The sequence below is a fragment of the Coregonus clupeaformis genome, chromosome 40, assembly GCF_020615455.1.
Source record: "Coregonus clupeaformis isolate EN_2021a chromosome 40, ASM2061545v1, whole genome shotgun sequence".
NCBI classification, from domain to species: domain Eukaryota; kingdom Metazoa; phylum Chordata; class Actinopteri; order Salmoniformes; family Salmonidae; genus Coregonus; species Coregonus clupeaformis.
In genome coordinates this window covers 31,726,194-31,787,141 of record NC_059231.1, presented here as the reverse complement: position 1 = coordinate 31,787,141, position 60,948 = coordinate 31,726,194, and the positions used below count along the sequence as shown (strand labels likewise).

The 60,948-nt window shown below is 41.7% G+C and overlaps 2 protein-coding genes across 4 annotated transcripts; one reads left to right on the top strand and one right to left on the bottom strand.

The window, feature by feature from the left end:
- Positions 1-889: 889 nt before the first annotated feature.
- On the bottom strand, positions 890-54,812 carry LOC121571592 (SPRY domain-containing protein 7). Of its 3 annotated transcripts, XM_041883135.1 has the most exons (6): positions 54,370-54,812; positions 29,992-30,053; positions 17,890-18,006; positions 15,004-15,170; positions 2,013-2,115; positions 890-1,573 (listed from the first exon to the last, which is right to left on the bottom strand). In XM_041883135.1, the coding sequence occupies exons 2-6, from the start codon at positions 30,002-30,004 to the stop codon at positions 1,476-1,478; spliced, it is 498 nt and encodes a 165-aa protein (XP_041739069.1). In that variant the 5' UTR covers positions 30,005-30,053; positions 54,370-54,812; the 3' UTR covers positions 890-1,475. The 3 variants fall into 3 exon arrangements, with proteins under 3 accessions (XP_041739069.1, XP_041739070.1, XP_041739068.1); XM_041883136.1 differs by lacking the exons at positions 29,992-30,053; positions 54,370-54,812 and adding an exon at positions 28,350-28,961; XM_041883134.1 differs by lacking the exons at positions 29,992-30,053; positions 54,370-54,812 and adding an exon at positions 18,178-19,039.
- On the top strand, positions 19,222-21,598 carry LOC121571590 (tripartite motif-containing 13-like). Its single transcript, XM_045212129.1, is given in 3 exon segments — positions 19,222-19,714; positions 20,428-21,576; positions 21,578-21,598. Coding segments are annotated over 3 exon segments (1,203 nt in total). The 5' UTR covers positions 19,222-19,681.
- Positions 54,813-60,948: the final 6,136 nt, after the last annotated feature.

Genomic DNA, 60,948 nt, shown 5'->3' with positions numbered 1-60,948 from the left:
CTTAGCAGAAAAACACCCCCAAAGCATAATGTTTCCACCTCCATGTTTGACGGTGGGGATGGTGTTCTTGGGGTCATAGGCAGCATTCCTCCTCCTCCAAACACGGCGAGTTGAGTTAATGCCAAAGAGCTCGATTTTGGTCTCATCTGACCACAACACTTTCACCCAGATCTCCTCTGAATCATTCAGATGTTCATTGGCAAACTTCAGACGGGCCCGCATATGTGCTTTCTTGAGCAGGAGGACGCTGCAGGATTTCAGTCCTTCACGGCGTAGTGTGTTACCAATTGTTTTCTTGGTGACTATGGTCCCAGCTGCCTTGAGATCATTGACAAGATCCTCCAGTGTAGTTCTGGGCTGATTCCTCACTGTTCTCATGATCATTGCAACTCCACGAGGTGAGAACTTGCATGGAGCCCCAGGCAGAGGGAGATTGACAGTTCTTTTGTGTTTCTTCCATTTGAAAATAATCGCACCAACTGTTGTCACCTTCTCACCAAGCTGCTTGGCGATGGTCTTGTAGCCCATTCCAGCCTTGTGTAGGTCTACAATCTTGTCCCTGACATCCTTGGAGAGCTCTTTGGTCTTGGCCATGGTGGAGAGTTTGGAATCTGATCGATTGATTGCTTCTGTGGACAGGTGTCTTTTATACAGGTAACAAGCTGAGATTAGGAGCACTCCCTTGAAGAGTGTGCTCCTAATCTCAGCTCGTTACCTGTATAAAAGACACCTGGGAGCCAGAAATGTTTCTGATAGAGGGGGTCAAATACTTATTTCCCTCATTAAAATGCAAATCAATTTATAACATTTTTGACATGCGTTTTACTGGATTTTTTTGTTGTTATTCTGTCTCTCACTGTTCAAATAAACCTACCATTAAAATTAGACTGATAATTTCTTTGTCAGTGGGCAAACGTACAAAATCAGCAGGGGATCAAATACTTTTTTCCCCTCACTGTAAGTAGCAGTAAAGAACATCCACTAAACATGGCTTCTGGTCCAGACCAATGGAAATATGTAGCAATTGCACCATGATACTGTCAGATTCAAAGAAAACACCTAAACATTGTTTAAACTCTATTTTCTGAAAGAAGCAGCAACCACAAAAGATTGTGGCAATGCAGGATGATTACAACTGAAGAAAAGTAATATTGACTGAGTTGACTGTCTTTCAGCTACAAATGCACACCCCACTTTGGTTACTCTATGCCCTTCACTGCTGTCTTGGGATCAGTTTTCTTACTGCTCCAGTGTTGGCATCAACCAAGAGCTAAACTACCCACGTTGACCCAGAACAGCTTTAAAGCAGACAGTAACCAGGACAACACACACACACACACAAAGGGACACTCAAACCAGACGGAACGAGGGGGGGTCACAGATCTCTGCAGAGCAACAAGGAGCACTGTAAGCTGAGGGTTGTGTGTGTGTGTGTGTGTGTGTGTAAAGGCCTGGAGGTATACAGGAGGTGCTGCTCAGAAGATTTGCTGCTCAAACAGAATCTTCTCAAAGCCTTGTGGTGCCGTATGGCAGAAGTCACTGAACTGGCAGTCTAAGATGGCGCTGTCATCCACTGGAATAGAGGAGAGATCAAATCAACATCAGTTCAGTCAGTGTTTCATGGGGGTTCTTTAGCAGGCATAACTCACTGACTGCAACAACAAAAACTAGTAGTGTTCAATTGCTTTTACATCGTATGCTACCAACCAAAAAGGAAGGACGTCAGTTTCAGCTATGTACGAACTGCCCTCTTGTGGCAGAAAAATACCACAACCATAAAGACAATTCTGGGGCAGATTTCCTTGGCATTTGCGCCAGTTTTTTCCCCACTGGGAATTAACAAAAGGTAGAGCAAGGGTTAATATATATTATGTAAATAAAGGTTAAGAGAAAGAATAACATTCATAAAAGAAAATTGTTTAATGTTTGATATTGTTGCTTTTCCCTCCTAAGAGGTAAAGTCTGTCCCTGTGCATGCAGCAGTGTACACACACACTCACTCACTCACTCACCATAAACCACCGGGAACACGGTGCCTCTGATCCCTGAAGCTGGACAGTGCATATTCTTCCCATTCAGATAGAGATTCATCTCCACGTGGTCATATGTGATGCCCTGAGATGGAAAACAAACAACTGATTAGATCAGTGTTGATTGTGTTGGTCAGTTTATTCTGATTCATTTAGGCCATATCTTTAGAAGTATTTCAACATCAATACAGCTGATCAGTGATCAATTAAGTAAGAATTAGATTAGAGAACTTGTTGGTGGTCATCTCTTTGATAATCTCGCCCACCAGCCGGTTCTCTATGTCAAGATGTCTTGTTTCCGAGCGCCTCAGAACGGGACTTGACTGGAAGCCTATGGCAGGAGCCGACGAAACAACCGCTGGTTTTAATTGGCTGATCTCTCAGTCCATCACCAACCTCCCCCTAAGTGTGCTGTATCCAGGGGCCAGTATTGTTTTTGTGTTTGTGTTTCCCCACCCCCCTGAAAAAAAGTATTATTATAAAAAAAATGAGGAACTCACTCCGGCTTTCAACTTACTCTTGAAAGTTGTAATAGTAGAATGCACAAGGTGCAATTTCGAAATTGGGTAGTGCAGCAAGTTTTCCTCTTTTCATGTCAGTCATTGCATACCTTAAGAGCTATTTATAACTTGTCAGAAATGTCCAGATCAACTAGCCAATGTCAGCTAAAGTTTTTTAGCTACATTTTTTAGCCTATAGATTTTGTTGTAATGTTTGAGTCAATCAAATATCACATGAATAGACATTAGACATGGCAAGACAATTAGCTTTAAAACTGCTCAATTTTGTCTGCACCCCATGACAAAATGTGTAGAATTATATCCGCCAACAAGAGAGCTGTGAACAATTTGTCATGAACAGCGCTTATGCCCATAGAAATAGACGTGGCCCGCGCAGGGGGGCGTGTGATGTTCCCCAATGCTGGAAGGGGGGCCTGAGTGAAAAAGTTTGGGAACCACTGCTTTACAGTAGTCAGTGTTCTGCACCATTGCCATTGGTATGGAAAAGACTGCTTGTACTTTTTACTGGTATAGTGTTCTGCACAACCACAACATACATCATCAACTACCTTTGAGGTCGTCTCTACTTTCTATATTTGAAGACATTAGTGTACAGTGTACAATGTGTTACAGGACAGCTAGCAGAGATTCCCTGGCTAGCGATTAGCATGAACGGCGATATGTTCCTACTTTTTTTTTTTTTTTTACCTTTTACCTTTTACCTTTACCTAGGCAAGTCAGTTAAGAACAAATTATTATTTACAATGACGGCCTACACCGGCCAAACCCGGATGATGCTTGGCCAATTGTGCGCCGCCCTATGGGACTCCCAATCACGGCCGGTTGTGATACAGCCTGGAATCGAACCAGGGGGTCTGTAGTGACGCCTCAAGCACTGAGATGCAGTGCCTTAGACCGCTGCGCCACCTCGGGTTCCGGGGAACTATTTCTGTGGTGCACCATAACAAACACTTTTACGCCTCGATTTGGAGCCACGCCACATAGTTATGTGAATCTCTAAAAATTTGAATGATCATGTCACTCAGTAAATCCACATCCCCTAAGTCCCATACAGTCCCACACGGTTACCAGGCTCAATGCCCCAGCAATTCGAGCCTGGGGTCGAGGTTCTCTTTGATGGTATGTACATTGATGATATGCACTGTAAAAAAATGTATCCCTGCACACCTCCTGACCGACTTCCCCCACTTAGCCTATCCCAATCCAATCTACGTCTATAGAGGCGGGACTTCCTCCAACACACCTTAACCCTTAAGTAGCCTCATCTGCCTTTAAAGGGAGTGTAGCAACTATTTGTCAATGACAGAAACACATATAATAGTAACTTAGAGCACCCCAAGAAAACAAACAAACTCTTAAATCAATTTTCATAATATTGTAATGTTGTTCTAAATGTTGGTTTTGAGGTTCTCCAAATCAACTCTAACTTCGGAAACAATCCCACAATGCCCTGCGGTCAGCGTCACGCGGTGAATGAAAAACTTTGTAAAAAGTGGGATCAATTAGATATTTACTAGCCCATACCAGTGACAAATTTAGCTATGTTATCAACATATGGCAGTACACAAACAAAATGTAGATCACTTATTTTGCTAGTTAGAATGAAATAGCCACAAATTAATTCAGAAAAGGAGGAAGAGGATAGCTATAGGATGCTAACATGATCTGCTGCGTCTTCGAAAAGAAGCAACTGTGACCACATTGATCCTACGATATTTTTTTTTTAAAAACTTTCCCATGGAGCAAAATCCACAAGAAATCATGTCTCCGGGGCTTCTCCGAAATGCCATCAGATCCGCGATAGGATCCATGGCCAAAACGTGGCATTTCAGTTCAACCCGCATTCGGCAGGGGAGCCACAGAATGGTCAAATTACCACAACACGCAGCCCCCACAAGCACCTTAAACTCCGGTTTCCATATTCCATTCCTAAAATCTGCCATCAGTCCAGCGTAGGACTGTAGGGAATATCTTTGAGATGCCCTAGCCCATAGCAGAGGCCAGAATAAAATTCTGCTGGAGGTGTCGCATCAGTTTACCTATTTACTGATGGCCCTGCCTACACCGGACGACTTGTTAAAAAAAATTATATGAGCAAAACATATTCCACTTTATTTGGAACGGCAAGCCAGACAAAATTAAACAGGCCTATTTATATAATGAATATAAATTCGGGGGGCTACAATGATTAAATATTAAAGCATTGAACCTCTCACTAAAGGCTTCAGTCAAAAGTTATACTTAAATAAAATAAAATAACATTTTATTTGCCACATGCGCCGAATACAACAGGCAGTGCAAATAGTCCGGGTAGCAATGATTAGCTGTTCAGGAGTCTTATGGCTTGGGGGTTGAAGCTGTTGAGAAGCCTTTTGGACCTACACTTGGCGCTCCGGTACCGCTTGCCGTGCGGTAGCAGAGAGAACAGTCTATGACTAGGGTGGCTGGAGTCTTTGACAATTTTGAGGGCCTTCCTCTGACACCGCCTGGTATAGAGGTCCTGGATGGCAGGAAGCTTGGCCCCAGTGATGTACTGGGCCGTACGCACTACCCTCTGTAGTGCCTTGCGGTCGAGGCCGAGCAGTTGCCGAGCAGTTGCGGTGATGCAACCAGTCAGGATGCTCTCGATGGTGCAGCTGTATAACTTTTTGAGGATCTGAGGACCCACGCCAAATCTTTTCAGTCTCCTGAGGGGGAATAGGCTTTGTCGTGCCCTCTTCACGACTGTCTTGGTGTGTTTGGACCATGATAGTTAGTTGGTGATGTGGACACCAAGGAACTTGAAGCTCTCAACCTGAGAATGGGGGCGTGCTCAGTCCTCTTTTTTCCCCCTGTAGTCCACAATCATCTCCTTTGTCTTGATCACGTTGAGGGAGAGGTTGTTATCCTGGCACCACACGGCCAGGTCTCTGACCTCCTCCCTATAGGCTGTCTCATCGTTGTCGGTGATCAGGCCTACCACTGTTGTGTCGTCAGCAAACTTAATGATGGTGTTGGAGTCGTGCCTGGCCGTGCAGTCATGGGTGAACAGGGAGTACAGGAGGGGACTGAGCACGCACCCCTGAGGGGCCCCCGTGTTGAGGATCAGCATGGCAGATGTGTTGTTACCTACCCTTACCACCTGGGGGCGGCCCGTCAGGAAGTCCAGGATCCAGTTGCAGAGGGAGGTGTTTAGTCCCAGGATCCTTATCTTAGTGATGAGCTTTGAGGGCACTATGTTGTTGAATGCTGAGTTGTAGTCAATGAACAGCATTCTCACGTAGGTGTTCCTCTTGTCCAGCTGGGAAAGGGCAGTGTGGAGTGCAATAGAGATCATCTGTGGATCTGTTGGGGCGGTATGCAAATTGGAGTGGGTCTAGGGTTTCTGGAATAATGGTGTTGATGTGAGCCATGACCAGCCTTTCAAAGCACATCATGGCTACAGACGTGAGTGCTACGGGTCGGTAGTCATTTAGGCAGGTTATCTTAGTGTCCTTGGGTACAGGGACTATGGTGTTCTGCTTGAAACATGTTGGTATAACAGACTCAGTCAGGGACATGTTGAAAATATTAGTGAAGACACTTGCCAGTTGGTCAGCACATGCTTGGAGTACACGTCCTGGTAATCCGTCTGGCCCTGCGGCCTTGAATGTTGACCTGCTTAAAAGTCTTACTCACATCGGCTACGGAGAGCGTGATCACACAGTCATCCGGAACAGCTTGTGCTCTCATGCATGCTTCAGTGTTGCTTGCCTCGAAGCGAGCATAGAAGTGATTTAGCTCGTCTGGTAGGCTTGTGTCACTGGGCAGCTCGCGGCTGTGCTTCCTTTTGTAGTCTGTAATAGTTTTCAAGCCCTGCCACATCCGACGAGTGTCAGAGCCGTAGTAGTATGATTCAATCTTAGTCCGGTATTGACTCTTTGCCTGTTTGATCGTTCATAGCGGGATGTCTTATAAGCGTCCGGGTTAGAGTCCCGCTCCTTGAAAGCGGCAGCTCTACCATTTAGCTCAGTGCGGATGTTGCCTGTAATCCATGGCTTCTGGTTGGGGTATGTACGTACGGTCACTGTGGGGATGACGTCATCGATGCACTTATTGATGAAGCCAGTGACTGATGTGGTGTACTCCTCAATGCTATCTGAAGAATCCCGGAACATATTCCAGTCTGTGCTAGCAAAAGAGTCCTGTAGCTTAGCATCTGCATCATCTGACCACTTTTTTATTATCCGAGTCACTGGAGCTTCCTGCTTTGTATGCGTCTCTGTGTGTGGAGTAAAGGTGGCCTAGAGTTTTTTTCCCTCTGGTTGCACATTTAACATGCTGGTAGAAATGGGTAGAACGGATTTAAGTTTCCCTGCATTAAAGTCCCAGGCCACTAGGAGCGCTGCCTCTGGATGAGCGTTTTCCTGTTTACTTATGGCCTTATACAGCTCATTGAGTGCAATCTTAATACCAGCATCGGTTTGTGGTGGTAGATAGACAGCTACGAAAAATTTAGATGAAAAGTCTCTTGGTAAATAGTGTGGTCTACAGCTTATCATAAGATACTCTACCTCAGGCGAGCAAAACCTTGAGACTTCCTTAGTATTAGATTTTGTGCACCAACTGTTGTTTACAAATATACACAGACCGCCACCCCTTGTCTTACCGGAGTCAGCCATTCTATCCTGCCGATGTAGCGTATATCCCGCCAGCTGTATGTTATCCATGTCGTCGTTCAGCCACGACTCGGTGAAACATAAGATATTACAGTTTTTAATGTCCCGTTGGTAGGATAACCATAATCTTAGGCCGTCCAATTTGTTCTCAAATGATTGAACATTGGCTAATAGGATTGATGGAAGAGGAAGTTTACTCGCTCGACGTCGGATCCTTACAAGGCACCCCAACCTACGTCCACGATATCTCCGTCTCTTTCTCATGCGAATGACGGGGATTTGGGCCTTGTCGGGTGTCTGTAGGATATCCTTCGCGTCCGGCTCATTGAAGAAAAAATCTTTGTCCAATACGAGGTGAGTAATCGCTGTCTTGATATCCAGAAGCTCTTTTTAGTCATAAGAGACGGTGGCAGAAACATTATGTACAGAGTAAATTACAAATAACGCGAAAAAACACACATAATAGTACAACTGGTTAGAGGGCTGTAAAACGGCAGCCATCTTCTCCGGCGCCATACTAATCCGAACTGGTTCTCCAGCAGATTAGTAAGAATGGCACACCCTATGTTCAAAAATGGTATTTTTCCATTTATTCTGATTACAACCTCACACTTTCGGTTATTTGAAAATGAAATAATCTCCCTAATATCACTAAAGCTGGTTGCAATTTCAGTTTAATCCCCCAGAAAAGACATATTAGATATTACAACAAATATTATGGTTAAACTCAAATATACTAATTGATAAACCATTCTTTTTGGAAAAAAAAATTTTTAACGGTATAATCTTTGTTAATGATATCATAAATAGGACTGGGGGAGTTATGTCACACATAAGAAATATATGGTACAGCTAACAGAAATATATGGAAATGTCTGCTCTATCCAAAATTACAACCAACTGATTGCAGCATTACCACAAAATTGGAGGAGGCAAGTGGAAGGGGGAGAAGGTAAGGAACTTGTTTGTCAGCCCAGCATTAAAGACCAAAATTGGTTGAAAAAAAATAGTGATAAATAAAAAAAGAATACCAGTTCCATTTAAGGACCAAAAAATGGACAGCTGTGCCATACAAGTTGCAAAATAATTGAGAAGAGATTCTTGATCTGCCGATTCTATGGCACAGGTTTTAGGAACTGATACACAAAACATTGCCAGATTCAAAACTTAAGATTACAATTATTATATAAAATTCTTGCAACCAATATAATGTTATGTATATGGGGGATACAACCATCCCAGCTCTGCAGATTTAGCTGCTAAGAGACTGAATCATTAGATCACTTGTTTTGGTATACCCATATGTAGCTTGTTTTTGGTCACAGGTTCAGGAATTGCTGAACAATCACAACATTTACTTAAAGCTATCTGTGCAAATAGCACTGCTGGTTAACTTGAAAAGCCATGGTCAGTCAATCAAGAATATAATAGTACTTTTAGTAAAGGTATTCATCTTTAATTTAGAATCTGTGGAAACTATGAGAATAGAAAGGTTCAGAACTTTTGTGAAACATCACAGCACAGTTGAAAAATATTTGGCAAGTAGAAATCAAGACTGGATGTTTTCTAGAGATAGATGGGAGCGGTTGAATTTTTTAGCGATCCAATACGTAATATGGCACACTTATCATAGTTTGGTTAGAAAAATGATCTAGATCGTCTGAGGCTGTGCAGGGATCCATATTGCAGATTTAAAAGAAAACATGAGTCGTCAGCGTACAATGACACCTTTGTTTTTATGCCCTGGATTTCTAGCCCCTTGATATTACTGTTGGATCTTATTTTAATAGCTAACATTTCTATGGCTATAATAAATACACTGCTCAAAAAAATAAAGGGAACACTTAAACAACACAATGTAACTCCAAGTCAATCACACTTCTGTGAAATCAAACTCTCCACTTAGGAAGCAACACTGATTGACAATAAATTTCACATGCTGTTTTGCAAATGGAATAGACAACAGGTGGAAATTATAGGCAATTAGCAAGACACCCCCAATAAAGGAGTGGTTCTGCAGGTGGTGACCACAGACCACTTCTCAGTTCCTATGCTTCCTGGCTGATGTTTTGGTCACTTTTGAATGCTGGCGGTGCTTTCACTCTAGTGGTAGCATGAGACGGAGTCTACAACCCACACAAGTGGCTCAGGTAGTGCAGCTCATCCAGGATGGCACATCAATGCGAGCTGTGGCAAGAAGGTTTGCTGTGTCTGTCAGCGTAGTGTCCAGAGCATGGAGGCGCTACCAGGAGACAGGTCAGTACATCAGGAGACATGGAGGGAGGCCGTAGGGAGGGCAACAACCCAGCAGCAGGACCGCTACCTCCGCCTTTGTGCAAGGAGGAGCAGGAGGAGCACTGCCAGAGCCCTGCAAAATGACCTCCAGCAGGCCACAAATGTGCATGTGTCTGCTCAAACGGTCAGAAACAGACTCCATGAGGGTGGTATGAGGGCCCGACGTCCACAGGTGGGGGTTGTGCTTACAGCCCAACACCGTGCAGGACGTTTGGCATTTGCCAGAGAACACCAAGATTGGCAAATTCGCCACTGGCGCCCTGTGCTCTTCACAGATTAAAGCAGGTTCACACTGAGCACACGTGACAGACGTGACAGAGTCAGGAGACGCCGTGGAGAACGTTCTGCTGCCTGCAACATCCTCCAGCATGACCGGTTTGGCGGTGGGTCAGTCATGGTGTGGGTGGCATTTCTTTGGGGGGCCGCACAGCCCTCCATGTGCTCGCCAGAGGTAGCCTGACTGCCATTAGGTACCGAGATGAGATCCTCAGACCCCTTATGAGACCATATGCTGGTGCGGTTGGCCCTGGGTTCCTCCTAATGCAAGACAATGCTAGACCTCATGTGGCTGGAGTGTGTCAGCAGTTCCTGCAAGAGGAAGGCATTGATGCTATGGACTGGCCCGCCCGTTCCCCAGACCTGAATCCAATTGAGCACATCTGGGACATCATGTCTCGCTCCATCCACCAACGCCACGTTGCACCACAGACTGTCCAGGAGTTGGCGGATGCTTTAGTCCAGGTCTGGGAGGAGATCCCTCAGGAGATCATCCGGCACCTCATCAGGAGCATGCCTAGGCGTTGTAGGGAGGTCGTACAGGCACGTGGAGGCCACACACACTACTGAGCCTCATTTTGACTTGTTTTAAGGACATTACATCAAAGTTGGATCAGCCTGTAGTGTGGTTTTCCACTTTAATTTTGAGTGTGACTCCAAATCCAGACCTCCATGGGTTGATAAATTTGATTTCCATTGATAATTTTTGTGTGATTTTGTTGTCAGCACATTCAACTATGTAAAGAAAAAAGTATTTAATAAGATTATTTCATTCATTCAGATCTAGGATGTGTTATTTTAGTGTTCCCTTAATTTTTTTGAGCAGTGTAGATATGTCGATAGTGGACAACCTTGTTTTACTCCTTTTGAAAATGTTATACTTTCTGAGAAGTACCCATTATTTAGTATTTTACAACTGGGGTTACTATACTTAACTTTAACCCATAGTCCATGCATGTATATATAAATTCTAGTCGTACTTTATCAAAGGCTTTTTCAAAATCAGCTATGAATACCAGGCCTGTTTTCAATTTTTCCATCTATTTCACTTTATACTTGAACTTTCTTGAATAAGTTCCTCTTTCTTTTTGCTTTTCCTCTAACTAATTCTGTGCCTATTTTACAGTTTTTATTGCTATATGTACTGTTAGTTCCTCTATTTCCATTGTTAATATGAACTCTTTTGACCTAAATCGTTTTTATTTTAAAGATGAGTATTGAATTGCATGGCCTCTAAAGGCACATTTAAAAGTGTCCCATACAATAAGGGGATCTGCTGTACCTATGTCGGAAAAAGTCAGTTATAAATTATTCTGTCTTGGTTAAAAATAAGTTGTCATCCAGTAGGCTTTGGTTAAATGTCCAATATCCACGCCCTCGTGGAAATTCTGTAAGAGTAATGTGTATACCAATTATTTGATGGTCTGACCGCATTCTGTCGCCTATCAACACTTTTTAAACTTTTGGTGCCAGGAAGAATGACATTAGAAAGTATTCAAGATGACTAGCTTGATTGAGCCTCCGCCATGTATATATCACGAGGTCAGGATATTTAAGCCTCCATATATCCACTAGTTTCAAAAGTATTCACCCCCCTTGGCATTTTTCCTATTTTGTTGCCTTACAACCTGGAATTAAAATAGATTTTTTGGGGGTTTGTATCATAAACAGGTTTCCCTCAAGAATGTCCCTGTATTTAGCGCCATCCATCATTCCTTCAATTCTGACCAGTTTCCCAGTCCCTGCAGATGAAAAACATCCCCACAGCATGATGCTGCCACCACCATGCATCACTGTGGGGATGGTGTTCTCGGGGTGATGAGAGGTGTTGGGTTTGCGCCAGACATAGCGTTTTCCTTGATGGCCAAAAAGCTCAATTTTAGTCTCATCTGACCAGAGTACCTTTGGGGAGTCTCCCACATGCCTTTTGGTGAACACCAAACGTGTTTGCTTATTTTTTTCTTTAAGCAATGGCTTTTTTCTGGCCACTCTTCCGTAAAGCCCAGCTCTGTGGAGTGTACGGCTTAAAGTGGTCCTATGGACAGATACTCCAATCTCCGCTGTGGAGCTCTGCAGCTCCTTCAGGGTTATCTTTGGTCTATTTGTTGCCTCTCTGATTAATGCCGTCCGTGAGTTATGATGGGCGGCCCTCTCTTGGCAGGTTTGTTGTGGTGCCATATTCTTTCCATTTTTTAATAATGGATTTAAATGGTGCTCCGTGGGATGTTCAAAGTTTCTGATATTTTTTCATACCCAACCCTGATCTGTACTTCTCCATAACTTTGTCCCTGACCTGTTTGGAGAGCTCCTTGGTCTTCATGGTGCCGCTTGCTTGGTGGTGCCCCTTGCTTAGTGGTGTTGCAGACTCTGGGGCCTTTCAGGACAGGTGTATATATACTGAGATCATGTGACAGATCATGTGACACTTAAATAAAGTCCACCTGTGTGCAATCTAACTAATTATGTGACTTCTGAAGGTAATTGGTTGCACCAGATCTTATTTAGGGGCTTCATAGCAGGTGAATATATATGCACGCACCACTTTTCCGTTATTTATTTGTTATACTTTTTTTCATTTCACTTCACCAATTTGGACTATTTTGTGTATGTCCATTACATGAAATCCAAATAAAAATCAATTTAAATTACAGGTTGTAATGCAACAAAATAGGAAAAACGCCAAGTGGGATGAATACTTTTGCAAGGCACTGTATCCATTATATTCAGGATTTCCTTAAGTGCGTGAGGGTGATAGTTTTGTAGTGCAATTTCCTTTACGGTCCATTGAGGTACTTAAATCCGTATTATAATCTCCCACCATAATAATTGAGTAATTTATTGCTTGTAAAATCGATAAATTATTATATATATACACTACCAGTCAAACGTTTGGACACACCTACTCATTCAAGGGTTTTTCTTTATTTTTACATTGTAGAATAATAGTGAAGACATCAAAACTATGAAATAACACATATGGAATCATGTAGTAACCAAAAAAAAGTGTTGATGACAGCTTTGCACTCTCTTGGCATTCTCTCAACCAGCTTCATGAGGTAGTCACCTGGAATGCATTTCAATTAACAGGTGTACCTTCCTAAAAGTTAATTTGTGGAATTTCTTTCCTTCTTAATGCGTTTGAGCCAATCAGTTGTGTTGTGACAAGGTAGGGGTGGTATACAGAAGATCGCCCTATTTGGTAAAAGTCCATATTATGGCAACAAAAGTCCATATTATGGCAAGAACAGCTCAAATAAGCAAAGAGAAACGACAGTCCATCATTACTTTAAGACATGAAGGTCAGTCAATACGGAACATTTCAAGAACTTTGAAAGTTTCTTCAAATGCAGTCGCAAAAACCATCAAGTGCTATGATGAAACTGGCTCTCATGAGGACCACAACAGGAATGGAAGACCCAGAGTTACCTCTGTTGTGGAGGATAAGTTCATTAGAGTTACCAGCCTCAGAAATTGCAGCCCAAATAAATGCTTCAGAGTTCAAGTCACAGACACATCTCAACATCAACTGTTCAAAGGGGACTGTGTGAATCAGATAGCATTTGCTCTTAAGACTGTTCTTATTGTACAGAAGCCAGAGTTTGGCCCCCAAAACAAGCTTCCTCTCATCATTATCCATACCCGAGCCATCTCTCCCTGGTACCTCATTACACAAACACCAACTCATTCTATGGAATGCATGCTGTAGGTTTTATCACCAAAGGCATCGTAAATCTACTGTCAGTGTTAACACAGACACATGAGAGTTCTAAGAACCCTATTCTATTGCAGAAAACAACCATTTGATGCAATAACAGTATTATAACATAATTTTGTAATTTCTGCTCTCACATGATCTCCGCATGTGTAGTTCCCACCGTAAAGCAGGGAGGAGGAGGTGTTATGGTGTGGGGGTGCTTTGCTGGTGACACTGTCTGTGATTTATTTAGAATTCAAGGCACACTTAACCAGCATGGCTACCACAGCATTCTGCAGCAATACGCCATCCCATCTGATTTGGGCTTAGTGGGACTATCATTTGTTTTTCAACAGGACAATGACCCAACACACCTCCAGGCTGTGTAAGGGCTATTTTACCAAGAAGGAGAGTGATGGAGTGCTGCATCAGATGACCTGGCCGCCACAATCCCCCGACCTCAACCCAATTGAGATGGTTTGGGATGAGTCGGATGGCAGAGTGAAGGAAAGGTAGCCAACAAGTGCTAAGCATATGTGGGAACTCCTTCAAGACTGTTGGAAAAGCATTCCAGGTGAAGCTGGTTAAGAGTGTGCAAAGCTGTCATCAAGGCTATTTGAAGAATCTCAAATATATAAATATATTTTGATTTAACACTTTTTTGGTTACTACATGATTCCATATGTGTTATTTCATAGTTTTGATGTCTTCACTATTTTTCTACAATGTAGAAAATAGTACAAATAAAGAAAAACCCTTGAATGAGTAGGTGTCCAAACTTTTGACTGGTACTTTATTTTCAAAGAAGCGTGGATCATCATAATTTGGACCGTATAGATTAATGAGCCAAATCTGTTTATGGTCCAATTGCATATTTAAAAGGATCCACCTTCCTTGCGGATCCGTTTGAACAGTTTGCACATTCGGATCAAAATGATTGTTCATTAATATCATCACCCCTTTTGAGTTTCTTTGCCCATGGGAGAAATATATTTAGCCCCCCCTCCCCCCATCTAAAAGGTGTAGAATGAGTTTCCTGTAAACAATATATATTATATTCCTACTCTTTTAGCCAGGTAAAGACTGATCATCTTTTCTTATTATCTGCTAAGCCATCACAATTATAACTAGTTATACTTATTTCACCACTTACCATAATGAGATACAAGTTTCGATTATACTTACCATAACATATGTTTGTAAACTTACCATTAAGAAGTACCATGATAATTGAGTTTCCATATAGCTGTACCATGATATTTGCACTGTTAGTTTATAGTTCTTACCTTTGAAGTGTATTCCCTTTATTACCTGGATGTATTATTGAGCAAGTAAGTGTGTCCCCTAACTTTTTTTGCCTATGTTTCTGGAGTTGAGGACTTCCTTTTGTTTATTAGAAGATAATAATACGCCTGTGTTTGTCAAGTATGCCATGTGCTTTCCTTGCTTTTTTGAGTTGTTATAGCTCATTTTAATTAACACTTTATATAGACCTTGAGTGTGTTTGGTATGTGTGACTCTGTTGCACTCCACCAGACCAGTCCACTCACCACAATGTCCCCCTCCTGTGGAAGGCTGTTGGCAGGCAGGCGGTTCTTCTCCTCGTTGTTGTTGTACACCGAGCCATCATGCCTCAAGACAAGGCTGTTGATGTCCCGCCCCAGGGGGACCTGGTTCAGGTTCACCTTCTGAGTGGCCACACCTATCCCCCATATACCTGCACACAGAGGTCAGAACCTTAAAAACAAGTTTCCCAACAAAAACCGTACTGTGCCGGTTTTTAAACCATTTCACTTGAAGTTTACCGAGGTGCAAATACAGTGCCTTCAGAAAGTATTTATACCACTTGACTTATTCCACATTTAGTTGTGTTCCAGACGGAATTCAAAATGGATTAAATAGATGTTTCTCACCCATCTACACACAATACCCCATAATGACAAACTGAACATGTTTTTAAAAATGTTTGCATATTTATTTTAAATGAAATAAAGAAATACAGTATCTCATTTACATAAGTATTCACACCCTTGAGTCAATACATGTTTTAATCACCTTTGGAAGCGATTACAGCTGTGAGTCTTTCTGGGTAAGTCTCTAAGAGCATTGCACACCTGGATTGTACAATATTTGCTCATTATTCTTTTCAAAATTGTATGCACTCACTAACTGTAAGTCGCTCTGGATAAGAGCATCTGCTAAATGACAAAAAATATATATATTTTTTTAAAGAAATAAATAAAATAAATTACAACAATAAATAAAAAAATACAATAAAAAAGTATTCAAGCTCTGTCAAATTGGTTGTTGATCTTTGCTAGACAACCATTTCCAAGTCTTGCCATAGATGTTCAAGTAGATTGAAGTCAAAACTGTAACTAGGCCACTCAGGAACAGTCAATGTCATCTTGGTAAGCAACTCCAGTGTATATTTGGCCGTGTGTTTTCGGGTTATTGTCCTGCTGAAAAGTAAATTTGTCTACCAGTGTCTGGAAAGCAGACTGAACCAGGTTTTTCTCTAGGATTTTGCCTGTGCTTAGCTCCAATCTGTTGCTTTTTTATCCTGAAAAACTCCCCAGTCCTTATCGATTACAAGCATGCCCATAACATGATGCAGCCACCACTATGCTTGAAAATATGGAGAGTGGTACTCAGTAATGTGTTGTATTGGATTTGCCCCAAACATAACACTTTGTATTCAGGACAAAAAGTGAATTGCTTTGCCACATTTTTTGCAGTATTACTTTAGTGCCTTGTTGCAAACAGGATGCATGTTTTGGAATATATTTATTCTGTACAAGCTTCGTTTCCTTTTACTCTGTCAATTAGGTTAGTATTGTGGAGTAACTACAATGTTGTTGATCCATCATCAGTTCTCCTATCACAGCCATTATACTCTGTAACAAATGTTTTTAAAGTCACCATTGGTCTCATGGTGAAATCCCTGAGCGGTTACCTTCCTCTCCAGCAACTGAGTTAGGAAGGATGCCTGTATCTTTGTAGTGACTGGTTGTATTGATACACCATCCAAAGTGTAATTAATAACTTCACCATGCTCAAAGGGATATTCAATGTCTGCTTTTTTTATCTACCAATACGTGCCATTCTTTGTGAGGCATTGGAAAACCTCCCTGGTCTTTGTGGTTGGGTCTGTGTTTGAAATTCACTGCTCAACTGAGGGACATTACAGATAATTGTATGTGTGGGGTACAGAGATGAGGTAGTCATTAAAAAATCATGTTAAACACTATTCTTGCACACGGAGTGAGTCCATGCAACTTATTATGTGACTTGTTAAGCAAGTGTTTACTACTGAACTTATTTAGGCTTGCCATAACAAAGGGGTTGAATACTTATTGACTGAAGACATTGCAGCTTTAATTAATTTGTAAAAAAAATCGAAAAACATAATTACAATGTGACATTATGGGGTATTGTGTGTAGGCCAGTGACCAAAAATCTAAACCTAATCAATTTTAAATTCAGGCTGTAACACAATAAAATGTGGAAAAAGTCGAGGGTCGTGAATACTTTCTGAAAGCACTGCAATCGGAAAGTATTCAGACCCCTTGACTTTTTCCACATTTTGTTACGTTACATCCTTATTCTAAAATGGATTAAACAGTTTTTTCCCTCATCAACCTACACACAATACCCCATAATGACAAAGCAAAAACAGGTTTTTAGAAATTTCTGCAAATGTATTAAAAATAAAAAACGGAAATATTAAATGTACATAAGTATTCAGACCCTTTACTCAGGACTTTGTTGAAACACCTTTGGCAGCGAATACAGCCTCAAGTCTTCCTGGGTATGACACTACAAGCTTGGCACGCCTGTATTTGGGGAGTTTCTCCCATTCTTCTCTGCAGATCCTCTCAAGCTCTGTCAGGTTGGATGGGGAGCGTCGCTGCACAGCTATTTTCAGGTCTCTCCAGAGATTTTAGATCGGGTTCAAGTCCGGGCTCTGGCTGGGCCACTCAAGGACATTCATAGACTTGTCCCGAAGCCACTCCTGCGTTGTCTTGGCTGTGTGCTTAGGGTCGTTGTCCTGTTGGATGGTGAACCTTCGCTCCAGTATGAAGTCCTGAGCGCTCTGGAGCAGGATTTCTAAGTGTATGTTGTGTAGTTAGCTGTTCGTAGCGAATGTGCCTCGCCCTAATAATTTGGTCCCTTTAACACTCATAATTTAGCCTACTGTTCTGACTTGGTGGTGCACCTGCTGTTGGGACAGCTTTATGTAGGCCCTAACAATTTGTGGGCACCGTTTGTCACCGTTATAGTGCAATTAATGTATTGTTTAGTGTTGTGTAGTGGCTTTGCTGGCATGCATTTTTTTTTTTTTATGGGAGTTTTCCCCACCAAGATTGACATGCTAAAATCGCCACTGGACAGACAGGTGGACAGTATGGACTCATTTTCAATAATTTACTTACCTGTTGACTGGATCTTGAGCTCAAAGTAACTCTTGTTTTGGTGCAGGGGAGCGTTGGCGAGGCAACACCCGGTGCCACATATCCTCCGGCCACTCTTCACTATGACTACATCCGTGCCTGTAGGAGAAAAAAATCAATATATATATTTTATTTACGACTGCCGTGCTGAAAACATCCAGCTGGACGTTAGACCCCTAGCAAGCTACGTTGATTTGTTAGCCAAGCTAGGCTAACCAGCCCGGCCTTTACTGCTTAAAACACAACCGTCGGAAAGTTTTTGCCTCTCACCCATATGATGCGTGTCTAACTGGACTGTGGGCATTTCTTTGAGAGGAATATGCCCCGTTCCCCCATCTCCCCAGCATCCCAGACAACACGTAAACATTGCAGCCATTTTTGCACGGTGGTCTAGTTACCACAGCCACAAAGTCATAACCTTAAATTAAGACCAAAAAGCACATTTTAGTTTTAATGAATTTTACGATATAGCCAATTTGTGGCTGTGGTAACTAGTGGAAACCTTCTTTGCACTGAAATATTATTCGGAAATAGAGTCACATCGACGAAGTCAACGAGCTCTGAAGGAGCTCATGAGAAAAGCTACCATCATAATGAAACAGGGACACCTGGTGGGAGCTATACCACAGTGACATGAGCCATACATGCGCTCCTCTGAAATGCGTCCAATCACATTGCTTGCGAAGATACGCAAAGGCTCCTGATGGCATGGAAACAAGGGAAGAAAATCAAGGTCAAAGTATTTTTTTACACGTGACTTAGTAGCTTTTGGTTATCAATGTGTCAAGCATTGGGACACATGGCATGATCATGTGTGGAGTGGCAATTCCATCTCCTGTCAAATAAAGGGGAAATGCCTATAATGAACACCACTATTGTTGCTGGGTAGGCCTATATGTAATGAGTCAATTTTTATTTTATTTAAAGGAGCCCTTTCAGTAGCCTATCACCAAGTCTTTTGAGAGCATTTCCAATAAGCTACTTTGTATCTATGCACTGAGCATGGGTGGGGTTGAACATTAATTTACAATGCAAACTCACATGCCTGATGTTCAAACTTCATATATATATATATATTTATAAACTGGGAGGTTTGATCCCTGAATGCTGATTAGCTGAAAGCCGTGGTATATGAGACCGTATATATCACAGGTATGACAAAACATTTATTTGTACTGATCTAATTACGTTTGTAACCAGTTTATAATTGCAATAAGGCACCTCGGGGTTTGTGGTATATGGGCAATATACCATGGCAATGGGCTGTATCCAGGCACTCCACGTTGCATTGTGCTTAAAACAGCCCTTAGCAGTGGTATATTGGCCATATACCACACCCCCTCGTGCATTATTTCTTAAATATATAGATAGATTATCATTACAACTTCATAGTGATGTATAAAAGTGGGGTGATAGAGACAGTGATCAAAAGCAGGGTGACTAAGAACCTAGTGGTTGTGACAGTCTTTCATGCTGTAATGTTTTGCATAGCAACAGCCCCCCTCCCCACTCCAATTTGCAGGGATCCTCTGCATTTTTCCTACTGAAAAATAAAACGCATCTTGTTTGTGAAACGTTAAAAAATGTGTGCGTGAAACCATTGTCCATTAATATCACTGAGATGGTTTCATTTTCTGCGCGCCCCTTATATCGGGCGCGTTCTATAGTGCGCGCTATTTGGAGCTGGAAGGTTCGCTACAGTGTAGCACTGTGGCCATGAAATGGTTAATATTTTCTCCCGGAAAAGGGCGAAGTCTGCACAGCAACAAGCACTATGATTGCGTTGCACTGTGCGTCTCAGCAGCTGGTGAGTTGTTTTTATTTTTTTGGGTACAGTTGCATGTTGCTTTACGCCTGCAAAAGCTGCCATAACCATCCTCAATAACTTGCCAATAGGACATACTTGCGTGTGATCTAAATTATACACTGCAACTCGTTTATACTGAGTGGTAATCGTAAGTGTAAGTTTGTGTTTATGTAGCATAGCTTCTACTGCTAAGGAAACGTTTCAGCGGGCTGTTACCGTTGAGGCAGGGAACTTTAGTCGTTACCATCTCATCTGTATATAGAACAGTTGGATGAAACGGTTGTGTTGTGCGTGCTACTTTAACGATTGCGTGATATGTCTAGTGTGAACACTAAAAAGTAGGTCGTTGAACATAGGCAAAATAGGGTCCGTGGCGAAGGGTCTTTCAGCCAAATAGCCAATGCAACTAGCATGACGTTCCACTGCGCTTTCTATTTTCATATTTTACGCGGATACATCGACGCTTCTCCTTTTCCTATTGACGGTGGCTGAATTTTTACACCAGTCGCTGTGTTGAATACTCCGTGCGTTTAATCCAAAGTGTTGTCGTGCGTGATTCTAGTGATGTGCATTTCCACCATCACTGGCTCTGAATCATTGCGCTGCTGGGTGATGTAGATAAACAAACGGGTATGACTGATTAATAGTGTTTTGAGCTATTCTTTTCGATTAGTTCTCCACTCAATCCTGGTTGTCTGTTTATTTTTTTGCAGAACACCATGGAGCTTCTAGAGGAGGACCTCACCTGCCCAATTTGCTGCTGTCTCTTTGAGGACCCCCGAGTTCTGCCATGCTCGCACAGCTTCTGCAAGAAGTGCTTGGAGGGGATTCTGGAGGGGAACAACCGAGGACCCGTTTGGAGACCCCCATTCAAATGCCCCAGTTGCCGCAAGGAGACCCCTCAAAATGGCATAAACACCCTCCAGATCAACTACTCGTTACGCGGAATCGTGGAGAAATACAACAAGATCAGAGTTTTACCCAGGATGGCCCTGTGCAAACATCACAGTGGTCAACCGCTTAATATATTTTGTGCCACAGACTTGAAACTTATTTGTGGATTTTGCGCAACAACTGGCGACCATAAAGGACATCAATTCTGTGCCCTGGAAGACGCATATGAGCAGGAGAAAGCTGCATTTGAGGAGCTGTTCCAGGGAGTCCAGAGCTGGCGCAGAGCAGATACCCTAACCTGCCTGGAGACACTGGAAGCCAGTAAGAAAAAGGCACTCCAGCTGGTTTCCAGGGATGCAGAGAAAGTAACAGACTATTTCGTCAAACTGATCAGCACCCTGGACCACAAAAAGAACGAGATCCTCTCTGATTTCGAGACGCTGAAGTTGGTGGTAATGCAAGCCTACGACCCCGAGATCAACAAACTAAGCGCTGCATTGGAGGAGCAGAGGCGCGCGCTCAGCATCGCTGAGTCCTTCAGGAATGTGACCGACCCCCTCTGCTTCCTCCAGCAGATGCAGGAGTTCAGGGAGAGGTTGCGCGTTGTCTGGGAAACGCCGCTCCCCTCCCAGAGAGACATGGACGTCGGTCCCCTGGTCCGGAACTTCGACGTCAAAAACTGGGACTCAGTGAAGCTCAAAGATGTGGACAAGCTCTCGGTCCCGCACGAGAGTAGCGCGTATAGCTCAACGACCCGGCGTGTCGGCGGCAGAACACTGGGGAGAGTCATCATGATTGTTGTGTGCCTGTTACTATGCGTCCTGGTGCTTCTGCAGCCGGACAGCCTGACCGCGGTGTCAGCCCAAGTCTCCTTGCTCTGCCATGCCTACCTGCCCGTGCTGGCTGGCTGGCTGGAGCTGGCTACCGGTGCGTGGCAGTGCTGGAGAGAAGTAGTGGATGCCTGCGTTTGCCTGGTGGGTTCGTGGCTGAAATGTATCCTGACCCTCTTTCACACAACTGGCGTTTTTCTTGAATGCCTCATAAACACAACTGGCGAATTTCTTGGACGTCGTAGGTTGCTTTAGATTTCCAAATGTGTTATTTTTGGATCAGAAGCAAGCTGCAGCAGTCTGATATTGAAAGCCTATATGTAAAAGTTATAGGCCTAAGTAGATTTATAGCTAACACTAGAAAGCTATTCAAGTATTTACAAGCACATATGTATCATGCATTTAGTATCATTTTATATAGGATATATAAACAGAACAACCATACAATACTAACGAGAATCAACACTATTGCAGTACAGTCGCGGTCAAAAGTTTTGAGAATGACACAGGTATTGGTCTTCACAAAGTTTGCTGCTTCAGTGTTTTTAGATATTTTTGTCAGATGTTACTATGGTATACTGAAGTATAATTACAAGCATTCCATAAGTGTCAAATGCTTTTATTGACAATTACATTAAGTTTATGCAAAGAGTCAATATTTGCAGTGTTGACCCTTCTTTTTCAAGACCTCTGCAATCCGCCCTGGCATGCTGTCAATTAACTTCTGGGCCACATCCTGACTGATGGCAGCCCATTCTTGCATAATCAATGCTTGGAGTTTGTCAGAATTTGTGGGTTTTTGTTTGTCCACCCGCCTCTTGAGGACTGACCACAAGTTCTCAATGGATTAAGGTCTGGGGAGTTTCCTGGCCATGGACCCAAAATGTTGATGTTTTGTTCCCCGAGCCACTTAGTTATCACTTTTGCCTTATGGCAAGGTGCTCCATCATGCTGGAAAAGGCATTGTTCGTCACCAAACTGTTCTTGGATGGTTGGGAGAAGTTGCTCTCGGAGGATGTGTTGGTACCGTTCTTTATTCATGGCTGTGTTCTTAGGCAAAATTATGAGTGAGCCCACTCCCTTGGCTGAGAAGCAACCCCACACATGAATGGTCTCAGGATGCTTTACTGTTGGCATGACACAGGACTGATGATAGCGCTCACCTTGTCTTCTCCGGACAAGCTTTTTTCCGGATGCCCCAAACAATCGGAAAGGGGATTCATCAGAGAAAATGACTTTACCCCAGTCCTCAGCAGTCCAATCCCTGTACCTTTTGCAGAATATCAGTCTGTCCCTGATGTTAGGGCGGCAGGTAGCTTAGTGGTTAAGAGCGTTGTGCCAGTAACCGAAAGGTCGCTGGTTCTAATCCCCGAGCCGACTAGGTGAAAAATCTGTCGATGTGCCCTTGAGCAAGGCACTTAACCCTAATTGCTCCTGTAAGTCGCTCTGGATAAGAGCGTCTGCTAAATGACCAATTATTTATTTATTTATTATGTTTTTCCTGGAGAGAAGTGGCTTCCTCGCTGCCCTTCTTGACACCAGGCCATCCTCCAAAAGTCTTCGCCTCACTGTGCGTGCAGATGCACTCACACCTGCCTGCTGCCATTCCTGAGCAAGCTCTGCACTGGTGGTGCCCCGATCCCACAGCTGAATCAACTTTAGGAGACATTCCTGGCGCTTGCTGGACTTTCTTGGGCGCCCTGAAGCCTTCTTCACAACAATTGAACCTCTCACCTTGAAGTTCTTGATGATCCGATAAATGGTTGATTTAGGTGCAATCTTACTAGCAGCAATATCCTTGCCTGTAGACGGCACGTGTTTCCTTGCAGGTAACCATGGTTAACAGAGGAAGAACAATGATTTCAAGCACCACCCTCCTTTTAAAGCTTCCAGTCTGTTATTCTAACTCAATCAGCATGACAGAGTGATCTCCAGCCTGGTCCTCATCAACACTCTCACCTGCGTTAACGAGAGAATCACTGACATGTCAGCTGGTCCTTTTGTGGCAGGGCTGAAATGCAGTGGAAATGTTTTTTGGGGGATTAAGTTCATTTTTCATGGCAAAGAGGGACTTTGCAATTAATTGCAATTCATCTGACCACTCTTCATAACATTCTGGAGTATATGCAAATTGACATCATAAAAACTGAGGCAGCAGACTTTGTGAAAATTAATATTTGTGTCATTCTCAAAACTTTTGTTGTCAGATTTGAGAACAGCTTGTTTGGTGAATGTTAAGCAGCAGCTCTGTCCTGGAGCACCATCCATCCTTCTCCAAGCCATATGATCACAGTAACACTGACAACCACAGGTCATAGCCTGAGTCACCTCATGATCTTTATTTACTTTAATATGCACATGCCATAGGCTAGATTATTTAGCAAAGGCCTAATATTTACACCTAGTTTGAATGTCTGAGTTTGGTTTATTTTTGCCTTAAGTTTACTGACAGTCTGTTGAGTTGTCATAACGGCCCATAACGCCTCATACCGTGTCACCAGCCTCATCTTTTGCCTAATAAAACTTCAATTTGGTATTTTTCATCATCTTTATTTTTGAGTGACCTGAGGGAGTTTCACCAAAATTGTCCCGGCTGTTTTACGCACTTGAACTTTTCTGGTCAACATCAGAAGTGAAGCCTCCTCTATTGATGCGCACACTGCTCAAGTGAGATGAAATACTGACATTATGAAATGCCATGCACTCGCTCAGGCGTTCCAAATTCTTGTTTGATGCTCGCCTTCCTTGTTGATCCGTCATCACTGCGCGATTTAACCTCCACGGGGGGCAAGGTTGAATGTTGCGTAACTATACAAACATCAGCTTGGTTTGTCTAAATATCACATTAGGCTATATAACAACTTAATTTATTATTTAAAAAATGTTTTGGGGCCTTTAGGCCTAGGAATACGTTATGAACACAGTGCCAATTTCTTTTTTGGCCTATGGGGACTTTTTATTTTTCAAAATTGAAAAGGCAATAATAGGCCTAATCTAATTCTCAAATTCCATTCACAACAACTAATTATAGCCTACACATCTGGGATGAAATACAGATTGAATCAACTGTCCCAGTCCAGTGAATGTCAATGTGTGCTCAACTTTGAATGCCACAGCTTGTCATAGATGGCCATGGTTTGCCTACACTGGGCAACTATGCAGGTCATGCATGTTGCAAGTGGATCACGAAGAGCAATTCTTACTTCTTAGAACTCATCCAATTTTTTGTTTAGCTCACAGTATTCCAATTTATAGAAAGCAAACCATGTCATAGGCCTACAACGTTTCAATTGAAAATTGCGGCAATGCATCCATATCGGTCCAATAAACATTAACGTCCATTGGTCATGTCCTGCAGTTTTGACTTTTCTGAAGGAACGAAATCCTGACGGAAATCCCAGGATCAGACAACAAACCTGTCATGAACCTATGATGTAAGCGCTGACCACAATTCAGGACCAACGTCATGGCACGTATATATATAGCCGACTGTTGCCGGGCAAATAAGGGATGAAAATGTAAAGTTGGTCTTTCTCTTTCCTATAATAACAATTAATAATATAACTAATAAGACTTCAAACAAATGCAAAAATACCTATATATTATATAATTAGGCATAATCAATTCATCTAAATGCACCCAAAAGATTGGGTGATGACATGATGTGATGAAATGGTGCCTGCATGCAAAACGATCTTACATAACCATCCTTTTCTAACAATTCCTATGAATTATTCAAAATCCAACTAAATTCAACATATTGAATAACATTCCGTGGGAATAGCATAGGCTATACCCTAATGGCCTATGGTGCGCAAATTGCGCAATCAACAGAACTGTGGCTCAGATAGGCCTTCCTTTACAATAAAACAGGGCCATTTAAGTCGTATTTAGACCCCAAAAATGTTATCGACCAAATGTAGATATTTAATTTATATGATGAACATCAGGTGTTTAAGAATGTATATATATGCAATAGCTTAGGTTGAGTCTGACTAGTGAATTGTATTATTTCTAAAGTAAAATAATGAGTCTTATATGAAGGAACAGCTGCGCACTTAAATAAATGCGCATTTAATTACCAGAATAAAAATATATTTTTAAACAAGTGATTGGTAGCCTTTACCAAACGCGCAACGAGAGGCTATAATGCGTGGCGGAAACTTCCCCAAACAGACTTGTTATTTTATATTTCAAAGGCACTTCATCTTCAGACGTAAAATTAGGGCCTCTCACTAAATAGTCTCAAATAATTTCACAAAATAAAGCATGGAAAAGTCATGGCAAAGAAAGGGGTGCTCTTCAAAATAGTTTTAAGAGAAAATACCCTTAAATACCCTTAATTAAAATTGCAATGTTTTTTTCGGTAATTATGTGCAGTGACAAAGTTTGGGAAGTAAAATATAAATGCATAGGACTATTTTCGACCAGAGTAAAGCAGTCTATACACCCACAGCCTGCATAAAGTAAACTCCCCTGAAAAACTCGCCATTGTCGATACCCGAAATAGGTCTGTAGAAGTAATTTAGCAATTAAGTTTTATTTAGTCTAAGCATTTAATGGCAAAAATGTATCATATGTAGCGTTTAAATATGATTTAAATAGCCTTATAAAAACGTGTGGGAGGCGGATCATTTCGGGATGGTAGCCTATAGTGAAATGTGTGTAGGCTAGGCCTACGTGTGTATTTGTGTATTATACTTAATTAACATCTTGCTTTACAAAGTCAGAATTAGCCTAAAATAAGATATGCACGCATAAACCATGCAAATCCTGACTCTGCGTTTATCTGTCCATTGTAGCGAGTGATAAGTCCCGTGTAGCTCAGTAGGTAGAGCATGGCGCTTGCAACGCCAGAGTTGTGGGTTCGATTCCCACGGGGGACCAGTATGAAAATGTATGCACTCACTAACTGTAAGTCGCTCTGGATAAGAGCGTCTGCTAAATGACTAAAATGTAAAAATGTAAAGTGATAAGCCCTTTTCCCTTCAATTGGCATTGCCGCGCTCTGCACCATTTGCTTGTCACAATAACGGTAGCCTCGGCTTCCAGGCCTCGCTCACGTTGAAAGCTTGGTAGAGGCTACAAAAATCAAGCATGTTATAGGCAAGCCAGAGACTATGAAATCAATTTGCTGAAGTTTCACAATAATACAAAATACACACTATAGAATATAGGGCGTGGTTTGGTGGTTGACCATTCGCCTTAAAATCTCATAATTTGATTTTAGGCTACAAGTGATAGATAATGGGACTCATCTTGATAACAGGCGACGGGGTTTATGCCATGTGTGACAATTTATTTTATATAGGAATTGATCAAATTGCTTTGTTTATGCTAGCTGGCACAATATATAGTCAATGTAGACTATCCTCTTTTAAATGTATGATAAAATAGGCATGCTACAGGTCTATAGAATGGTCACATAAGGAATATCATTGGGACATTTCAAATTGGCCAAGTTCCCTGGAAGGAAAGGTGAAATGTCAGCGAATAATAGGCTGATCGAGCATTGCAATGCCACAATAATCTGAAGGACATTGACAGAAAAGTATAGATCAAGTGTTAGCCTCTCGGTAGATTGCATGTTGGCGAGTGTGACCATGCATGGCCTTGCAGGAACTCGTAGGCTACGGGCTCGTAAAAATATCACTGGCCTATATCAAAGTTAGACCTATCATCAGTATCATATACAGTATAGCAAAAAAATAAATCGCATGCCTTTCTGCCCATGATTAGCCCCAGATCTGTCAGTCCCAATAAGCCTAGCCGGTGACCTTACCGCTATAGACCGGTGTGATAAACTCGCAGGTAACATTCACGATTGTTTGGAAGGCGATGACACAGGCCTGGTGCTAGAAATATAATAGGCTAATTTTAGGCGAGCCACAATGGGTTTTGGACAAGATTACGAGTCTTCTGTAGCCCATAGCCTGCTAAAATATACAGGCCAATAGCCAAATTCTACTCAGTTAGCCAAATAAGGCTATTTTTCTCTACCTCATTTTTTATTTATTGTCAAAATAGGGAACCACCCCCAAAAGATTCGAAATTAGGGTTAAATTATTATACACATTTCGTTTACATTAAAAATGGATCAGCTGGAAATTAGTGGTAATATTCCCAGAAATCAAAAAGTAAATTTACCCGAATAGGCCCACATAGCCTATATGCTAATCATTCAAACTGAATGGATGTACATTAGACAATACTACGTGCAGTGCGGCTAGGAGGGTACTTCGTTTTACCAGCTCTTGTTCAAGGCCTATCTTTACCAAAATAATGCTCAGTTGATTTGATTTGAAACCTTGTGGCTCAGCAGTGTAAAGGTGAAGGTTCTAATGTGTGTTCTGCCCCCACAAAAAGGCATTGTAGGCGGTTGAAAAAGTATAGATTTTGTTACAGCTCAGTAAAACGTTTTACCAAGAGCTGGTGCAACAGGCCTATACACCTTACAGCCTTCATTGAGGTAAAATATACGGTCAATTGAGAAATCACGTCGCTTATTTGTATCGTTTCAATAGTTGGATTTTCTCTAGATAAGCGCAATGTGAATGGAGATATAATAATTAGCATTTGGCGTGAAAATAGCATAATAGTCTATTGTTGTACGGTAACTTTCAAGCACTGCGAAGTGCGAACTTAATATAGTGAGAATATTTTTTAAAAAAAAAGGAAAACTTGCATAATTTCAAAACGTTTATTAGAAAATGCTAAACAACAATTTACATACAAAACACCCATTATGGGCCAACTACATTATTACTTTGCATGATTTAATGTGCAAAGAAAATGTTACAATGTATATACAAATATATGAACATATTCCAAAACAATGAACTATAAAATACAACATACCTGTAAAAAAGTAAAATGGACAAAATCAACTGCTTAACCTAATCATTCTGTACCTGTCATAATGATGACGACACACAGCGTCCCTCTCCATTCGGTGTCTTCTCCCCCTCCTGTGCACGGTTCTCCTGCGCTGCGCGGCAGAGGGACGGATGCATGCAGACTCTCGGTAAGTTAACGGTGGTAAGCGGTCAGCTTTGCTTCAGCAGCACGTTCAATACTGGAGGCTTCAGCAGTAGTTTTAACTCCAATATTTACGTGCTGCTACAGCAAGGCAGCCAGTGACGAGGCAGGTGGATCCCACACACACTCTTCCGGATGGTTCCACAGATGGCCGTCTGTCCAGGCGTTACTGCGGCAGCACAGTACGGCCTGCATCTCTGTGTAACCCACAAACCATTCTGTGCTGCTATAGCACCACCACAACCAGCTCCATCTCTCCCTCACACACTCCCATCCTCTGACTCTCACAAACCTCTCGCTCCCCTCAGCATTCCCTGCATACACACACACACACACACACACACACACACATCCTCTCCAACTCTAGCTCCCTCTCCTGCATACCCTCATCCTCTGACTCGCTCTCTCCCCCTCATGTCAGAGAAAGAAAGGTGATTCCACATGAAACTAGAATAAAAGGGACATTTTTGGATTGTGACAAAATTTCATCCATAAAATGTTGCTTTGGAGGAAGTATTGTTAACATATATTTGACATTTGTATCTGAAAGCCTATTTGAGAAATAATTAATCAAAGTTGGCATATTTGACATTTCAGCCCTACCCAGGAGCATTGCAAGACACCATAACTGTTGATCTATATGGTGTACAAACTGCATCTTGATGTCATTTGAAACCTCATTGTGTCCGCTAAAATGAGTAAAACATTTAATTATGCAAATTTTAAATGTACATTTAATATACGATTTTGAAAACAATGAAAATTAATATCACAAATATAGCCACTTCAATTTCTCATATTTTACTGACAGAAGGTTACAGAGTGGGAGCTCTGTGACTTTTTGAGTTATGACCAAATATATGTGGGGTGGGGGTATGTAGAACTCCATTCTTTCTATTGCCAGTACAGAACAGCAGAGCAGAGTAGCATTCAGTACAGTATAGTTCACTACAGAAAAGTATAGGTCAGTACTGTACAGTAGCATATAGGTCAGTACAGTTCAGAGTACAGTATAATTTACTGTATTGTACTGAACTCTGCTGTTCTGTACTCGCAATAGGAAGAATGGAGTTCAACATACCCCACATATATTTAGTCATACCTTAAAAAGTCTGAGATCCCACTCTTACCTTCTGTGTCTGTAAAACAGTCCATAAAACACAAAATATGAGAAATATTTAGAGTACGTGACCATTTTTTAGACTTTTCAAAATCATATAATAAATGTACATTTACATCTTGCATAATTCAATGTTTTACTCATTTTAGAGCACACAGAGGTTTTAAATGACATCAAGATTACGTTTGTGCCCCATATAGATCAACAGTTATGGTGTTTGGGTAGGGCCAAAATGTCATAAATATGCCAACTTGGATTGATTATTTCTCAAATATGCTTTTAGATACAAATGTCAAATATATGCCAACAATACTTCCTCCAAAGGACCATTTTATGGATTACATTGTGACAATAAAAAAAAATGTATTTTTTGTTCAAGTTTTGTGAGGAATCACCCGAAAGCAGCATCCAGATCGTCTCTCCGTGGCTGAAGGGAACTCCACGACTCTCCAACCATCTGAAAAGCGCAGAGGAGAGGATGGAGGTAAATAATTAGCTAAATAAAAAGGCAAAGTACTGAGGTTGTACTTTTGTTCTCTTCTATAACAAGTCGTGTGTGTGTATGTATTATGACACAGGTTGAGACTGGATCAGCTAAATTGAAGGGGTGATGCGGTTTCAATCACACATCAGGCCAGTTTTACTTAGCTAAACTATATTGCAACATTTATTAATCTGCCCCCAAGACTTGGGTTAGAGTAAATATAATTCATCTTCATACAGCATTTTGTTCCCAAAATTACAAATATTAAAGCTCAGAGATGTACATCTTAATTATTCAGCAATACAAATCTGACCATTTCTATACCTCTGGAAAATGACCGTTTTGAAAGTGCTCAGTCAGTTCAAGAATGAATGATCTCAGAATTATTACTCACTATACCCCCCAAGATCAGTAGAAAATAGGTACTATTAGACTGAACCACAGCATGACAACGAAGGGACATAAATATCAAATCAATGTCAAAGTCACTGGACAGTTATCAAAAAAGAATAGTCCCCAACTCTGCTAAGTCACATTTATTTTACTGAAAAGAAAACCATGGTTGACTGCTGTTGGAATGAAACATCCTTAAAACTTCCATCTGGTCAAAGGGGAACCTATTGAAAAGGTAGAGCAACAGACAAACAGGGTTTAAAGTGACACAACCGTTATGGTGTGGTATTAACTAGCATCATAGGCACAATTATGGTTACCCTAGTTTCCAAATATCGCCTGCTTCTGCTGATTTGATCAGGTCCGATAACCACTCTGGTAATATCACTAATGCACTATGGCACAATTCAACAACTCTGATCAACGTCACCAACAGAAAAAAAAGGTACGTCTGGAAGACCATTTATTAGTTGATGATCCACTCCCCCCTGGCCAGCCAGCAATAGCATCTTCATAAATGATTGGTGTAACTTATCATTAGAAGGGGACTGGGTAGTGTATGAAAAATATGACCACAAATCTGTGTGTACAGAGGCATCCAAAACCTAAGGATATGAAGTCCATCGCCATGAATTACAACTGGACGTCGTCAGAGCTTAAAATAAAGCATTAGGAAAAATACATCAGAAATGATAGAGCGGATAATGTGGGTTTCTTTTATTCCCTAAGCAGGTGTTTATAATGATTAACAAACAATGACGCCATCTTGGACACAACTGTGGGTGTATAAGGAAATAACCCAGTGTTAACACAGTGCTGTGTCGGGAGATGGGCCCCGGTATTACAGGGTGGGAGCAGAGAAGTGAACACAAACACATTTGGCATCTTACACAGTTACATTACACCACAACTTCTAAATTAACAACAGCAGCACTGCCAGTTAGCTAAAAAGACATTTAGCCTAGTATTTTCTCACAGGATTACATTTTTCACTCAAGTTATACCATATAATGAGAAATAATATCTTTAGTTAGCAATTTCCCCAAAAAATATTGCAAGGTGAAATTGTACTAACAGCTGATAGGCTATGTTTTAATTTATTAGAATTTCAGATCATTGCGTCCTATGGTCCCCTAACACACACACACACACACACAATAAGTATAATCTTTTCAGTATTTCATATTTTTTACCATTTCAGATCTTAGATTTTGGTGAGCACAACTTGAAGACTTTTCACACTCGTACAAGACTCCATGGTAAGTATGATATATAAAAGCTAAGTGACCAGGAGATAGGGTTGATCATTGATGGCAGTATCCCGGGTGTTCAGTGGCTGAGTACTTTTGGGTTACAAAGATAATGCCTGCTCCATTGTGTTCTGCTAAGTGTTCATAGAACAGTGAGGCTCCCCGTGTACTTAACCAGGACAGAGTGTGAGCGAGGGACACAAATACACACTCTCCTTCTCTCTCTCCGAGGCACAAATATTCATTTGGACAAGGTGGGTCAAAAGACACGCAAGAAAACTAATGATTAATAGATTTCTGTTTCCCTTATACTGAACACAAATTCACATTCAAATTCTCTCAGAATTAGTTAAATAGCCACTGACAACTAAATGTGCAGCAAAACAAACCACAAATGACTTCTAGATATGTCACTTAAATATGTCCCTTTTCAAAAGAGATTTTAGAATGGGGGCTCAACTGCAACTGGCCTATATTTCATGATGCTGACAAGAAAACAAGAAAAATAAGGTCCAAGTTTTATAGTGGTTTATCTAGAACACAAATTAAAAGTGAAAATCCATTGAATATTTCAATTGAAGGTCTGCGGTAGCAAAGGTGTATTCTGGTCAATATATAAATACAATCACACACACACACACACACACACACGGGAAGTGTTAATTATTGCCTGAATAATATTAATGCTTCTGACTCATGTACATTGTAATAAAGAATTAAACAAACAATCTGTACCACCTTAACCCACTTTCCACACCAGCAACTACAGTATACAGTATACTTCATATCAATTGATTACATTTCAAGTCAAGCATGTCATATTTTTAAAATTAAATTAATTGCATTCCCACTCTCCCAGTTGATTGAAAAATAAATCTAACCTGATTTGATATTTTTTTTAAATACAAATAATAACCTTGTGCACTCCACACACACACACACACACACACACACACACACACAACCATTGCCACTCCTTGAGACATTCCCTCTCTGGTTCTCTTGCTCTCTCTTTACCTTTATGAAAAATCATAAATTAACTCACATGAACCAGGTGAGTGAATGAGGCCTTTGACTGTGTCAGTGGGCCAAGAGGAGTCTTGACCAGGTGTCACTACAGCCCAATATCCACACACACACACCATTATGGCTTTAACCTTTCCCTGCTCTCTCCAATTGTCGCCTCTGCTCCTCAGTCTTTTAACCTGTTCCTACGGCACACACCCTGAACAATCAACTCAGAGTCACCTGACCCTGGGGGCAAAGGTCGAGTGACCCCCTTCCACAGGGGCACGACGCTCTAGACCCCCCACCCCCACCTATCCCAAACCCTTCTCTTGTCAAGTGCAAACTTAGTTTAGCCTCAGTTGTAACACAAAATTCTGTTCTGCTATGTGCATATATGTTGTGTAGGCTATATGGCAAATGTCTAATGAGTTTCTAAACTGTACTGACAATAATTGTTTTATGTAAATGTTCAAATATTTTGATTTATTGTTATTCTATGGGAAGATGATTCAGTCATTTAAATAATTCATTTGATAGAGTTGATACATCCAGACTTTAGTTGAGGGAAAAGTTATCCTTTTTATTTTATTATTTTAAGTAGGTTATGAGGATTTTATGCACAATACTGTAGAGTATAAAAAGCAGTCATATTATAATTCAGTTTAGGCAGTAACTAGTACCAAACATTTAAATACATTTCAAATTACTTATGGAAGCCTGATATTACATTCTGGGAAAGGATTTTAGGTTTGAATAGCAGACCTTCCCATACAACTAAAATGGCACACTAGAAACATCTTAACAAGACTTCACTAATATAATAGGGCAATTTCAGTAGCAATGGCTTTATTTTCAAGAACATCCCTCCATACACAAGAACCCAGATGTACTTCCAACTTTAGTCTAGTTACACCATAACATGGTGTAACTAGACTGATGTTGGAAGTACATCTGGGTACTTGTGTATGGAAGAATGTTCTTGTACATTATCTACGAATGTTTGACTTTAGAGATTGTAACATTTTAGAAAGTGATTGCATAGGCCTACATTTGAATCATACTTCAATTATGACACACACCCTACAAGCACATTTCTTTCTATCCCTCTCCCACACACACATTTGTGACACTCTGTTAAATTGAACAGAGAAATTATTATACACAGCATATAAATCACTATTAACAGAAACCAACTACCAAAATCCAGTTACATTTAACCAAAATCACAATTCTCAGCATTCATATAGAATGGTTATGGACTTAAGGCTGACCATTCCACACTTGGTTTGGGTGTATCCATGTCTTTTAGAGAGTTAATTTCTCCCTAAAATAGTATAGTTTGATGTGGTGAGTAACTAGCCAAAAGTAACTGTTTTGGACAGGGGTGTGTGCAGGCAGGGAGGTAGAGGTTCAGTTGATTGTTTATAGTAATTTACACCAGGCCTGTAATCTATAAATAGGAACCCTTCTAAGCCATAGAAACACCAGTCATGCAGTTGTGGGTGTTAATCCTGCAAAAACTCCAGCAGCCCCGTTCCCACTTGTCCAACACACGTCCAGTTGAGCACAAGGCAGGCAGAGTGACCACAGGGCTGACAGACTGACTGACTGGGATTCCCTCTGCACGACACCAATGTCAGAGAAGGTACACAGTCACAAACACACAGTTTGTTCATTTCACACGACTTTACTAATGGAGACGTGTGAGTGACCTCAGAGTCATGCTTCTCTCTACAGGTTTGCACCAATCTATCAGTCTAGTGTGCAATCTCCCCATTCCTTGTCAGGCGGGTCTGTAGGGCCCTTCTCACACTCCAACACACCACTGGAGAAAAGAAAGAAAAAAAACAAAAAACTGGAACACCACCACACAATATATTTTAAAGTCAATTAATGTGTTGAGGACTGAGAACACTAAGGAGGAGGAAAAAAGCCTGGCAGCCCGGCCATCTGATAACACAGAAGAGGTGTAAACAAAATTGAACAAAATTCAAACCCGGTTGTATGTGGTAAACATAAAACCCAATTGAAAACCGTCACACAACCAGCCTTATCTCAACTCTACATACCAGTCCAGATGCATGTATAGTGAACTGGGGGAGACATCCAGTCAAGGTTAGGGAGAGGGCTTCCCATACAACTATTCCCATGACCAGCATGTGTCTGCGGAGGAAAGCATGCCACACACACACACACACACACACACCTCACATAGCAAACATCCCAGTGTAGAACTGCAGAAAATCCCACGCTCACACACCTGCCCTGCCTGTACGGTAAACCAAACACATGAATGTACATTGTACACAAAACTTGGTTGACTACCAAAACACTAAAACGAGGTGTTTCTCTTGACTACTCACCACTTCAATAGAGCTGCTGCCATCTCCCCACTGTAGCCACTGCAGGGCCAGAAAAGCCATCAACAGGAAGTAGACAAAGCAGAAGCAGTGTGATGCCGGCCATTTCAGAGCTACGTCCTGACCGACGCCTCCTCGGCACCGGACCCACAGAGAAACTACCCTACGTACTGCAGCTCCATCACAACCCTCGCCCGGCCATAAACACTGTGACACGAAACCAACGCATGTCACACTAGTAATCAACATGAGTCATCATCTCATCATGAGAGGAGCAGGCCAGAGAACCAGCAGTGAGAGAGATTATGATCCAAGCTCAGTGTGTATGAAAGAGAGAAAGAGGAAGAGAGAGGGGTGTGAGAGAGAGAGAAAGAGGAAGAGAGAGGGGTGTGTGGATTTTCAAGAGACACACCCCCTTAGTGTTTCCAAAGCACTCTCACGTACACAGTGCATCCTATCAACACACAGTGCACCCTATCAACACACAGTGCACCCTATCAACACACAGTGCACCCTATCAACACACTTGGGCCAAAACTCACTCTCGCTTCTGACAAGTGTCTAAACTCACACACAAGCCCTAATTTACAGTTAAGCTGTTCTGCAATGCATTCCCACTAATTCAAGTCCTTTGACAGTCCCTCCCTCCCCATCCCACAAGCTAGGTTTTGCATAGGGACCCAAAATATAACTACATTAGACACACGCATTGAAACAAAAATAAAATTTGTATGCATTTATCCACAGTTCCTATTTGTGACGTGTAAAGAGGGCCATGCCGCTTTGTGATGCTGGGGGCCGGTGGAGTGGGGACATCACGAGACATCCCCAAACCCAGAGGAAAAGAGGCCCAGCAGAGTGCCACACTACGGTTACATTCTCATATCTCCCCCAAGCGGTTGACTGACTGACATCAAATGAAATTGAAAAAAGAGAGAGTGCGTCTACTTTGAGATATTCCCATAGTCATCTTACAGTTTTGTGGACTGGCACCCATACACAAACAATATGAATTATATATTTTTACGCAATTAAGCTCAAGGACCGCTTGTGCCCGTTTGACTACAACCAGTGTAAAAAATACATAAGAAACACACACACAGTGAAAAGACTAACTGGAAGGCTGAAGCTAGAAAGGACAATAATATTTTCAAATGTTACTACATAATATTCCGTGAGTATGAGTATATTTAAGTAACTGGGGCAGCCATATTTACCAGTAGCTTCCCTTAAGTCTAGCCTGAAGTGACTTGTTAAATACGCCATGTGTTTCAATAGGATGGAGTCAAACTTATTGTGGAGGATTAACTTAATGGTGCAACCAGACAGCATTAGTTCAAATGTAATGAGTGATTCGTTTTCATAGGCATCACTAATACCTTGAATACAGTCTTGCACATCCATACAACCACCATAAGGTGTTCGCACTGCAAAGCCATAGAATTACAGCTTTAGTGACCACAACACATTTTCCATACAGACTGTGAGCAATAGTTACTAGGATATAAAAGGTTTTGCACTGCACAGTACCATATATTATATATATTATATACATACACACACATACATACAGCCTTCAGAAAGTATTCATACCCCTTGACTTATTCCACATTTTGTTGTTACAGTCTGAATTGAAATTTGATTATATTTTTTTCTCCTCACCCATCTACACACAATACCCCATAATGACTAAGTGAATTTTAATTTTTATTTTTTTATGTTTGCAAATTTATTGAGAATTAAATACAGAAGTAGCTAATTTACTAACAGTACCAGTCAAAAGTTTGAACACACCTACTCATTCAAGGGTTTTTCTTTATTTTTACTATTTTCTACATTGTAGAATAATAGTGAAGACATCAAAACTATGAAATAACACATATGGAATCATGTAGTAACCAAAAAAGTGTTAAATCTAAATATATGTTATATTTGAGATTCTTCAAATTGCCTTGATGACAGCTTTGCACACTCTTGGCATTCTCTCAACCAGCTTCACCTGGAATGCTTTTCCAACAGTCTTGAAAGAGTTCCCACATATGCTAAGCACTTGTTGGCTGCTTTTCCTTCAGGTCATCTGATGAAGCACTCAATCACTCTCATTCTTGGTAAAATAGCCCTTACACAGCCTGGAGGTGTGTTGGGTCATTGTCCTGTTGAAAAACAAGTGATAGTCCCACTAAGCCCAAACCAGATGGGATGGCGTATGGCAGGAGAATGCTGTGGTAGCCATGCTGGTTAAGTGTGCCTAGAATTCTGAATAAATCACAGACAGTGTCACCAGCAAAGCACCCCCACACCATAACACTTCCTCCTCCAGGGCGGCAGGTAGCTTAGTGGTTAAGAGCGTTGTGCCAGTAACCGAAAGGTCGCTGGTTCTAATCCCCGAGCCGACTAGGTGAAAAATCTGTCGATGTGCTCTTGAGCAAGGCACTTAACCCTAATTGCTCCTGTAAGTCGCTCTGGATAAGAGCGTCTGCAAATTGTAAATGTTATGGTGGGAAATACAAATGCGGAGATCATCTGTTCACCTACACCGCATCTCACAAAGCCACGGCGGTTGGAACCAAAAATCTCAAATTTGGACTCCAGACCAAAGGACACATTTCCACCGGTCTAATGTCCTTGATGTCTTCACTATTATTCTACAATGTAACAAATAGTGAAAATAAAGAAAAACCCTTGAATGAGTAGGTGTGTCCAAAGTTTTGACTGGTAGTGTAAGTATTCACACCCGAGTCAATACTTTTTTAGAAGCACCATTGGCAGCGAGTCTTTCTGGGTAAGTCTAAGAGCTTTCCACACCTGGATTGGGCAACATTTGCTCATTATCCCTTTAAAAAATCTTCAAGCTTTGTCAAATTGGTTCTATCACAGCCATTAAACTCTGTTTTAAAAAGTCACCATTGGCCTCATGGTGAAATCTGTGAGCAGTTTCTTTCCTCTCCGGCAACTATGTTAGGAAGGATGCCTGTATCTTTGTAGTGACTGGGTGTATTGATACACCATCCAATGTGTAATTAAAAACTTCACATTTACATTTACATTTTAGTCATTTAGCAGACGCTCTTATCCAGAGCGACTTACAGTTAGTGAATACATATTTTTTTTATACTGGCCCCCCGTGGGAACCATGATCAAAGGGATATTCAATGTCTGCTTTTTTGGGGGGTACAGAGATGAGGTAGTCATAAAAATAAATCATGTTAAACACTATTATTGCACACAGAGAGTCCATGCAACTTAAGCACATTTTTACTCCTGCACTTATTTAGGCTTGCCATAAAAAGGGGTTGAATACTTGACGCAATTAGTCAACATTTCTAAAAACATAAATCCACTTTGACATTATAGGGTATTGTCTGTAGGCAAGTGACACAAAATCTCAATTTAATCCATATTAAATTCAGGCTGTAACAACAAAATGTGGAAAAAGTCTAGGGGTGTGACTACTTTCTGAAGGCACTGTGTGAGATATATAAATACACATATACACTAAATATGAAAACTGCACAAACTTGAACAACATTTTCCAAAACCCTCACTGATATACAAGTGGCATTTCCACTTCACCAGTATAAAAATATTAGGACTTTAATATATTTGCCCATCACACCAACCTGAGATCGTTTTTAGTAGGCCTACACTACAGGAATCTTAATTTAGTAGAAGGTGCAGGTGTAATAATCTCCCATGTGCAAATGTGACACTAAGATGCACTGTGGCCTATGCAAAGACTGACACCAATGCAAAACTTGTTAGGGAAAATGTATGCATGACAGAAGCAACTTCGTATGCTTCAAATGATATAAGCACTTGTGACATCCCAACAGTAGCCATACACTTTGGGGGGAAAAAATTAAATGCTACATTTTACATAATACCAGTCCGCAAAAAAATAAATTCCCCACAGTGAACCTGTTAAGAGTAAAAACTATCAGGACTTGTGAAGTGGTATCCTGTTTTATGAGGGAGGCACCATGATTGCCTCTTTATGACCTGCCTTTGACATGGCAGAGTTGTGGAACCAAACTCTGCGACAGTGCCCTGGAAAATAACCAACAAAACAGTATGAAAAAAATAAATATTATGCACTCACTAACTGTAAGTCGCTCTGGATAAGAGCGTCTGCTAAATTACTAAAATGTAAAACCTCTAAAAAAAACTGCTCGCATCCTGGTGAATTTAAATACTACAGAGTTTGTGCTGCTTGGGGTGGTTCTCTATAGACTGGCTACCACACGTGAGAGCACGTAGGCCGGGAGAGCAGAGAGGAGGCACAACTCCACCAGGAAATGGGGGTGGGAGCCCATTTTGCCAGAGGGGCCTGAGAACACAGAATGATGACTCACTGAACGTCATATTAACGTTCTAGGACTACGCAAACACTTGTTTCACTACCGGGCTCAACTGACTAATACTAGGGCAGATAAATTCATTTTTTCGGCAATGAGAGAGCTAGTACCAATATTTCACATCCAAAAATATCCATTAGGCTACATTTTTTGTTGATGCAGATTATTTAAAAATGTTGCATATGCCACTGTGTTAATTTGTCTACTTCCTGCAAATGCTGCATTGCTAACTTTAGGATCACTTCTTGAGAACATTTGCGAAACCAAACTACGGTAGTGAGCATGATATGGGCTGCATATGATGCTCACAACTACTGACTTTTGTTGCATTGGGTTTCTTTTTCCCTTTCTCTCTAGAGAACAGAGTTAACACTGAGCAAATGAATACGTGACACCAGTCTGCACTTGCCAGTTTAAGTCAACACAAACATACCAATAATCGACAAAGGGGGAAAATTTCACTTGATATCACTCAAAACAGTAAAGTGTATTTCACAAGGAGCATGGCGTATTCCACAAACCCAAAACTTCTCTACTCAAATTCTGATGCATTTTCTTATAGAATGACAATGTGAGAATTTCATATGCTCAAGAGTGGGCATATAAAATACATAAAAAAAATAGAAGAAAAAAATTGCTTCTTGCATTACCACCTCCGGAATGTGGTTTTCAGAGGGTTTTTCCCCTCACGCTAGGTTTAGCAGAGATCGCAGCAACAAAATTATATTAGAACTACTCTTGTCTAAGCCCAGGGTTTAAAACAAACTCCCATCTGCTTTAATTGACCATAGTAGGGCACCCTAATTGATACAGAATCCAATACATGACAATATATCTCTTTCATCTCTGTTGTGCTACAATGATAGCTAGGAACAATACACATTTTGTCTTAGGTTCAAGTATAATTTATATTTCCCTGTTTATACAAGTCAGGCTATATGTCAGTAAAACACACCTTGGATTCAACAGGAGCCATTTCAATACATCTTTGGTTATACTGTAGAAGTCATGTGCAGTTTAGACAACCCAGGGACAGGGTTGTACTAAATCCAAAATATTTTAAAAGAAAAGAAATCAAACCTCCTGTTTTTTTGGGGGAAACTCATTGAGAAAAATAAAAATGGCAAAAGAGTAGGTCATATTCAATTTTGAATAAATACAATTAGAAAAGCCTCAACTCTAGAGTAGGCAGAGTACCCGAGGGGAGCAATTTTTTGTCTAAATGCAATGTGCTTGGGACCAAGAGAGGTGGAAACTGGCCCAAGTTTTAATTCTTGTTAACCCCATTTTGACATCACATGACAAGAGTAGAAACCTTTACATCAATTAAGATAATTGATGCGTCAGGGACATTTGACTCCTACTGCAGCGGCCCACTTTTAGTTTGTCAACGAGGAAGGGGGAGTTCTGAGTAGCTTGGAGGGCTACAAAACATAATCAGATGCTTGTTCTGCAAAACTAGCTCAGGATTAAAAAGTAAACTGAAAGAAGAGTGGGTTATTCTGTACGAACAATTGTAGTAGTAAAGGGCCATGGTGAGGCGGGGTTAAAATAACTGGAGTGTATATTATGTTGGGAAATAATATAATTTCCTTGTTGAGTAGGCCTAACAATGCAACACGCTTTTTTCTAGTTGGATATACAAGTTTTACACAGCGCCACGATTTCAGCACAGTCAACGACAGGACGAAAATAGTATGACTCGTATTAGAGGCTACGCTATTACATCGGACTAGTGCCAGCAAGCCACCTCCTCCGCCACGGAATAAAGCGCACAAGTTCATGAACTGGTAGTTTAAACTGCAGCAAAGGACTCACTCAGGTAACAAACGTTACATTATAGCATACTATTATTATTCAATGCGATTCATATTCTGACTACCTAGTGCAAGTCAGTCAAGGCTGAAACATTGCATTGTATCACACAGACATTCACGCTGTCTTGATAACACCGCTTGTACAATATGCATTTTAATTGTCTTGACTCAGGTACTGGCTACAGTAGCCAGTAGTTTGGTAAAAGTTCAACCGTATGTTACAATCACACAGGCGAGCGCCACATTGTAACGACTGACTGAGCCTACACGCCCTCTCAATCATAGGCAAAAAGTGATAACTAGGCCAGCTGATGTCCTTAGTTATTTCCAAAGCAACAAAAAAAGTATGTTAAGTCACGATACATTAAACGACCGATAGCAAAACTTGGCAATTGTTCGGACAGACAATTAGACTACCAACACGACGTGGCTAGTTATTCATTAGGCAAAAAATTGCATCGGGATGTCAAAACAAACGAAACGTGACAATCATGGAGCAAATAACGTTAGACGTATCACAAGCTGGTAGAATTGTCGATTTACTGGCTGACTAACGAATGTTCTCTTGTTAGTTGAAACAGCAATCAATGGACACACTTACCATAAAGGTTGTGAAAAGCTTTCAAATCAGGCGAATCCACTTACGTTAACTTAGCTAGAAAACATGATAAAATGTGGAGAAGGTAACCGACTACTTATATTTAAATTCCTCAAAAATACAAAAAAATTAATAAAACAAACATGAAAAGGTGTCCTTAACTTTACAAACATGAAAAAGTGTATTTAATCATTGCATCGTTTTCAAAAGGTAGCCAACGATATCAAGCTTCAGCTTGCTGTGGATTTGTTGTTGACAGCCGTGCCGACTGACTGTCTCTTCAGTGCCTCCCGCTTTTGCACCTCCCGCTCAAACTGAATGTTCCAAAAAATGACTGAAACTGTAAAAAATCCACATTCTACCGGTCATACTCCCCTCACTCGACCCTGAAATAATTTTCTCCAATTTTTGATTATTTTTAGAAAGGTCCACTAGTTTGTCGCAAATGTATTTCTAAATGTTGCATTTCTCACGGAAGCCAAGTCAGACACCCCTTTCTTCTCGCTAGTATTCGCTAGCTAACCATCTAACGTCTCCCTCCGTCGATACGACGTACTCTATCACTTATTTTCCTTTACTTCGTCCACCATCCATCGGTGTTCTTTTTCCGGGATAATTTTTATATATTTGTGATATTTCTTAAGTCTCTGGAAATTATTTTCGTCTCTTTCGACAGCTCCAGCGCTTGACTTGCCTACTCGCAGCAGCCGCTCCTCGCAGCTGTTGAAGCAAACGCAGCTAACTCGAAAATGGCGCCGAAAGATACTCTCTTCATTCAAATTCGTTAGAGCCACCCCTTCTCCCCATTGGGCATATCGGGAGTGAGCTCTGTGTACCGGATTGGAGGAGAAACAAAATGCACTCTCAAATGATATTGCAGCCCAAGCAGCGTTCTCTTCTACTGCCAACGGAGGGGGGAAATTAACACTTTAGGTCCCGAAAGAAGATTATACAGCCCGTTTGAAAACGTAAAAATGTATAAAAGCCTATATAGTCATATTGTCACACTAAAACACAAATAGTCCATTTGAACACAGACGTGTTCAAAAGATAAGAATTCAGATTTTAAAAAAGCGAGAATTTTCCAGGTTCGAAGTCAACAGCAAAATAGCACGATAGGCTACCTATACGAAATCCATCATGACAAGGCAAACTGGTGATAAAATAACCCGATTTTAGGCACAGGGGTGTGGACTCAAGCTACTTTCAAACATTTCAACAGATCAGATGTTTTTGGCTTATGCAATTGATTTGCAGTAGGCAAGGCTATTACTAATAATAACGTTTCAACCTCTTTTTCTAAGCTTCCTTTGAATGAAAGACTCAGGAGACTGCAGCTGCCGGACTAAATAATGTGTGTGTGTGTGTGTGTGTGGGGGGTCTAGTCTGTGGCTCATGGATGTAGTTTATGCACAAACCTAGATTTACAGAAAGCACGTCGTGTGGCTTGTGTATTCTCTGGTTTGGGCACATTTCGGTGACAGGGAGAGTCAAAAGCTTTCTGCCTAACATAAAGTGAAGGGAAAGATCTGCAGTCTTCCCGACTAACATACCAGCAGCGAAGCTTTCGCTCACACCGCTGGTGATGATGCGCCGAGGGGGGGAATTATATTTGGGGGGAACGACCGCCTCTCACTGAAGCCACCGGAGTGAAAGGCCGACCGCGGTACTGCAGGCATTGTTTGCAGAAAACGGGATCCCCCATCCAGTGAATAGGGAAATGGCAATCTTCGTGGTCAATCTTCCTGTAAATAAACAATTTTTTCGAAGACAATCAAAGTACCAATAATTGCTTCTAATACACCAGATGCATGTCCTTGAACCGAAAAAATAATCGCACACAGAAGAAGTTATAAGGATAATTTAGTTGCTAATGGCAGCCTGCAGTACCCCAGTCGGCCTTCAACTTTAGTTACTCAGAGGGGGCAGCACTGAGAGCTGCTCATGTTATGTCTCCATGAGACGCCATCTTAATTGACTTAATTTGGCATCAATGTGCTATTGAGTCTTCACATAGGAATGAATGTTGTCACGTGATCGATGGCTTTGTCCATTCTTTTTACAGTCATTGGTTTGGTGGAGAGACTGGTCGCCTCTCTCTGTCACTCCCGCCATGGCAACTTGAACCGCTGAAGAATTTGTATACTTTCTCGCAGACACATGAAAGACAGAGGGAGTTCTCAATTAACAACCGTAGGCTATTTGAACGGACACTAGCCTATTGCACAAGTTTAGGATAGGCTTGAGTAGCCGAGACTGACTGAGCGACTTTGCAGGATCCATTCGCTTGCCGCCTGCTTATAGCCACCTACATTTAGTCTGCTAAATGACTAAAATGTAAAATGTAAATGTACAGTGAGGGAAAAAAGTATTTGATCCCCTACTGATTTTGTACGTTTGCCCACTGACAAAGAAATTATCAGTCTATAATTTTAATGGTAGGTTTATTTGAACAGTGAGAGACAGAATTACAAAAAAAAAATCCTGAAAAACGCATGTCATTTGTATTTGACCCCCTCTCAATCAGAAAGATTTCTGACTCCCAGGTGTCTTTTATACAGGTAACGAGCTGAGATTAGGAGCACACTCTTAAAGGGAGTGCTCCTAATCTCAGCTTGTTACCTGTATAAAAGACACCTGTCCACAGAAGCAATCAATCAGATTCCAAACTCTCCACCATGGCCAAGACCAAGACCAAAGAGCTCTCCAAGGATGTCAGGGACAAGATTGTAGACCTACACAAGGCTGGAATGGGCTACAAGACCATCGCCAAGCAGCTTGGTGAGAAGGTGACAACAGTTGGTGCGATTATTCGCAAATGGAAGAAACACAAAAGACCTGTCAATCTCCCTCGGCCTGGGGCTCCATGCAAGATCTCACCTCGTGGAGTTGCAATGATCATGAGAACGGTGAGGAATCAGTCAATGATCTCAAGGCAGCTGGGACCATAGTCACCAAGAAAACAATTGGTAACACACTACGCCGTGAAGGACTGAAATCCTGCAGCGCCCGCAAGGTCCCCCTGCTCAAGAAAGCACATATACAGGCCCATCTGAAGTTTGCCAATGAACATCTGAATGATTCAGAGGAGAACTGGGTGAAAGTGTTGTGGTCAGATGAGACCAAAATCGAGCTCTTTGGCATCAACTCAACTCGCCGTGTTTGGAGGAGGAGGAATGCTGCCTATGACCCCAAGAACACCATCCCCACCGTCAAACATGGAGGTGGAAACATTATGCTTTGTGGGTGTTTTTCTGCTAAGGGGACAGGACAACTTCACCGCATCAAAGGGACGATGGACGGGGCCATGTACCGTCAAATCTTGGGTGAGAACCTCCTTCCCTCAGCCAGGGCATTGAAAATGGGTCGTGGATGGGTATTCCAGCATGACAATGACCCAAAACACACGACCAAGGCAACAAAGGAGTGGCTCAAGAAGAGGCACATTAAGGTCCTGGAGTGGCCTAGCCAGTCTCCAGACCTTAATCCCATAGAAAATCTGTGGAGGGAGCTGAAGGTTCGAGTTGCCAAACGTCAGGCTTGAAACCTTAATGACTTGGAGAAGATCTGGAAAGAGGAGTAGGACAAAATCCCTCCTGAGATGTGTGCAAACCTGGTGGACAACTACAAGAAACGTCTGACCTCTGTCATTGCCAACAAGGGTTTTGCCACCAAGTACTAAGTCATGTTTTGCAGAGGGGTCAAATACTTATTTCCCTCATTAAAATGCAAATCAATTTATAACATTTTTGACATGCGTTTTTCTGGATTTTGTTGTTGTTATTCTGTCTCTCACTGTTCAAATAAACCTACCATTAAAATTATAGACTGATCATGTCAGTGGGCAAACGTACAAAATCAGCAGGGGATCAAATACTTTTTTCCCTCACTGTATGCTCAATTAGTTTAGATACATTATTCACTTAAATTGTAGGATAGCCTTATTCTATAAGCACAACCCCTTTGTAACAGAGAGAGAGAGAGAGCGAGAGAGAGAGTGTGTGACTGAGAGGCCTATTACAGTGCATTCGGAAAGTATTCAGACCACTTGACTTTTTCCACATTTTGTTATGTTACAGCCTTACTCTAAAATGGATTAAATCGTTTCCCCCCCCTCATCAACCTACACCCAATAACCCATAATGACAAAGCAAAAACAGGTTTTTAGACATTTTTGCAAATTTATCAAAAATAAAAAACATAAAATATACATTGACATAAGTATTCAGACCATGTACTCAGTACTTTGTTGAAGCACCTTTGGCAGCGATTACAGCCTCGAGTCTTCTTGGGTATGACGCTACAAGCTTGGCACACCTGTATTTGGGGAGTTTCTCCCATTCTTCTCTGCAGATCCTCTCAAGCTCTGTCAGGTTGGATGCACAGCTATTTTCAGGTCTCTCCAGAGATGTTCGATCGGGTTCAAGTCCGGCTCTGGCTGGGCCACTCAAGGACATTCAGAGACTTGTCCCGAAGCCACTCCTGCGTTATCTTGGCTGTGTGCTTAGTGTCGTTGTCCTGTTGGAAGGTGAACCTTCGCCCCAGTCTGAGGTCCTGAGTGCTCTGGAGCAAGTTTTCATCAAGGATCTCTCTGTACTTTGCTCCGTTCATCTTACCCTTGATCCTGACTAGTCTCCCAGTCCCTAACAATGAAACACATCCTCACAGCATGATGCTGCCACCACTTTCACCGTAGGGATGGTGCCATGTTTCCTCCAGACGTGACGTTTGGCATTCAGGCCAAAGAGTTCAATCTTGGTTTCATCAGACCAGAGAATATTTTTTCTAATGGTCTGAGAGTCCTTTAGGTGATTTTTGGCCAACTCCAAGCGGGCTGTCATGTGCCTTTTACTGAGGAGTGGCTTCCATCTGGCCACTCTACCATAAAGGCCTAATTGGTGGAATGCTGCAGAGATGGTTGTCCTTCTGGAAGGTTCTCCCATCTCCACAGAGGAACTCTGGAGCTCTGTCAGAGTGACCATCGGGTTCTTGGTTACCTCCCTGACCAAGGCCCTTCTCCCCCGATTGGTCAGTTTGGCCGGGCGGCCAGCTCTAGGAAGAGTCTTGGTGGTTCCAAACTTCTTCCATTTAAGAATGATGGAGGCCACTGTGTTCTTGGGGACCTTCAATGCTGCAGAGATTTTTTGGAACCCTTTTGCAGATCTGTGCCTCGACACAATCCTGTCTCGGAGCTCTATGGACAATTCCTTCGACCTCATGGCTTGGTTTTTGCTCTGTCATGCACTGTCGACTGTGGGACCTCATATAGACAGGGGTGTGCCTTTCCAAATCATGTCCAATCAATTGAATTGACCACAGGTGGACTCCAATCAAGTTGTAGAAACATCTCAAGGATGATCAATGGAAACACCTGAGCTCAATTTCGAGTCTCATAGCAAAGGGTCTGAATACTTATGTAAATATGGTATTTCTGTTTTTTTTATTTTTTAATAAATATGCAATAAATTCTAAAAACCTGTTTTCAGTTTTCACTTTGTCATTATGGGGGTGTTGTGTGTATATTGATGAGGAAAAACATGTATTTAATCCATTTTAGAATAGGGCTGTAAAGTAACAAAATGTGGAAAAAGTCAAAGGGTCTGAATACTTTCTGAATGCATAACTTTATGCAGAATTGTAGGCATAGCCTACATAGGGTGGTAACCAATGATGGTGGTAACATGGATTGCTGGATTGCTGTTTGGTTTGTACAATACCCCAGAATTCAATATTTCTGCCATGGACGGTGAGGTAAATGTGTAGGCCTAGTTTAATTGGGAGTTCCCCACAAAGTAAGCGGGCATTGGATTAAATTAAATACCATACAAAGCCTCTCAATCCACATGAGGATTATGGTACAAGATGACGTTCAAAAGAGTAGGCCTATAAGTAGGGGAACAAGAGGCTTGCAAAAAAAGGTATCTTACTAGCCTTACTCTCACCTATATGTTGAAGTGATACAGCCTACCTCAGGGAATGGAGGATTCATCCAAGAATGCATTTAAGTATTAGAACACGTCCTGAGACTACACACAGCCGTGTACAGACAGGTCAGGCCTGGACAGGGGGTGGGTTGGGCCTGTTATCACCTCCAGCACTGTGTGCACCTCTAGCAAGTTAAACACAGACAGTCATTTAAAACACTCCTGATATATTATACATGAAGGAGAGCTTGGGAGTGTCACATTATTTTGAATATGGTGACTGGTTTTAAAATCCTGGTTGGAGGATTCCAGGAATTAGGAGGGAATAAGCAGGAAATGTAGGAAAAGTTAACGGAATTTTGCAACCCTAGGCCTACTACAACTTGTTTGAGGTAGCCATTTGTTTTTAGACAGGCACTCATGACAAACAGCTCTGGTGATAACAGACAAAGTGGAACTCTTATTTCTTATAACTTTAATCTAACAAATTTAGTAAACTTTCAGTTTGTATTCTGCCACTACGTCTTCCCCATCCTGGCATATTCTGAGATCATACAGTACATTTATTAAATACATAAAGCTGTTCAAACCAAACTAACTGCATCTGATAATCAAACAAGTGTTTAAGTTCTCAGAAAAAGCTTCCTCAGTACAGAGGCATACACTCTGAGAGAGAGAGAGACAGGCACTCGTGACAAACAGCTCAGAGAGAGAGCGTGAGAGAGAGAGAGAGAGAGCACGTGCATTCATTGTGTACATGCCTTCTGGTACAGTGTGGACAATGGGACTGGGAGGAAAAAAACATGCTTGTTTACAGACAAACTGGTTTGTACAGGAAGCCAGTTAGGAGGAGCTCCGTGTTGTTAAACAGGCAGGGATGAGCCAGCAAAAACACCCCCATGGCCTGGAGGGAAAACCCTGATGCTAGCCTAAGTTTACACACAGACAACACACACACACACAACTTGTCAGTTATCTACAGGATCAGAACACTTCAGCTAAATGTGATCTTTCTCACAAAGCAAAAAATAAGTGGGGAAAAGCAAGATATTAACAGAGTGACAAAAACTCACTGTCATAGCTAAAATGTTAAAAGCAACTAGTTGAACCAAACAAAGAGGTTCACTTCTTAGCTTCATTATGACAAATCTAGGAGATAATGTGAGCTGTAGGCCTATGGGTCTCCCTCTACTAGCAACTGTACACAGTAGCTGTGCCCAAGCCCAACCTAACCCCTGGAATACTACACAGTTTGTTCTGCATTGTGTCACTGTCACATGAGCACACACACACAGCTTTGCATTAAGGAGGGATAGATCCTTTTGAGTCACATGTCACCACACACAAATGAACCATGCTACTCACACGGTTCTGTTATTTTTTTCTCTCTCGCAGGGACCGTAAATGAAATCACATAATGCATCTCTTCATTAGGGGACGTTTGGAACAGATGGGGGGGTGAGGAAAGAGAGAGGAGGGAACAACAGCCACAGTGTGGTGGTGGCGGCGGCGGCGCAGTTCAGGCACAGCGGACGATCAAGCACACAGCTGACCACGCTGGGGCTGCTGATTTAGCCTGATAATTTGATTTCATGTTAGACTACTTGCGTGCATGGCCAGGTTGGCTGTAACACTCTCAGCTGCTTCTCATTCAAGGAGTACTTGGTTCTGAGGTTTTCTTTTTGTCATGTGACTGAGGATGGGTCCCTTCACACCGCAAACGGGAAGACATCGCATCACAAAGGGATGTGGGCAACGGGGGAGTTCACACAACACACTCGCAGTCTCTAATGCAAACATGGATATTACATGTGGGCCTATGCACAGCACACACACCAAGGAGGGGCTTGACCCCCTGACAAGGCCTAGCTAGTGTGCATATACACTGAACAAAAATATAAGCATAACATGCAACAATTTCAAAGATTTCACTGAGTTACAGCAGTTCATATAAGAAAATCAGTCAATTGAAAAATTAATTCAGCCCTAGTCTATGGATTTCACATGACTGGTAATACAGATATGCATCTGTTGGTCACAGATACTTTTTTTTAAAGGTAGGGGCGTGGATCAGAAAACCAGTCAGTATCTGGTGTGATCACCATTTGCCTCATGCAGGGCGACACATCTCCTTCGCATAGAGTTGAACAGGCTGTTGATTGAATGGCTGTGTGAAGTTGCTGGATATTGGCGGGAACTGGAAGATGCTGTCGTACACGTCGATCCAGAGCATCCCAAACATGCTCAATGGCTGACATGTCTGGTGAGTATGCAGGCCATGGAAGAACTGGGACATTTTCATCTTCCAGGAATTGTGTACAGATCCTTGCGACATGGGGCCGTGCATTATCATGCTGAAACATGAGGTGATGGCGGCGGGTGAATGGCACGACAATGGGCCTCAGGATCTCGTCACGGTATCTCTGTGCATTACAATTGCCATTGATAAAATGCAATTGTGTTAGTTGTCCATAACTTATGCCTGCCCATATCATAAACCCACCGAGATAGGGCACTCTGTTCACAACATTGACATCAGCAAACCGCTCGCCCACACGACGCCACACCGAAGAATTTCTGCACAAACTGTCAGAAACCGTCTCAGGGAAGCTCATCTGCGTGCTTGTCGTCCTAACCAGGGTCTTGACCTGACTACAGCGTCGTAACCGACTTCAGTGGGCAAATTTTCACCTTCGATGGCCACTGGCACGTTGGAGAAGTGTGCTCTTCACAGATTAATCCTGAAGCCCTGAGACGGTTTCTGACAGTTTGTGCAGAAATTATTCGGTTGTGCAAACCCACAGTTTCATCAGCTGTCTGGGTGGCTGGTCTCAGATGATCCCCCAGGTGAAGAAGCCGGATCTGGAGGTCCTGGGCTGGCGTGGTTACACGTGGTTGCGGTTGTGAGGCCGGTTGGACTTACTGCCAAATTCTCTAAAACAATGTTGGATGTGGCTTATGGTAGAGAAATTAACATTCATTCTCTGGCAACAGCTGTGGTGGACATTCCTGCAGTCAGCATGCCAATTGCATGCTTCCTCAAAACTTGAGACCTCTGTGGCATTGTGTTGTGTGACAAAACTGCACATTTTAAAGTGGCCTTTTATTGTCTCCAGCACAAGGTGCACCTGTGTAATGATCATGCTGTTTAGTCAGCTTCTTGATATGCCACATCTGTCAGGTGGATGGATTATCTTGGTAAAGGAGAAATGCTCACTAACAGGGATGTAAACAAATTTGAGAGAAATAAGCTTTTTGTGTGTATGGGACTTTTCTGGGATCTTTTATTTTAGCTCTTGAAACATGGGACTAACACTTGACATGTTGCGTTTATATTTTTGTTCAGTATATTTTAGAAAAGAGAAACAGACAGAATGCCATCTTTCGGTTTCTTTACCTCTGTCTGTCCATCCCTCCCTCTGTCCAGTCATCCATCGTACGGTTTGTAAACCTGGCCGATCTACCTGTCTCTTACCTAGCCACCCTCAACTTAGTCATGGAAGGGTATAGGCCAAATCTGTCACACTGTAAGTCCCCTGCCTCTCCGTCCCAACATAGGGATTCTGACAGAACAGACAGGGGAAATCCCTCCTGTGTGAAAAAACATACAAGAGCAAATATCAAATCAAATCAAATTAAATTTTATTGGCCACATGTGCCGAATACATCAGGTGCAGACATTACAGTGAAATGCTTACTTACAGCCCTTAACCAACAGTGCATTTATTTTTAATATAAAAGTAGAATAAAACAACAAAAAAGTGTTGAGAAAAAAAGAGCAGAAGTAAAATAAAATAACAGTAGGAAGGCTATATATACAGGGGGGTACCGGTGCAGAGTCAATGTGCGGGGGCACCGGCTAGTTGAGGTAGTTGAAGTAATATGTACATGTGGGTAGAGTTAAACACACTTGACCCACAGCCAAATATAGACAGCACCAGTCTATTATTTGAAATCTGTCAATACTGTGTCAATACTCTCCGTGCCCGGCTCTACACTGAGCCTGTAAACATGGTTAGTGGACAATGCCCCGAGATTGAGCTGTGTCACATTATGGAATCTAACGCCTCAGCCTGGTCCACAAACAAAGTCACTTTCACGCTGCTACACCCCAAATAAAAACACAATTTAAAAGCACTTTTGTACCCAAAGAATAAAGAGGATTGAGTCTAATAAGAGTCCTAAACAGAGTGAAAGACCGCTTCCCCAAAACTCTGATATGGAGAAGTGCGGACATGAGTGGCTGTGCTCAGCTGATGGGTGTGGATGTGAAGGCAGCTTGTTTACAGAGTAGAGTCAACTCCAGATAAATGCTCTGGTTGAGGACTGTCATGTGGCCTGTGTGGGCACTAAACTGATGCATACAGATATCAGGAGCAATTTTTTAAAGAAAAAGTGCATTTGAATGGGGACTGGTGAACTGCAGTGCGCCAAAATAGAGTTTGTACAACATTATTGAACAGATTATTATTAACATTATTACATATGTGAGCACACATACATAGGCCTGCATAAATGCATATAACATAACCTGTCTCTTTTGCACTTGTTTGCATCTGAAGATGTCTTGGTGCCAAACAGCTTTGTGAGACCCAGAGAGAGTGCCCTAAAGAGACACTCCCAGAGCCCCTCTATTGATGTGTCCCTTGTGCCCCTCCCCCTCGCTCCAAAAGACATCTGTAGCAGCTGCCCCCTTGTCCTCCTGTCAGCAGGGCAGGGGGTGGGGTGGTGTGTGTGCGTGTGGAGGTGGGGTGGGGTTAGAGGGGGTGTGTTAGGGCATCTCCCCTTTGGGAGGGGGCCAACTCGCACACTTGAGCGACATCACATTCATCAATGGCTAATAGTCGCTAGCAGGTCACCCTGAAAACACAACATCGACCTCTGACCCTTTTTAGCACAAAGCCTGTGCACTGGTCACACTAGTCACTGGTGTATCTCCTCTCCCTTTCGCTCTATACCTTTCTTCCTCTCTTACTCACACCCGTGTGTGGACAAAGATGTATAATGTTTTCTAACAGCACTTTCCTTACATATTCATAACTGATACACTAGCAGCTAGTAAACAAAATTACTCTGCCCTAGACATTCATATTGTCTAGTATTTAAAAAAACTTGCTAAAGTGTGTCTATCAGCATAGAAAAACTGAAATGTTTTACCTGCTAAATGATATCACATGCTTGGCAAGCTTAGGACTTGCAGCACAAGTAGCCTTATGCAGCACAAGTAGCCAGTCTGTGGCTGTGTAGACACACACACACACACACACACACACACACTAAGCATGCAAAACGCCAGGAGTACGAATTGCATTCTACACAGCCAGGGTGAAAGGGAGAGAAGCCTGCCAACTTCTACTTGGCCCTTCTCAAACCACATAGAAATTTAGTGAATATTACTAATGAATCCACTATTCACACCAGCGTATTGTTTGGTCTATGAAGTTGTGTGAAAAATATTAGGCTATCATCCATGTTTCACACAACTTCATAGACCAAACAATACGCTGGTGTGAATAGTGGATTCATTGGCGAATATCTTTAGGAGTAGGCAAGGCTATGACATGAAACACATAATAGGCTATAAAATCAAGTTTAACCTGTAAAGTATTTGTTCCTCTAGTGTTCAAAGCAAACACGAACTGCAAAAACTATACAACCCTATAAAAAAAATGGTGTTCCCTTTTTTAAACCCCAAAACGCCATTAGTCTCACACTTTGGCGGTCTGAACTCAGAACAGCTCTTGAACTCCTTCGGAAGTCCCGCCCGCCTTCTGTACCTCGATGATGTAACCATTTTCCAAGTATAGAGTGTTGGCGATGGTTAAGCGGCTTTACCTCTGGCGGAGGCTTCTGTCAGTTAGGCGACGTCACCGGGATCGTGTTATTATTGTAAACAGCCCGCCTGCTTTCCACTGACGCTCTGTGCGGAGCCGACTATCCCCAGTCCTTTGTTCACACAGTGAAAAGACCAGCGCGACAAAGCAATAGGACACGATACAACGTTTCAATGGGGTTGTGAATAAAATGACAAGTATACATTAGTTTGAGTTGGGGCATGTTTATTATCAATCTAGTAGCCTATTCTATGAAGCCGGCTACTCGCTGTGATAGCCTACATGGCAACACTTTGATTTGACGTTTATTCTAGAATTAAATATATAGGCTACGCTATGCATGAATGTCAATTATGTAGCCTAAAAGAAACGCTGACGAATTGGGTCTAGAATGGGTCTTTAATTAGGCTACTGTAGTCAGAAATTGCAAGGAGATGACAAGACACCACAAGTAGCCTAAACATGACAATATCACCAGTGTTATCCGATTAATAGTTAATGGCAAATTCATTCCCAATAAGATGCAGTTCAGAGTCATTAATTCCAGGAGATCGAAATTCAACATGAATCTGATGGCACTTTGTGTCCAATTTCCAAGGAAAACAAACGCAAACAACTCTATGGCGAATCATTAACATTTATTTTCGACATAGAAGTCCATTAAGGAGGATGCAACTGGCTAGATCGAGGACAGAACCCCGGGATCAAAATCAAAAAGTTTAAAGAGTACGAATGGTTAATTACACTTACTATGCCCCTCGGAGACCAGTGTTCGAGTGGAATGACACAGCTCAAATCGCTGCCAGATAAACCCCCATCACAATATTTCCTTCCACTTGACAAGGATCCATGTCCCGATTAAGTGCAGTTTCAGCAGGCGTCAAGGAAGTTGTTCTTTTGTTCCAGTATTTATAGGTTGCGTCAATGTTGCGAAAAGGGTAGGCGGAGCGGTGGGACAAGCGAGCTAGCGAGAGAGTGGAGGGAAAACAACATATAGGCTATGAGCGCAAAACCTTCGAGCCTCGAGCGCATGATGTAGCCAAACCCCTTCTTCCAAATCCTAGACAAAATCGTCTGATCAGATTAGGTCACGTGTTCTCAAATCACAGCATCCCTCCAAACTCCAACAGACATGAGCGAACAGACCCCTCTCCACCAAGGGTATGATAGACAGGCTACGGGGCGCTCTCCATGCGCAGCGGAGACTGGGGAGTCCTATAGCTGGCTAGCAGATATAGGACCGGGAAATGCAGGGAGACGCCAAGTGCAGACCAAACTCTTCCTACAGCGTCGTGATGACTCACTGACTCAACGTATAGGCTGAAGGTGTTCATGCGCCAATGGCTGGCAAGCTGGAGAGCTCCCTGGGAACTCCGGTATGGAGGACAAAATACAGTTTAAGCATCGAAGCGCTCAATGTTGTTTTCATATACTATCACAACTTGGAAGGGGATTGAGAAGCATTGAATTGTAAAATCGAATAGCCTGCAAAAGACTGCTCGGAGTGCTTCGGATCAAAAGGTGAGCTTGTCCGTTTCCCGCAGTTACCGTACTGTTGCATCAGGAAGTTCGCTCGTGACAATGTCACCACCTAGAAGCCATGTTCTCATCTCCTCCCCATTTAATTTGTCAAAGTTGACAGGCAACAGAACGTGGAAATTACTCAGACATTACTGCATCCATAGGATTTCTTTGTCTATACAATCCATTCCACATAAAAAATATAAAAAAAGGAATGCCTATGCTTTTACGCAAATGCTGTAAAAGCAATTACTCAGTCAGTCAGTCTATCATATCCATATGCTGCAACATTAGGTAAATAAAACATACAAGACTCAAAACTGTGGAATAGAGAACCAACATTATCTGCAAGGCTTCGCCCCACTCACGCCAGAACAATAAGCACCTGCTTGCAGCAGACTGCACCATCTCACCAAGAACACCGCATCTCTCCAAGCGCACCACAGCAACTTCAATAGCCTATCATAGGCAATGCTACTCATCATTTTTCACAATACAAGTGAAGGATTTTCAATGAATCATAAATAACCAAACGGGGGGATAGTGAGCATAAAGGCTAGAGTGTCCTCTTTGAACAAAAAATAAGCAATGCACTTTATAGGCGAGCCAGTGTCACATTTTTGGCAATAGGCTACACGGACCCGCACGTACAAATGTAGTGTGGATCGAAAATTGTCCCATTTTGTGAATAATAAAATACTCGTGTCATTTCAGAGCGACTTGTTCATGTGAGATTACAGTTACATCATTCTGAAAGGTCTAGCTCATAGAGCCACCAATCAGCACGCAAAGTCACAGGGTGACTTTCAGCTCAACCTACACGAAATGGGATATTTCCTTTTTTCTCGAAATGGAATAAAGCAGCGACTAAAATAACCTAATTACATGCAAACTGCGGCCTGCAGCCGTGCTGCTAAATGTAGTAATAATAAAAAACACGGCTAACATCAGCCATAAAGCATGAGGCCACTTGAACCCAATATTATCCTGTTGCATCAGAGCCTCTTTGTTCGGTTCTGAAACTCCAAGTCCAAGACCCAACATGTCAGCTATTTACACTTAGTGTCCCAAGTTCTCTCAGTCTCTGGCTTCATTGGAGTAGGACTACCCTATAGGCGACCAGACGTCACCAAAATAGCCAGTGCATTTAGTCTAGGCTACTCATGGCCATTTAATATTGTGATTTGTGTGTGTTGCATGACCTATCCTGTTTGATGGTCCAGTTCTCGCAAAAATGCCAGTCTGAATCTTATTTAAAAATCAAATCTAGTTGTGTCGGTCATGGATTGGAATAATAAGGATATTCTCCAGACTTTCGAACAGCCACTAAAACAGAGGGCCGAGAAGGCCTGTGTGACCAAAGTATTTTGACACGAGGTCTGTGTATTATATGCCTATAGCACATAAATATTATTTTCCATTAAAACTTCAAAAATGACATCTTAAGGAATATACTGTACTGACTAATGGAGAAGTGAATAGTCGATACATTAGGCCTATTATTGTCATAGGCCTCATCTACGTCTGAATAATGTTACAACGTTTGCAGGTATTCATGAGAGAGAGACCAGTGGCCCACAATACCGCGTAAAGTTTTATTTTTGAAGGGACGAAGCGTTTAGGAAGTTCATTTGCAAAGTGTTCTATTTATGGTAGAGGAAAACATTGCTCTTGCACATAACTGTTTGCACAGCTGAGGTGAGCTGTCGGCGTTTTCCAGCAATTACCTATTCATCTTATTTTTTTTAAGGCACTATAGACCTACCAAAAGGGATTTAAATGAAAAGGGTATTTGAGAAACAGCTGTAAACTTCTAAATATATTTAATTCAAGGTAGGGCTGAAAAAGTTTTATTTTACACCCATATTCGGACATGAATTTCAGTGTAGCCGACCGGCATTAAAACAGCAAAATATGTTGCTATTTTGAGATGCTAGGCCACTTCTTTATCAAACATTTTCCAAATAATAACCGGGCTGTGCTGTGAATACTTCTGAACTAGGCATATTGCCGCATCTTATTGTTCCGCATTTGTTTCACTATAGGCTTATTTATCAAACAAAGTGAAGAAATCAATGGAGGCTAAACAAGACTTCGATTTTGTCATGGTTCTTTGCATTTGCTACGGATTGTGTGGGGTAGGCCTAATATTTGTATGAATCACAATTAGCAATTTAACGAAATGTGTTGAGGGACAATCGCTGTAATCAGAGATCTTTGCGAAACATAATCAGAATAAGCATATTGAATTTAAGTAAAGATCAAGATTCAATGTGAATGACCATTGAGATGCTTGTAATCTTTTTCAAAAATTTAGAATATTTATTTATTTATTTCCTTTCGAAATCTGACCAACTATTCCCTGGGTAAGGTATCCGCCTATAAGAAAGATGAGCTATAGGCCTAATTGTATTCAGAATTGCATGCATCTTGAAATCCGCGCAATTCGAAGGGGATAAAAATGATATATATATATATATATAAGATGTCCAGCATTTTGTCAATGACAAAACACGCACGTTAGCTAGCGTTTAGAATAGGGGAAATGTTGTGCCAATCTTATAAACGATGTCCAACTTATTTGCAAAAGTATGCTAATGCAGCTAGTTGTCCATTCATTGAAGTAGCCACGCACAGCAGGGAGGCACTGTGATGAGGTTGGCCATCACTTTTTTATACTCATCATATACTCACCTCAATATACCCTTTGTATAAATGACCTACCTTTTTCTTTCGTCATGCGAATGAATGTGGCTACAGTCTTCAGCCCATTGCCAAATCATGCTTTGATATTACGTGTTGTGTGGGAGAGCGATGGTTACAGTAACCAGGTTCCATCCAACCTTTTTATGTGAGTAAAGTAGCCTATATGTCGGATAAAAAATGTCACGACAGCCCTGATGGAAACAGCAAATTTGACGGTAAACTTTCCAAATGTCGACAAAACAAAATATGCTAGACAAGGTGGGATCTTTTTGTGTTGTTAAAATTAATTATGCGAGAAATGGTGATGGGAACGCCTTTATGCGCAAATATCGATAAATAACCATCATATCAAAGTAAACTTGGAGTCACGCGATGATATGTTGTGTGGTCCTCCCACTACGACTCGTGAAAGCATGCAGTTTAATAGGTTACAGATGAAATAAGTTGATGAACTTCACAGGGTGGGGAAAGTGATGAGCTAGATGGTCCTTTCCAACAAATATCGACGGTCTTATTCTGGTGACATGATGATCGATGCTTGGCTGCCATTTGAGAAAATTCCAATAATCTTGCTTTTTTGTCCATATTAATCTCATCATGTAGGCTACCCACACTGTATCTGCGATTTTTTGGCTAGAGCGCATGTGCCAAGACCATATTCCCTATCTAAATCAACATTTTTAGTGACAAAACCATCAGTAGAGTTGAAAATGCGATGGAAACCCATTTAACTTGTATTGTTCTATTCGGTACATGGAAATGTAACCGCACAAGTTATTTTTTATGTGGACTTTAATGTGCCTTTAATCTGCAACAAGTCAATTTGATGGAAACATCTCTAGTGGGAAACATTTTTTATGCAGATTTTAGAATATTCGCATGAAAATCTGTCGCCAATTGGATGGAAACCTAGCTAATGTGTCACTTTAGTGAGGCTCAGTTGGTAGAGCATGGCGCTTGCAACGCCATGGTTGTGGGTTTGATTCCCACGGGAGACTAGTCCGAAAAATTTGTGTACTTACTAGGCCACTGTAAATCCCTCTGGATAAGAGCGTCTGCTAAATGACTTAAATGTAAAAATGAACATCGAACTACAGGACGCATACATCATCATCAATTCACATTCAAGGTTTGATATAAATCTTAGATTGCTGGTTTTACTGGGGAACAATAGCCTACTTGCTGATTTATCAAACATAATCTTCGGCAAGAAGAGGCCAGCTAGTATGCAATTAAAATCTACTTGTACCAGTTTTTAGCCTTGTAAAACATGGCTAGAAAACAAGAGAAGAGATCGAATCGCTGGGGAATGAGTGCAACAGTGATATCAGCTCGTCAGGGTCTGCATACATGAGTCGCTTTGGATAAAAGCGTCTGCTAAATGGCATATTATTATTATTATCCCTTCTCCCGTGGCCTGTTTTTCATTTGAATGTTTGCTATAAAATAGCCTTTTTTTTTGATCGGAAATTAATACAAATATTCTATTGATTATTTTGTCTTGGATAAAGGCTTTGATAGGGGTAAGCGTTACAACAATTTCCACTACAGGTAATTTTATGAATAATTATATCACACACACACTTACAGACAAATACTTCACACCGCTGTGTGTGTCTAAGTAAAAAATACTTTTAAGTACTACTTAAGTAGTTTTTTGGGGTGTCTGTACTTCACTATTGATATTTTTTTATAACTTTTGCTCCACTGCATTCCTAAAGAAAATATTTACTTTTTACTCCCATAAGTTTTCCCAGACAATAAAAAGTACTCCTTACATTTCGAATGCTCAAGCAGGACAGAATTATGGTGAAATTCATGCACCTATCAATATAACGCTTTGTCATCCCTACTGCCTCTGATCTGGTGGACTCACTAAACCTAAATACTGTGTTTGTAAATTAGTGTTGGAGTGTGCCCCTGTCTGTCTGTAATTAAAAATAACAAGAAAATTGTGCCATTTGGTTTGCTTAATATATAGCATTTACTTTTACTTTTTACTTTTACTGAAGTATGACAATTGAGGGCTTGTAAGTAAGCATTTCACGGTAAGGTGTACGTACACCTTTTGTATTCGATGCATGTGACAAATACAATTTTTATTTGATTTGAGTACTTTTTCCACCACCGTACTTAAGTAAATTTAAAACCAGATACTTTTAGACTTTTACTCAAGTAATATTTTACTGGGTGTCTTTCACTTTTACTTGAGTCAGTTTCTATTAAGGTATCTTTACTTTTATTCAAGTATGACAACTGAGTACTTTTTCCAACCCTGCACACACACAGACAGACAGACAGACACACACACACACACACACACACACACACACAAACACACACACACACACACACACACACACACACACACACGTTGTTAACTGCGTGTGTTTGTGTGTGATTAGTTTGTGTCTCTTCCAGCGTGTCTACTGTGGTCACAGTATTATAACTATCCGCTCATTTGCATGGTGTGTGGGCAGACGTACAGTCAGAATGCAAACGGGACAGGGTAATCATCAGACTGATCTTCTGCACCCTGAAAGGTCATTCATGCCACAGCAGACATGACAAAACCAGAAACACAGGTTCAGAGCAAAAGGAGTGCATCTCACTAGTCTAAAGTGACCTAAAGTGGCATCCTAAATGTCTTTACCATTGTCTCTATGTGAGTTTCTCTCTGTGGAGTTTAAATGATACAAAGACAATTCATGTAAAAGGAAGACATAGTCAAATTCATCTTCAACTCAGTGCCACTGTGTGCAGGTCACATGAGTGTGTAATGTGTCGTGCTTGTATATATGTGTGCGTGTGTGTGTGTGTGGGAGGCTATGCTGTTATGAGTCTGGTTCCACTTGTGTTCCAAACACAGCGCTGTTGTCTTCAAAGGAGCAGACAGATCTGTGTGTGACAGACAGCCAGGATGTCCTCCTCCCTCCAAACGACCAGGCCTTTGATTTACACTAAGGCTGCACTGCACACTTTGTGTGTGTGTGTGTGTGTGTCTGTGTGTTTGTTTGTGCGTGCGTGTGTGTGTGTTTCAAACAGCCTCCAGACTCTAACTGCTGAAAACCAGGGGGGAAAAGTTGAACAATGACACTCAGA

Excerpts from the sequence above, each read along its gene's own strand:
- LOC121571592 (XM_041883134.1), bottom strand. The coding sequence starts at position 18,283 with ATGGCTGCAATGTTTACGTGTTGTCTGGGATGCTGGGGAGATGGGGGA. Across the intron at positions 15,171-17,889 it reads GCTCAAGATCCAGTCAACAG|GTATATGGGGGATAGGTGTG; the intron begins GTAAGTAAATTA and ends CTCTGTGTGCAG. Across the intron at positions 2,116-15,003 it reads CACAGGAGGGGGACATTGTG|GGCATCACATATGACCACGT; the intron begins GTGAGTGGACTG and ends TTTCCATCTCAG.